Source organism: Engystomops pustulosus, chromosome 8 (genome assembly GCF_040894005.1).
Source record: "Engystomops pustulosus chromosome 8, aEngPut4.maternal, whole genome shotgun sequence".
NCBI classification, from domain to species: Eukaryota; Metazoa; Chordata; class Amphibia; order Anura; family Leptodactylidae; genus Engystomops; species Engystomops pustulosus.
In genome coordinates, this window is record NC_092418.1 from 14,614,901 (window position 1) to 14,682,242 (window position 67,342).

At 46.4% G+C, this 67,342-nt stretch overlaps 2 protein-coding genes across 2 annotated transcripts; one reads left to right on the top strand and one right to left on the bottom strand.

Moving 5' to 3' along the window:
- Positions 1–978: 978 nt before the first annotated feature.
- On the top strand, positions 979–24,375 carry CLCN7 (chloride voltage-gated channel 7). Its single transcript, XM_072119811.1, has 25 exons — positions 979–1,186; positions 8,745–8,816; positions 8,953–9,024; positions 9,240–9,305; positions 9,430–9,562; positions 10,775–10,884; positions 10,958–11,038; positions 11,191–11,253; positions 12,342–12,425; positions 13,365–13,458; positions 13,875–13,939; positions 14,254–14,370; positions 17,219–17,273; positions 17,351–17,411; positions 18,664–18,802; positions 19,032–19,125; positions 19,205–19,377; positions 19,645–19,696; positions 20,272–20,399; positions 20,707–20,792; positions 21,447–21,579; positions 21,683–21,742; positions 22,287–22,463; positions 22,540–22,620; positions 23,099–24,375. The coding sequence occupies exons 1-25, from the start codon at positions 1,088–1,090 to the stop codon at positions 23,183–23,185; spliced, it is 2,382 nt and encodes a 793-aa protein (XP_071975912.1). The 5' UTR covers positions 979–1,087; the 3' UTR covers positions 23,186–24,375.
- Positions 24,376–25,990: 1,615 nt separating this feature from the next.
- Positions 25,991–27,394, bottom strand: PERCC1 (proline and glutamate rich with coiled coil 1). The gene has a single exon (XM_072122554.1). It carries the CDS (start codon positions 27,392–27,394, stop codon positions 26,582–26,584), a length of 813 nt encoding a protein of 270 aa, XP_071978655.1. The 3' UTR covers positions 25,991–26,581.
- Positions 27,395–67,342: the final 39,948 nt, after the last annotated feature.

Consider the following 67,342-nt stretch of genomic DNA (forward strand, 5'->3'; position numbering starts at 1 on the left):
ATAAATAATACCCCCACACCGGGCATAAATAATACTCCCACACCGGGCATAAATAATACTCCCACACCGGGCATAAATAATACCCCCACACCGGGCAAAAATAATACTCCCACACCGGGCATAAATAATACCCCCACACCGGGCATAAATAATACCCCAACACCCAGGAATAAATAATCCCCCCACACCGGGTATAAATAATACTCCCACACCTGGTAAAAATAATACCCCCACACCGGGCATAAATAATACCCCCACACCTGGTAAAAATAATACCCCCACACCGGGCATAAATAATACCACAACACTAAGCATAAATAATACCCCCCACACCAGGCATAAATAATACCCCCACACCAGGCATAAATAATACCCCCACACCGGGCATAAATAATACCACAACACTAAGCATAAATAATACCCCCACACCAGGCATAAATAATACCCCCACACCGGGCATAAATAATACCACAACACTAAGCATAAATAATACCCCCACACCAAATATAAATAATACCCCCACACAGTAATATTGTACTTTAATAATACTAACACATAGTTACTGCGAGGAACTATATACAAATATATATAACACCGGGTCTAGTGAGTCTGTGGGTCGGGGTCACCTCACTTTAGGGGGGGGGGCGGCATTTAATGCTGTAAAAATACAGTCCTGGTATGGAAATGGTAAAAAAAAATCCAGCCCTGAGAGAATAAGGACCAAGCTTCCCTCTGCCACTGGAAAGCCAAGGCCTCTTATAGGTTCTGGACTGTACGGACACCATGTGGCGGTATTATTAGAGCACTATATGGAGCCATTATGTAGTTTTATGGGAACAAAGGCCACAGAAGAGGGGACAGCACCGGCCACGGCTCAGAGGGGACGCAGCCACGTGCCGGCAGGAGGTGATATCCATCTCCTCAGCTGCTCAGTCCTCAGGACTACATTACCCGTCATCCCCCGGGCGCGCAGTCGCGGTATGACCCCGGTGACGCGCCGTAGCCGCTGATCACATGACCGGCTGCTGGCTGGGGGATCGCTCCTTGTCACATGCACAAACACTGAGCGCAGCGGCGGAGTGTGAACATGGCCAATGTGGCCAACAGGGTGTCCTGGTCCGGGCGGGAGCAGCCAGAGGAGGACGGGGAGAACACGCCGCTGCTCAACGGGGACAGCAACCGCAAGGTGAGAACAGGGCTCTACACACGACAGGCAGGCAGGCAGGGGTGTTATCATGGAGTCTGTAGGGTGAGTTTGTGGGTTCTGGGGGTGCACAGCAGGCAGTGGGTGGAGGGGGCTTGTTAAAGGGTCTTGTTGTCCCCCTTTTTGAGTGACAGCGCAGGTGTGTGTGTGAATGGGGGCGTAGTGCCTAAGCTTAAGGGCTGGGGGCTATGGACACTATTTGGGCAGGGTGTGGTTTTGGGGAGCACAATGTACCCCGAGCAAAGGTTTGGGGGCACATTGGGGATGGGTAGGGGGTGGCACGTAGGACAGGGCATGAGGCTTGGTGTGGGGGCACTTGCAGGGCAGGACCTGGGGTCTCTGTATTGCGACTGACAGGGGCGTAGCTCGAGGGGGTGCAGAGGGTGCGTCGAAACTGGGCCCAAGAGGCTTAGGGGCCCATAAGGTGTCACATTAGAAGACTAGTACTATACACCATACATTATATTCGGGGGGCCTGGCACGGACTTAAAGTTACACCACTGGTGACCGATCTATGGAGGAGGGGGGTCCCTGCATTGTGCACATTATATGGGGGGTGTCTGGGGTAGTGTAGTGTTAGGGCAGGGTTGTTTTCCTATTCCTTGCCCTGGAACATCATCCTGTGGTCTGTACACTCGGATTATATTAGTAACTTTAGTTTATGTTGTGGAGTTGCCCTTTAATCCTGGGGGAGGGGGAGCCACTGAGTAGATTACATGATACTTAGAGATGATCCTAATAGAGGAGGGGGAGATGATACCAGAGTCGGTTCTGCAGAGCATTGCGCCTTTAACTTGTTAAGACTCTCCACCTGTGGGCAGGCACTGATCGCACTATAGTGGCCAACGCCAGGCACTGCAGACAGTCTGCTATCACAGGGGGGAGATTCTGATGCCCGGATTTCTAGTTCTTGCTAAACTGGACTTCCCAAAATCCTGGATAGCTAACGTGAAACAACTCCCAGCCCCCCTTCCCTTGTGTCTGCTCCTACCTGCACCCCCTCCCCACCGGGGTGAAGGCTCCTCTCGTTGCTGTTAGTGAGATCCATTGGTTGTGTCCTGGGTCTTCCCAGAATCAGATACACAGAGATGGATAATGTGGATACATTGTTGTTTCGGTTCTCTACAACGTCCCCTCCTTATTATCAGTTATTAATATTTCACAATATTCCAGGAGCTGCTCCACCTCCAGGGGGTGACACAGGGATGTTATATATGTATCCGGGGGTCACTCAAAATGTTTATACCACCAGGCTGCAAGAGCTTATCTGTAGCTATCAGATCCTGATGGGAGTAGTAGTTCTGCTTAGTGGGAGACGGTGTCCTCACAGAGCAGGGGGCGCCATGTGTAGCAAATAGAGAAGTCTCCTCCTGTTACTCCCTGACCCTTGTGCACGTCATGGGGTTTCACAATAGATCCTGGAGGAACTCAAAAGTCCAGAATGAGTTAAAGTCTAAATCAGAGTAGAGGAAGCAGATTTCATATACCACAACTGGGGGAAGGGGTAGTAAATATTGGTAAGTACTGAACTGATTGTGAGTTACATCCTGTATTATACTCCAGAGCTGCACTCACTATTCTGCTGCTGGTGCAGTCACTGTGTACATACATGACATTTCTTATCCTGTACTGATCCTGAGTTATATCCTGTATTATACTCCAGAGCTGCACTCACTATTCTGCTGCTGGTGCAGTCACTGTGTACATACATGACATTACTTATCCTGTACTGATCCTGAGTTACATCCTGTATTATACCCCAGAGCTGCACTCACTATTCTGCTGGTGGTGCAGTCACTGTGTACATACATGACATTACTTATCCTGTACTGATCCTGAGTTACATCCTGTATTATACTCCAGAGCTGCACTCACTATTCTGCTGCTGGTGCAGTCACTGTGTACATACATGACATTACTTATCCTGTACTGATCTTGAGTTACATATTGTATTATACTCCAGAGCTGCACTCACTATTCTGCTGCTGGTGCAGTCACTGTGTACATACATGGCATTACTTATCCTGTACTGATCCTGAGTTACATCCTGTATTATACCCCAGAGCTGCACTCACTATTCTGCTGCTGGTGCAGTCACTGTGTACATACATGACATTACTTATCCTGTACTGATCCTGAGTTACATCCTGTATTATACTCCAGAGCTGCACTCACTATTCTGCTGCTGGTGCAGTCACTGTGTACATACATGACATTACTTATCCTGTACTGATCCTGAGTTACATCCTGTATTATACTCCAGAGCTGCACTCACTATTCTGCTGCTGGTGCAGTCACTGTGTACATACATGACAATACTTATTCTGTACTGATCCTGAGTTACATCCTGTATTATACCCCAGAGCTGCACTCACTATTCTGCTGCTGGTGCAGTCACTGTGTACATACATGACAATACTTATCCTGTACTGATCCTGAGTTACATCCTGTATTATACTCCAGAGCTGCACTCACTATTCTGCTGCTGGTGCAGTCACTGTGTACATACATGACATTACTTATCCTGTACTGATCCTGAGTTACATCCTGTATTATACTCCGGAGCTGCACTCACTATTCTGCTGCTGGTGCAGTCACTGTGTACATACATGACATTACTTATCCTGTACTGATCCTGAGTTACATCCTGTATTATACTCCAGAGCTGCACTCACTATTCTGCTGCTGGTGCAGTCACTGTGTACATACATGACATTACTTATCCTGTACTGCTCCTGAGTTACATCCTGTATTATACTCCAGAGCTGCACTCACTATTCTGCTGCTGGTGCAGTCACTGTGTACATACATGACATTACTTATCCTGTACTGATCCTGAGTTACATCCTGTATTATACCCCAGAGCTGCACTCACTATTCTGCTGCTGGTGCAGTCACTGTGTACATACATGACATTACTTATCCTGTACTGATCCTGAGTTACATCCTGCATTATACTCCAGAGCTGCACTCACTATTCTGCTGCTGGTGCAGTCACTGTGTACATACATGACATTACTTATCCTGTACTGATCCTGAGTTACATCCTGTATTATACCCCAGAGCTGCTCTCACTATTCTGCTGCTGGTGCAGTCACTGTGTACATACATGACATTACTTATCCTGTACTGATCCTGAGTTACATCCTGTATTATACTCCAGAGCTGCACTCACTATTCTGCTGCTGGTGCAGTCACTGTGTACATACATGACATTACTTATCCTGTACTGATTCTGAGTTACATCCTGTATTATACACCAGAGCTGCACTCACTATTCTGCTGCTGGTGCAGTCACTGTGTACATACATGACATTACTTATCCTGTACTGATCCTGAGTTACATCCTTTATTATACTCCAGAGCTGCACTCACTATTACATTAACTCGTAGATTTAGTGAACCCTTGAGAGATGAGGTGAAGCCTCTTGCAAGAGTGTGAAAAACAAACACTGGGGTGTAAGATTTATCACAGGTTATTGGTCGGGGGTCTTGCCCTGGATTATAGGTGAAGCCTTTATGTCTCCAGAGGAGGATGATATATATATTCAGTCTCTGCTGTTATACTTGTGCTGCCCCTTGCTGTGCATGTATTAGGGTCAGTAATATTTGCCAGATGTAATCCTCCATAACAATGGCAGTGTCCTCTGCACACACCCGAAGCTGCAGTGATTGTGTAATCCTGTGTGAAGAGGCCGAAGTTGTGATCAGCGAGGGCAGTGCATCTGAGGAGTCTGCAGCAGCTGTGTGACTACAACTCCCAGCATGTCCAGTACCTTGTATTGAAGTGGCCTGCACTCATGTTGTGTGACTACAACTCCCAGCATGCCCATCTTTGCGTCACCAGTATGTAAGGAGTTAATCGGTGCTCCTCCTGACCCTGCACCCATCTCCTCCGGTCACAGTCATGCTCAGACATTCTGCAGATTCCTGATGAGTGACTTTGGTTTGTGGGGTCACATGCAGTCAGTGGGGGGTTTACATATGTAATGGGGCGTCACCTGGGGTTCCCTCACCCCCATGTATCTCCAGGTTATATGTTGAGTGCAGTCGGGATAAATTCTGTTACTCTCTGTTATCAGCCATTTAGCTTCAGTAGGAGGAGGCTCACACAATGACCGTGCTCTGGAGGTTTCATAGCCATAACCCGAGGAGGAGGCGCTGGTCGCGGTGTATTACACGGCCGCTCACTCTATCAATGGCCGCCTCAGTCTTATCAGGAAATGGGAAACCGCAAGTCCTAATGCAAGACCTCAGCAACTTCATCAATGTGTCGCCTGGTATCTGCAGGAGGAGTCACTAATTACACCCTGATATCTGCTACTGGCAGAGTACTCTACTGCTCCCTGTTATCAGTCAGTATACGATAAGCTGTATTCATCTGATAACAGAGAGTAATAGATTGTATCCCCCCTGTACAGTCTCCTCTCCCCGGGATGTAATGGCTGATAACAGAGAGTAATAGATTGTAACCCCCCCCCCTGTACAGTCTCCTCTCCCCGGGATGTAATGGCTGATAACAGAGAGTAATAGATTGTATCCCCCCCTGTACAGTCTCCTCTCCCCGGGATGTAATGGCTGATAACAGAGAGTAATAGATTGTATCCCCCCTGTACAGTCTCCTCTCCCCGGGGTGTAATGGCTGATAACAGAGAGTAATAGATTGTATCCCCCCCTGTACAGTCTCCTCTCCCCGGGGTGTAATGGCTGATAACAGAGAGTAATAGATTGTATCCCCCCCTGTACAGTCTCCTCTCCCCGGGGTGTAATGGCTGATAACAGAGAGTAATAGATTGTATCCCCCCCTGTACAGTCTCCTCTCCCCGGGATGTAATGGCTGATAACAGAGAGTAATAGATTGTATCCCCCCCTGTACAGTCTCCTCTCCCCGGGATGTAATGGCTGATAACAGAGAGTAATAGATTGTATCCCCCTGTACAGTCTCCTCTCCCCGGGATGTAATGGCTGATAACAGAGAGTAATAGATTGTATCCCCCCTGTACAGTCTCCTCTCCCCGGGATGTAATGGCTGATAACAGAGAGTAATAGATTGTATCCCCCCTGTACAGTCTCCTCTCCCCGGGATGTAATGGCTGATAACAGAGAGTAATAGATTGTATCCCCCCTGTACAGTCTCCTCTCCCCGGGATGTAATGGCTGATAACAGAGAGTAATAGATTGTATCCCCCCTGTACAGTCTCCTCTCCCCGGGATGTAATGGCTGATAACAGAGAGTAATAGATTGTATCCCCCCCCTGTACAGTCTCCTCTCCCCGGGATGTAATGGCTGATAACAGAGAGTAATAGATTGTATCCCCCCTGTACAGTCTCCTCTCCCCGGGGTGTAATGGCTGATAACAGAGAGTAATAGATTGTATCCCCCCTGTACAGTCTCCTCTCCCCGGGGTGTAATGGCTGATAACAGAGAGTAATAGATTGTATGCCCCCTGTACAGTCTCCTCTCCCCGGGGTGTAATGGCTGATAACAGAGAGTAATAGATTGTATCCCCCTGTACAGTCTCCTCTCCCCGGGGTGTAATGGCTGATAACAGAGAGTAATAGATTGTATGCCCCCTGTACAGTCTCCTCTCCCCGGGGTGTAATGGCTGATAACAGAGAGTAATAGATTGTATCCCCCCTGTACAGTCTCCTCTCCCCGGGATGTAATGGCTGATAACAGAGAGTAATAGATTGTATCCCCCTGTACAGTCTCCTCTCCCCGGGGTGTAATGGCTGATAACAGAGAGTAATAGATTGTATCCCCCCCTGTACAGTCTCCTCTCCCCGGGATGTAATGGCTGATAACAGAGAGTAATAGATTGTATCCCCCCCCCTGTACAGTCTCCTCTCCCCGGGGTGTAATGGCTGATAACAGAGAGTAATAGATTGTATCCCCCTGTACAGTCTCCTCTCCCCGGGGTGTAATGGCTGATAACATAGAGTAATAGATTGTATCCCCCCTGTACAGTCTCCTCTCTCCGGGATGTAATGGCTGATAACAGAGAGTAATAGATTGTATCCCCCCCTGTACAGTCTCCTCTCCCCGGGATGTAATGGCTGATAACAGAGAGTAATAGATTGTATCCCCCCTGTACAGTCTCCTCTCTCCGGGATGTAATGGCTGATAACAGAGAGTAATAGATTGTATCCCCCCCTGTACAGTCTCCTCTCCCCGGGATGTAATGGCTGATAACAGAGAGTAATAGATTGTATCCCCCCTGTACAGTCTCCTCTCCCCGGGGTGTAATGGCTGATAACATAGAGTAATAGATTGTATCCCCCCTGTACAGTCTCCTCTCTCCGGGATGTAATGGCTGATAACAGAGAGTAATAGATTGTATCCCCCCCTGTACAGTCTCCTCTCCCCGGGATGTAATGGCTGATAACAGAGAGTAATAGATTGTATCCCCCCTGTACAGTCTCCTCTCTCTGGGATGTAATGGCTGATAACAGAGAGTAATAGATTGTATCCCCCCCTGTACAGTCTCCTCTCCCCGGGATGTAATGGCTGATAACAGAGAGTAATAGATTGTATCCCCCCTGTACAGTCTCCTCTCCCCGGGATGTAATGGCTGATAACAGAGAGTAATAGATTGTATCCCCCCTGTACAGTCTCCTCTCCCCGGGATGTAATGGCTGATACCAGAGAGTAATAGATTGTATCCCGCCTTGTACAGTCTCCTCTCCCCGGGATGTAATGGCTGATAACAGAGAGTAATAGATTGTATCCCCCCTGTACAGTCTCCTCTCCCCGGGATGTAATGGCTGATAACAGAGAGTAATAGATTGTATCCCCCCCCTGTACAGTCTCCTCTCCCCGGGATGTAATGGCTGATAACAGAGAGTAATAGATTGTATCCCCCTGTACAGTCTCCTCTCCCCGGGATGTAATGGCTGATAACAGAGAGTAATAGATTGTATCCCCCCTGTACAGTCTCCTCTCCCCGGGGTGTAATGGCTGATAACAGAGAGCAGTAGATGTATGTGTGAGCAGTGAGTGGTGGCACTTGTGACATGTTTGTGGTGTACACAGTGATGTATATACACGGCCTGGGGCAGTCCCTCCTTCCCTCCCTCCTTGCGCTGGGCCTGTATAATAACCTGCCGTGCGGGGAGGGGGGGGGGGGGCTGGATAGTGGCACCCCCCCCCCCCCCCCCCCCCCCCCCCCCGGTGGATAAGTGTGGTAATTGTACAGTAACCTTCCACTTCCTGTTCCTGCTTCCTCTTTCTGATACAATGTTGCGAGGTGAGATAAGAAATGTATCGGCACCTGGTCCTGGCTGTCAATTCTTAAAGGGGAATTCTAATTATCCGTGTGGGATGGGACTCAATGGCAATAAGCCCCTCCCATCAATACAAAGGGGTGGGGCTAAGAGATTAGTATGCTCCTCCCACCAACACAAAGGGTTAGATCTGGGAGATTAATAGGCCCCTCCCATAATTTAAAGGTGAACTCCATTTCTATTGTTTCTATGGAGCACTGGCAGTGGGGTGATGGTGATGCCGCCTCCTTCTTACTAATTTTGTTTTCTCTTGTAGTTTTCCAGTTCCATCCTCTTCCGCATCGGGCAGCTGAGTACGGTGGACCTCGGCGATGACGAGCGGGAGCTGGTAAGGGGTTAATTCATGTTATAAGACGCCTTCTACTCCACTCACATCCAAAGCTGCGTTCAGGGGTGTCCCGGGGTGACCCGGCGCTCTCTACTGTGGGGTGACTCCCCGTCCTCTGATTTTATATATTTTGCAGGAAACGGATCTGTCGGCGTCGATCGTCAAAGAAATCCCGCACAACGAGAACCTCCTGTCGCTGAAATATGAGGTGATGCTACTAGGGGACCCGAATGTTTAGAGCTGAAGTGTCGTCACAGTGTGTCAGCAGGTTATGGACATGACTACATGCTGAGCTGCAGTTTCAGTGCAGTGTGTCAGTAGGTTACGGTCGTGATGGCATTCTGAAGTGTCGTCAGATCAATGTAACTAGAATGTTCTCAGCTGCAGTGTCGTCTCAATGTGTCGCTCCGCTTATTGTTGCAGAGCCTGGACTATGATAACAGCGAGAACCAGCTGTTCATGGAGGAGGAGCGGAGGATCAACCATGCGGTCAGTATAACCCCCAGCATCCGCCTCTGTGTGATGTATATGTTGTATTGTAGTGCCAGGCTGATACCTGCGGACACTAGCGGCTGCTGCTCCTCACACTCCGTTTTTGTCGTGTCTCCGCCAGGCGTTCCGGACCGTGGAGGTCACGCGCTGGGTCATCTGCGGGATGATCGGGATCCTCACCGGCCTCATCGCCTGCTTCATCGACATCATGGTGGACCAGCTGGCGGGGGTGAAGTACCAGGTCATAAAGAGCAGTATCCTCTGGGTGACCCCCGAGTGGGCGTGGCCTCTACTAATGACAGGGAGGGGGACAAAACAAATAAATTCTAAATTGGTTTCGTTACCTGTAGCAATTCACCATCATCATATGACCATAGCAGTACAGAGGATTTCAGGAGTAAGTGTATGGTAAGTGTACATGTTCTCTCCTGAAATAACCTATGCTGCGGCCATAAAAATCCTCTGTGCTGCTGTGGTAAGTACACGTTCTCCCCTGAAATCCTCTGTGCTGCTGTGGTAAGTACACGTTCTCCCCTGAAATCCTCTGTGCTGCTGTGGGAAACCCTAATTATCCCCTGAAATCCTCTGTGCTGCTGTGGTAAGTACACGTTCTCCCCTGAAATCCTCTGTGCTGCTGTGGGAAACCCTAATTATCCCCTGAAATCCTCTGTGCTGCTGTGGGAAACCCTTATTCTCCCCTGAAATCCTCTGTGCTGCTGTGGTAATCACATGTTCTCACCTGAAATCCTCTGTGCTGCTGTGGTAAGTGCACGTTCTCACCTGAAATCCTCTGTGCTGCTGTGGTAAGTACACGTTCTCCCCTGAAATCCTCTGTGCTGCTGTGGTAAGTGCACGTTCTCCCCTGAAATCCTCTGTGCTGCTGTGGTAAGTGCACGTTCTCCCCTGAAATCCTCTGTGCTGCTGTGGTAAGTGCACGTTCTCCCCTGAAATCCTCTGTGCTGCTGTGATTAGTGCACGTTCTCCCCTGAAATCCTCTGTGCTGCTGTGATTAGTACACGTTCTCCCCTGAAATCCTCTGTGCTGCTGTGGTAAGTACACGTTCTCCCTGAAATCCTCTGTGCTGCTGTGGTAAGTGCACGTTCTCCCCTGAAATCCTCTGTGCTGCTGTGGTAAGTGCACGTTCTCCCCTGAAATCCTCTGTGCTGCTGTGGTAAGTGCACGTTCTCCCCTGAAATCCTCTGTGCTGCTGTGGTAAGTGCACGTTCTCCCCTGAAATCCTCTGTGCTGCTGTGGTAAGTGCACGTTCTCCCCTGAAATCCTCTGTGCTGCTGTGATTAGTACACGTTCTCCCCTGAAATCCTCTGTGCTGCTGTGGTAAGTGCACGTTCTCACCTGAAATCCTCTGTGCTGCTGTGGTAAGTACACGTTCTCCCCTGAAATCCTCTGTGCTGCTGTGGTTGCTCCGTTGGGGCTGGAGTTTGTTTCCTTACATGTTTCCACGTCAGACATTGACAAGTTCACGGAGAAGGGCGGCCTGTCTTTCTCGCTGCTGCTGTGGGCGACGCTGAACGCGGCGATAGTGATGTTCGGTTCCCTGATCGTCGCCTTCATAGAGGTAAGTGATCGCAGTGCACGGCGTCGCAGGAGGAGTCAGTAACTTACCGCGTGTCCTGGGTTCTTCCTTACAGCCCGTAGCGGCCGGCAGCGGGATCCCACAGATCAAGTGTTTCCTCAATGGAGTGAAGATTCCCCATGTGGTGAGACTCAAGGTGAGTGATGACTCTGCTCACATCCAGAGCTGCATCCAGAAGTCTTTAAGGTTCTATAACCTCACTCCTGAGGCAGCGGTGCATGGAATTCTATGCAGCTTTGGTTGTGATTGGAGTATTTATAGGAAGTTGTATTTTGTTTTTGTGTGCAGACGCTGCTGGTGAAGGTGTGCGGAGTCATCCTGTCTGTGGTCGGAGGCCTCGCCGTGGGGAAGGTAGGTGGCTGTGGAGGCTCTGGGATGGGCTCGATGTGGGGAAGGTAGGTGGCTGTGGAGGCTCTGGGATGGGCTCGATGTGGGGAAGGTAGGTGGCTGTGGAGGCTCTGGGTTGGGCTCGTTGTGGGGAAGGTAGGTAGCTGTGGAGGCTGGGGTGGGCTCGTTGTGGGGAAGGTAGGTGGCTGTGGAGGCTCTGGGGGGCTTGCTGTGGGGAAGGTAGGTGGCTGTGGAGGCTCTGGTGGGCTCGCTGTGGGGAAGGTAGGTGGCTGTGGAGGCTCTGGGATGGGCTCGCTGTGGGGAAGGTAGGTGGCTGTGGAGCCTCTGGGATGGGCTCGCTGTGAGGAAGGTAGGTGGCTGTGGAGGCTCTGGTGGGCTCGCTGTGGGGAAGGTAGGTGGCTGTGGAGCCTCTGGGATGGGCTCGCTGTGAGGAAGGTAGGTGGCTGTGGAGACTCTGGTGGGCTCGCTGTGGGGAAGGTAGGTGGCTGTGGAGGCTCTGGTGGGCTCGCTGTGGGGAAGGTAGGTGGCTGTGGAGGCTCTGGTGGGCTCGCTGTTGGGAAGGTAGGTGGCTGTGGAGGCTCTGGGATGGGCTCGCTGTGGGGAAGGTAGGGGGCTGTGGAGGCTCTGCGATGGGATTGATGGGAGGGAAGGTAGGTGGCTGTGGAGGTTCTGGTGGGCTCGCTGTGGGGAAGGTAGGTGGCTGTGGAGGCTCTGGTGGGCTCGCTGTGGGGAAGGTAGGTGGCTGTGGAGACTCTGGTGGGCTCGCTGTGGGGAAGGTAGGTGGCTGTGGAGGCTCTGGTGGGCTCGCTGTGGGGAAGGTAGGTGGCTGTGGAGGCTCTGGGATGGGCTCGCTGTGGGGAAGGTAGGTGGCTGTGGAGGCTCTGGGATGGGATTGATGGGAGGGAAGGTAGGTGGCTGTGGAGGTTCTGGTGGGCTCGCTGTGGGGAAGGTAGGTGGCTGTGGAGGCTCTGGTGGGCTCGCTGTGGGGAAGGTAGGTGGCTGTGGAGGCTCTGGGATAGGCTTGCTATGAGGAAGGTAAGTGGCTCGGGGCTCGCTGTAGGTACCTGCTCACCCCCAGTGTTTCCTTGCAGGAAGGACCTATGATTCACTCGGGGGCTGTGGTGGCCGCCGGCATCTCGCAGGGGAGGTCCACCTCTCTGAAGAAGGACTTCAAGGTGAGTGATGGGGGGGGGGGGGGTGGCTCTGTGGAGGTGAGTGATGAGATGGGAAAGCGGGGGGGGGGGGCTCTGTGGGGAGGTGAGTGATGAGATGGGAAAGCGGGGGGGGGGGGGCTCTGTGGGGAGGTGAGTGATGAGATGGGAAAGCGGGGGGGTGGGGGGCTCTGTGGGGAGGTGAGTGATGAGATGGGAAAGCGGGGGGGTGGGGGGCTCTGTGGGGAGGTGAGTATCTGTACTGCACTCTCTCATTCCGGCTTGTTTGCTCACATGATCTCTTGTTTATTCTCGCACTCTCTCTGTTCCCTCTCCTTAAAGAGACCCCGTCACTAGATTCTACCCCTTTATACTCCCGGCCCCTCTGTTACAGGATGTTATGTCCTTTCTAGAATTTCCTCGTTTTTTATGTGCAAACTTGATCATAAGAAATCTCCAAAGTCACGTGACAATGAGCAGAGAAGAGTCATGTTTGCCTGAGATGAGTCAAGTTCAAAGGCAGCAGGGGGAATCTCTTCAAAACCCCCTATCTTCAGTTCTGTAGCACCTGCTGTGGTGTCATATTAAAGAGAAGACTCTCATCTTTTAGGTTACATGAGGCTTGTGGTTCTGCGATCTACAGAACCGGAGGTACAGGCAGCTAAAGATGAAGTTGGGAATGTGAGCTGCAGATCCCGATCCAGTTCCCTCCTATTGCTTTAACTGTTTGTTTCTCTGGTTTTGTAGATCACAGAACAATAATCCTGGTGTGGATTGAAAGATGAGATTCTTATCTTTAATATTACAGCAGCAGAATGTTTCTAGGTGCTACAGAACTGAAGATGTGGATCTCTGAAATGACTCGGAAGAAAACCTCAAATTTTCATTTTCTATAACAGAGACCCTGAGCCCCGGAGCTTCCCCTTTAAGGCGTCTTTTACCCGTTTTCTTTCCCCTCTGCAGATCTTTGAATACTTCCGCAGGGACACGGAGAAGAGAGACTTTGTGTCAGCCGGAGCCGCAGCCGGAGTCTCCGCAGCCTTCGGAGCCCCAGTCGGTACGACCCCTTTATCTAGAGTTCTCATCATGATGGGGGCACTGCAGACAGGGCAGATCTAGTAACCACCTCTAGGGGGCGCCTCTATGTTAAGTGGCCCATGTGCATGCTGGGAGTTGTAGTTCACACTCCTGCAGACCACTGATCTGCAAGTGCAGATTTATAACTGTGGGTAACTTTGCCCATGTGGTGCTTTTGCTCATTACTGTAGTCACACTCAAATCTGCACTTGCAGCATTGTTTGTGATGAAGTTTAACTCGTGCGCTACATCTCCCACAATGCACTGCAGCAGAGCGTATACTAGACTGAATTTATACCATCGGCTCGCAGACGGTGAATGTAAATTTCTGGGTGGTGGGTTTGGTCGGATTGTGGATGCAGCTCTGGATGTGAGTGGAGTCTTGTCTGCCCGCAGGTGGGGTGCTTTTCAGCTTGGAAGAAGGAGCGTCTTTCTGGAACCAGCTGCTGACATGGAGGATAGTGAGTATGAGAAGACCCCGAGCCCCCCATCACTTGGGGATACTACAACTCCCAGCATGCTCCATTCAATTGTGCAGCTGGGAGTTGTAGTTCAACATCAAATCAAGAGCTTGAGGTTAAATGGGAGGTCATATAAGATCAGAAAACCTAGCGCCCCCCCTTGTGTGTTCAGTGTAAGTGCAGCTCTGGTTGTGTGTGTGGAGTACTATGGATACAGCAGGGGGCAGTCACCTCTGGGTTCTCCAGTGCCCCGTGTAGCAGAGCCGAGTATGTCATGTATGTCCGCTGACTGATCTGTGGCTTCTCTCCCCCAGTTCTTCGCCTCCATGATCTCCACCTTCACCCTGAACTTCGTGCTGAGCTTTTACAACCACAAGCCGGGCGACCTCTCCAACCCCGGCCTCATCAACTTCGGGAGGTTTGACACGGATGTGAGTCTCCGTCCTGTCTGTGTCCATGTTGTGATTCCCCACTGCTCCTCGGCGCCCCCTACTGACTAGGGCACTTCCTAACATGAGTGTTTCCCAGAAGAAATTGGTTCTGGAATGTAATATTTGTGTAATTCCTCTGTTATTCCTCCTGGAACTTTGACAAGTGGGCGTTACCATTGAGGGAGGGATGTCCCTACACACTGCCATTGTCCAATCAAGGCCAACTGTGTCTTAGTGACACCCTATTGACGCCCATTTGTCATATGTTCTCCAAGGAATAAAATGGAAAACCAGAAGTTGTCCGGAATTGTCTTTTGGTGGGATATACGGAAATTTACAAAAATTCCGGGACATCTGGACGTGCTTCCTCTTTCCAATATGTGGTGATTTTTCCTCTGAGGTTACACGCGGCTTCCTGGAATTTATTGTTCTCTATGGCAGAAATGACTTCTGTGCCATGATACATAGTAACAAACCCTCAGCTGTACGAGCAGAACCACCAGCAAGTTTTTCCAATCTCCCATCTTATCTTCAGAATCTTTAAGGCTGGAGCAGACATGAGATCCACAGACATAACCAGAGGAGACAAACATCTGATTGTTCCTTCTAATAACAAGGCGGCAATTATCCGCTGCATGTGACAGGATGGTGTGTGTATAACCGGGACCCCCGCCGCCCCCCACAATACACCCACTCATTATATATAGCTACATAGAGCCGAGGATGTCACAAGGGAATCTCATGCTCTAATGAGAGCGAAACTCACCCCCAGGCAGTCCACATATCTATAATACATGTACAGGAATGTAACTTCTATAATACTGCCCCCTATGTACAAGAATATAACTACTATAATACTGCCCCCTATCTACAAGAATATAACTGCTATAATACTGACCCCTATGTACAAGAATATAACTACTATAATACTGCCCCCTATGTACAGGAATATAACTACTATAATACTGCCCCCTATGTACAGGAATATAACTACTATAATACTGCCCCCTATGTACAAGAATATAACTACTATAATACTGCCCCTATGTACAGGAATATAACTACTATAATACTGCCAACTATGTACAGGAATATAACTACTATAATACTGCCTCCTATGTACAAGAATATAACTACTATAATACTGCCCCCTATGTACAGGAATATAACTACTATAATACTGGCCCCTATGTACAAGAATATAACTACTATAATACTGCCCCCTATGTACAGGAATATAACTACTATAATACTGCCCCTATGTACAGGAATATAACTACTATAATACTGCCCCTATGTACAGGAATATAACTACTATAATACTGCCCCTATGTACAGGAATATAACTACTATAATACTGCCTCCTATGTACAAGAATATAACTACTATAATACTGCCCCCTATCTACAAGAATATAACTACTATAATACTGCCCCCTATGTACAAGCATATAACTACTATAATACTGCCCCCTATGTACAAGAATATAACTACTATAATACTGCCCCCTATGTACAAGAATATAACTACTATAATACTGCCCCCTATGTACAAGAATATAACTACTATAATACTGCCCCCTATGTACAGGAATATAACTACTATAATACTGCCCCCTATGTACAAGAATATAACTACTATAATACTGCCCCCTATGTACAGGAATATAACTACTATAATACTGCCCCCTATGTACAGGAATATAACTACTATAATACTGCCCCCTATGTACAAGAATATAACTACTATAATACTGCCCCCTATGTACAAGAATATAACTACTATAATACTGCCCCCTATGTACAAGAATATAACTACTATAATACTGCTCCCTATGTACAAGAATATAACTACTATAATACTGCCCCTTATGTACAAGAATATAACTACTATAATACTGCCCCCTATGTACAGGAATATAACTACTATCATACTGCCCCCTATGTACAAGAATATAACTACTATAATACTGCCCCCTATGTACAAGAATATAACTACTATAATACTGCCCCCTATGTACAAGAATATAACTACTATAATACTGCTCCCTATGTACAAGAATATAACTACTATAATACTGCCCCTTATGTACAAGAATATAACTACTATAATACTGCCCCCTATGTACAGGAATATAACTACTATCATACTGCCCCCTATGTACAAGAATATAACTACTATCATACTGCCCCCTATGTACAGGAATATAACTACTATCATACTGCCCCCTATGTACAGGAATATAACTACTATAATACTGCCCCCTATGTACAGGAATATAACTACTATAATACTGCCCCCTATGTACAGGAATATAACTACTATAATACTGCCCCCTATGTACAAGAATATAACTACTATAATACTGCCCCCTATGTACAGGAATATAACTACTATAATACTGCCCCCTATGTACAGGAATATAACTACTATAATACTGCCTCCTATGTACAAGAATATAACTACTATAATACTGCTCCCTCAGTACAAGAATATAACTACTATAATACTGCCCCCTATGTACAAGAATATAACTACTATAATACTGCCCCCTATGTACAAGAATATAACTACTATAATACTCCCCCTATGTACAGGAATAGAACTACTATAATACTGCACCCTATGTACAGGAATATAACTACTATAATACTGCCCCTATGTACAAGAATATAACTACTATAATACTGCCCCCTATGTACAGGAATATAACTACTATAACACTGCCCCCTATGTACAGGAATATAACTACTATAATACTGCCCCTTATGTACAGGAATATAACTACTATAATACTGCCCCCTATGTACAGGAATATAACTACTATAATACTTTGGTTATTTTGCAGGAGAACAGTTACAAGTATTTTGAGCTTCCTATCTTTATTGGTATGGGAGCAGTAGGTGAGTATTATGTGGTAGGTGGCGCTTGTATTTATAGTGATATAACACTGTGTGACTTGCTGTTCTCTGTCTGGCAGGGGGGATGCTGGGGGCGCTGTTTAATGCCCTGAATAACTGGCTGACCATGTTCCGGATCAGGTAAGTGACTTCTCCCCTGGTGCTCGTTAGGTCCCATGTGCTGCAGCTTTCTTTGGTGATCTGTAGAGTTGCTCATCCTGCGCCTGCTGTTTCATGTGCAGAATAGTCTCTTATTAGTGATCTTCCAGTCCTGCTGTCTGCATAGTTTTGCTGTGTCGTTACAGTGTGTCAGCTCCTGCTTTATCCATTATACAGCAGGAATCTGTCTGGACGGGAGGGGTCGGTGATATTCGATCTTTCTCTTCCTTCCTATTGAGTTTAAGATTTGGCAAATTTTAGAAAATTGTAGGAAGTTTATTTTCCCATTAATGAAGGATTTGTATTCTGGTAGCGGTGGTCCGGAGGCGGTGGCGGGGGTCCTGTGACAGACAGACTGCGGGGGAGGGGGGCGCCAGCTAATGGCTTCTCCAGTGATTGCAAATTCAGATGTACAAACCAAATAAATAGCACCTCCCCACCCCTCCCCCCCAGCACCTTACACAGTGGTTAACCCTGCGTGTGCTGCTGCATCCCAATAAGCGAAGTAGTGGTCGGGTGAGCTGTGTATAGATTGTCCTCCCAACATTGGCTGCACAGAGCACAGCAGTGTGAGGACACGCCCCCCAGTGCAGTTGGAGAAGTTACAATCCTCGAATGTAAGTCCATAGATCACAATCCTGCTGCTACTAATAATATACACAGCAGTATAATTACACAGATCTCCATGTCTGCTACTCGAGTGCACTGGGGGTGTGTCCTCACACTGCTGTGCTCTTTGTTCTGTGCACTGAGCTGCTTCATTCCTTTTTCCTGATTGACCTATATAGTATTTCCGATGGAGACTGCCACAGATATTCCTAGTAGAGATAAGAGGCTGTGAAAAGTGAATTATGCACAGAGCTCAGAGCACAGCAGTGTGAGGACACGACCCCAGTGCAGTTGGAGAAGTTACAATCCTGGAATGTGAGTCCATAGATCACAATCCTGCTGCTACTAATAATATACACAACAGTATAATTACACAGATCTCCATGTCTGCTGCTCAAGTGCACTGGGGGTGTGTCCTCACACTGCTGTGCTCTTTGTTTTGTGCACTGAGCTGCTTCACTCCTTTTTCCCGATTGACCTATATAGTGTTTACTATGGAGACTGCCACAGATATTCCCCAGAGGCTGTGAAAAGTGAATAATGCACAGAGCTCAGAGCACAGCAGTGTGAGGACACCTGCTGACAATTACCCCTGTCCTGTGTATGATGTCCAGTCTCTTCTCAGGTATCTGCACCGCCGCGGGCTGCAGGTGATAGAGGCCATGTTGGTTGCCGCGGTTACTGCCACCGTGTCGTTCGTGATGATTTATTGCTCCTCGGACTGTCAGCCGCTGAGGGAGAACTCCGGAGAGTACACCCTGCAGGTAAGTCCTCCTCTCCACCTACAGCTGCCTAGTGCATTCTGCTGGTTTCCTCTGATCCCGTGAGCAGTGCATTGTGGGAAGTCAGGTAATGTTTACATTTAAAATTCAACTGTTGGGTCACATGAGTGACTACACAGCCCAGTGTTGTCTGTTTCCATGGGAAACGGCTGGAATCTTTTCATTGAGCTGGAGAGAAGTGATTGCTGTGAGTTTTCTCTTCTTCCTTCAGCTTTTCTGTGCGGACGGAGAATACAACGCCATGGCGTCAGCGTTCTTTGCTACGCCAGAAAGCAGCGTGCGCAGACTCTTCCATGATCCGGCTGGTGAGTGTCCTGGCTCCGCCCCTTACCTTGTCCTGATTGGCTGCCCGCTTTGTGTAACCCCCCGCTGTTCCCCCCACAGGTTCCTTTAACCCGCAGACCCTGGGCCTCTTCACCCTCCTGTACTTCTTCCTGGCGGTCTGGACCTACGGCCTGACGGTATCCGCGGGGGTCTTCATCCCCTCCCTCCTCCTCGGGGCGGCCTGGGGGCGGCTCTTTGGAATCCTGCTGACCAGCATTTCCAATGACTCCATTGTAAGTTCCTGTCTATCTGCTCCTTGGAAAGCTGGGTTGCTGCATTGTGTAGAGGGATGGGACTCTGCTTTGCCTGACTCCGCAAGGCAGAATCGTCATCCCAGCGCAAGGAAAAGTTGGGTGGTTACTAGACCTGTGTGATAGATGTGTGTCTGCTGGTCACCCAGCTTTCCCGGGGACAGATATCGCATAATACTGTTATATATTAGATGTAGCTGAGCTGACTGTGCTGCACTGTTAACCCTTTGTGTCCCCTGTGTTGTGCAGTCATGGGCCGATCCTGGTAAATACGCACTGATGGGGGCAGCGGCACAGCTGGGTGAGTATTTCAGCAGACGCGGGGTTACACTTTTGGAATTTGTTCGTTTTATCGATCCCCCATGTGTCCGCACTGAGTGTTTACACAGATGTGAGGCCTCAGGATCGTAGAGCAGCGCTGCCTTATTCACTGTAGTGTGTGGGACTACAACTCCCAGCATGCACATGGGCTCTCAAAGCCACCACTTGGGCAATTTCTTCTCCATTCACATCCAAAGCTGTGTTTAGATTCCTTTACAAAGGGAGTGGTGCATTGTGGGAGGTCATTCAAAATCCAATAGTTTGATCATGTGACTGGCCGAGGGATTGGCTAAGCTGATGTGTTTTATGGGGGGGGGGGTGGGATGAGGCTTTGGATGTGACTGGAGAAGATTATAAATAGTGTTGCTTCTACTTGTACAGCCGTGGATGCACCACTAGGGGGAGCTCACTGTATGTAGAATTGCTCAGTTCCTGTATATCTGTCTGCAGTGAGCTCCCCCTAGTGGTGGCCGATCACCATGGCCACTCATTTTACCAGGATCTTAATGAAGGGCGGAGTTCACTCCATTGACCCCCTCCCCTTTTTCTTCCCAGGCGGAATAGTCCGGATGACCCTGAGCCTGACGGTCATCATGGTAGAAGCCACAGGGAACGTCACCTACGGCTTCCCCATCATGCTGGTCCTCATCACCGCCAAGATAGTGGGAGACCTGTTTATAGAGGTGGGTGACGCGTTATTGGGGGTCGGGTCTAAGATATTAAAGGACCCCTGAAAATAAATCTGCGGTAATATGTACTGTTGTTTGGCCCTGCAGATTGCACTGGGGGCGTGTCCTCACACTGCTGTGCTCTGTGCTCTCTGCACTGAACCACAGCCTCTTCCTATTGCTTTGGCTTGTAGCATTTACCCCTTATGTCAGAGCTATGAGCACAGCAGTGTGAGGACCACTCACACTGGAGGTCTCCAGATCTCTGCTTGCTGTCAGTGGGTGCAGGTTATGCTATCGTGACCCCCTTATCTTTTCGCAGGGTCTCTACGATCTTCATATCAAGCTGCAGAGCGTCCCGTTCCTGCACTGGGAGGCCCCGGTGACCTCACACTCCCTCACCGCAAGGTCAGTCACCGTGTAGTACCGTGACCTCTAACCCCGGCAGTGGTCACATGACTCCTCACAGAGTTATAATGGATTCTCTATAGTCGGAATATCCGGGAATCTTACAAAAACTCGTAATACTTGATGATGCGGAGAATGTTCTTGTGTGGGAGACTACAGCTGCGCATGATGGGGGTTGTATTACTCCCCTTAAGGGGATGAGGCTCCGTTCTGGGGGATGTTTCCTATAGGGTTTTGGATTTATTGAGGTTTATGGGGCTGCAGGTGAATGTGACGCGTAGGGGAGCTGCATTCAGGTTGATGATGCCGCAGGGTTAGCAGGGAGGGGTCTTCAATAATCTCTTAAAGTGAAATACCCCTTTAAATTGAAGTTTGGGCTCCTGGCTCTAGGGGGGTGGGGGGCTGCAGTGAGGGTCTAATACTGTGAGGCAGTCACTAGTCATGTGCCCAGAGCTCTGCTGCCATCTAGTGGTGCTTCTCAATCAGTGCAGCCATTAAACGCAATATTAAGTACAGCCACTAGGGAATGACCTGACTTCCCAATGCTGCAGTCAGAGAACGCCCCTTTAAGTGCGCACATATATTTGCATTATTCCGAAATGTTGCCCCATACTAAAAAAGTAGTGAAATCTTCTTCCTCTCCCCTTGCACCAGGGAAGTGATGAGCACGCCGGTCACCTGCCTGCGCCGGAGGGAGAAGGTCGGCCTCATCGTGGACATACTGAGCACAACCACCTCCAACCACAATGGCTTCCCTGTAGTGGAGAATGGCGGGAACACGGGTCAGGTAAGTACCGGGCACCTGATTGTAGGATCAGACTACACACGGCTTGTTTGTAGTCTGTTACCATGGAGACACATTGTATAATTAGTTTTTCTTTTTTTTGCAGCCTCCTCGGTTATGCGGAATGATCCTGAGATCTCAGCTGATTGTGCTCCTCAAGCATAAGGTACAGCACAGAGGAGAGGGGGTACCCCCTGCCCCCATTGTGGGGTGCTATGTATGGGCACATGAGATCAGGGTGAGCTGGTGCCGGAGCTTATCTTAGTTAGTGTTTTAAACCGCGGTATCGCGGTTTAAAACACTTTTTTTAAACTTTATAGCCGGCGCAGGCAGGTACGCGCTCGGCGCTTACCATGCGCACAGCTCTCCTTCACTTCCTATGTAGCCGCGCGCACGGTAAGCGCCGAGCGCGTACCTGCCTGCGCCGGCTATAAAGTTTAAAAAGTGTTTTATACCGCGGTTTAAAACACTAACTAAGATAAGCTCCGGCACCAGCTCACCCTGAGCTGGTGCTCGGTATTGCCATCGGAAACCTGCCACTACAAGTGGTAGGTTTCCTTTAAGGGTTTGGAGACAAGTGATGACATCATCAGTCCTCCATGATGATGTCATGCTATCGCTAGTCTCTGGTTCTCCTGACATCTAGTGGGCACTGGGAGTACTGCAGCAGGTTACCTCGATGGCCGTCATTTTCCTCTTGTGATTCTTAGGTTTTTGTCGAGAGGGAAAATCTGAGTCTCATCCAGCGACGATTGAAGTTGAAGGATTTCCGGGACGCTTATCCTCGCTTCCCCCCCATCCAGTCCATACACGTGTCCCAGGACGAGCGGGAATGTCTGATGGACATGACGGAGTTCATGAACCCCACTCCCTACACTGTACCCCAGGTATCTGCTCCACCCGAGGCGTCTCTGCTGCAGACACCTAGTCCGGGAAATCTTATATGTTCCATGTTATTTACAGGAAGCCTCATTACCGCGGGTGTTCAGGCTCTTCCGAGCGCTCGGCCTCCGGCACCTGGTGGTGGTGGATACTCATAACAGGGTGAGTGTTTCCCAAATGTCCCCCCTTCCTCACTCTGCCCGCTATGGCGCTCACGCGCTCCCCTCTCTCGCTCTGCTGCGGTGCTCTCACTCCCCGCTCCCTCTCGCCCCCTGACCTCTGCCGCGGTCCCCTGACCTCTGCCGCGGTCCCCTGACCTCTGCCGCGGTCCCCTGACCTCTGCCGCGGTCCCCTGACCTCTGCCGCGGTCCCCTGACCTCTGCCGCGGTCCCCTGACCTCTGCCGCGGTCCCCTGACCTCTGCCGCGGTCCCCTGACCTCTGCCGCGGTCCCCTGACCTCTGCCGCGGTCCCCTGACCTCTGCCGCGGTCCCCTGACCTCTGCCGCGGTCCCCTGACCTCTGCCGCGGTCCCCTGACCTCTGCCGCGGTCCCCTGACCTCTGCCGCGGTCCCCTGACCTCTGCCGCGGTCCCCTGACCTCTGCCGCGGTCCCCTGACCTCTGCCCTCTGTTCTCCTGCAGGTTGTGGGTTTGGTGACCAGGAAAGACCTTGCCCGTTACCGTATTGGGAAGAACGGCCTGGAGGAGCTCTGCCTGGCGCAGACGTGATGCCCCCGACCCCCATTTTATATTCTTTCCTTTAAGCGGATATTTATCAGGTGTGAGAACTTTCCGCACTGTCAGCACCTGACACAAGCTCCGGAGCCCGGCCACAAGGTGTACGCAGCACCCGCCCATCCTGGAGGCGGCCACATTGTCCCACTGATCGTGGCCTCTATTTTATAGCAAAAATTATTCTTTTACATATGAGAAATTTAGTATTTTGTTAATTCTTCTCTAGTCACATCCAAAGCTGCATGTGAAATTCCTCTTTCCTGTTATTGCTCAGGCTGCAGGGCTGGGGGTGTGTCCGGCAAGCACTGGACGGAATGGGGGCTGCAGCTTTGGATGTGATTGGAGTACAGCATGATCTACAGGACAGCTTGGTATCCTCCTATATGATAGATGTGATAGAGATTTCCCAGATCTCACAATTATCGGGTGATATCTCTTTAAAAAAATCTATTAAAAAAATAATTGTTTTTATTAGTGATTCTTATGACATGTTTAACAGTAAATGATATTTTGGAGCGGAGCCTCCGGATGGCGCTATTACCCGTTCGGGGCTTTAGGATTTTATATACTGCTGTGTGCATGGGTTCCATATAGGGGGCGCCGCTGCGGCCTGTGATTAGTTACCCTCGAAGGCAAAAAAAGTTCAACTTTCGTTAAATATAATAATATAATTTGCTGTTTTATTTTGTTCTTGAAGGGTTAAATTACGGAGATACATTGTAACACGGATACATTCCGCTGTGGTAGCAGTAGGCGTGTCCATGCTGACCAATCAGATTCTAAGGCTAGAGCTTGGTTGCCGCCCCCTAAGAACAGACAATTTTATGATTTTAGGTTTGTCCCAGATATATATATATTTTTTTCTGTCATTGTTGATGTTTTTTTATTTAATATCCATCGGTTCCCCCTATGACTCCATAGATTGGGTAACCCCCCTAAAACCAGCACCCGGACCCTCCTCCCCCCTGACCCGGCATCAGTCTTCACTAAGTGACCACTTGCTATAGAAGCCAAATACTAAACCTATTCCTGACACAGGGCTGTTTTCTATGTATCGGAGCCCCTCCCCCTCTGGGGTGCTGTGTGAGTGGGTGAGCGCTCGTGTGATGGGTGCGCTGCGCTGGAACATTATAGGTGTTATTTTTTAATGGATTTGCTGCTGTTTAAATAAATTGTTTAGTTTGTCTGCAACAATTCTGTTCTGTAATTCCTTTATTATTGTCCAGCAGGGGGCTGTATGTTATTAGTAGCAGCAGGACTGTGATTTATATTCCAGGATTATACTGGGGGGGTGTCCTCACACTGCTGTGCTCTGTGTCATCTGGGTTGATCTGATGCATAGCCCTTGCTCCACACTGCATAAAGGAGTGATTGAGATCTACAGCTATCTCTCAGAGGGGGTGGGGGGGTCTTGAAAGCAGATCAATGCAGGGTTTTTCAGAGCACAGCAGTGTGAGGACACACCCCCAGTACAATCCAAGAATATAAAAATATATTTCACAGTCCTGCTGCTACTAACAACATACACAAAGGTCTGAATACACATTTCTGCAGGGACAGTACCTCATACGGCCTGCAGTGTGAGGACAGTGCTACAATACTTGAGTATAAATAAAAAATACACTGTCTTGCTGCTACTAAAATACACAAAGGTCTGGTTACACATGTCTGCAGGGACAAAACATAACACTAATTGCAAAGAGCACAGCACACAGGAGTGTGAAGACACAACACCAGTGATAAAATCCCGGAATGCAAATCCATATATCACAGTCCTGCTGCTACTAACATACACAGCGGTCTGATTACACATCTCTCCAGGGACAATACCTAGCACTGGCTGCAGACAGCACAGAGCACAGCAGTGTTAGGACATACAAAGTGATACAATCCTGGAATATAAATCCATATACCACAGCCCTGCTGCTACTACTAATATTCATAATGGTCTAATTACATTACACATCTCTCCAGGGACAATACCTAGCACTGGCTTCAGAGAGCACAGCACTCAGTGATACAATCCCAGAATATAAATCCATATATCACAGTCCTGCTGCTACTAACATACACAGCGGTCTGATTACACATCTCTCCAGGGACAATACCTAGCACTGGCTGCAGACAGCACAGAGCACAGCAGTGTTAGGACATACAAAGTGATACAATCCTGGAATATAAATCCATATACCACAGCCCTGCTGCTACTACTAATATTCATAATGGTCTAATTACATTACACATCTCTCCAGGGACAATACCTAGCACTGGCTTCAGAGAGCACAGCACTCAGTGATACAATCCCAGGATATAAATCCATATATCACAGTCCTGCTGCTACTAACAGACACAGCGGTCTGTTAGTAGCAGCAGGACTGATTACACATCTCTCCAGGGACAATACTGGATGCAGTTTGTGGTAACACCTGCTGACAGGTTCTTTTAAGTTACTTGTAGTACAATTTTCCCTAAGTGAGTAACACCCCCCCCCCCCCTCGCCCCTTCCGTAGATATTGCATGTACCTTCAAAGCACAAGTGAATGACAGACGTGACCAGCGGGTGGCGCCCTGCGCTGTGTTTTGGGAGATCTCTAGGAGCTTCAGGAAATCCATTACTGTAGACAAATCCTCCAAAATATTCTGCTCTCTGTGACACCTAGAAGCCGAGCTGTCAGTCACTACAGCTCCGCCCACTCTGCTCTTCATCCACTTACAGCTCATAGACGTTCAAAAAAAAAAAGACCCCAAAAACAGGAACTTTGTAATCAAAAACTTTATTAAGCAAAATATATTCTGACTATTTATAGAGTGCGGTATGTACAGAGCTCAGTACAGAGGGGGGTAGCGCCCCCTAGTGTCTGTTATATTGTGGGTGGAGATTTAGCTGCTTAGGTTGACTTCTCGGTTGACCTGCACCAAAATTAGACTGCAAAACTGTACACTGGGGGTGCGCCCTTACACTGCTGTGCTCTGTGCCCTGTGTTACATCTCTGCATAGCCTGTTCCCCTGATCTTAATGACCACTGTTGCATTGGGCCATGCACGTGGAGCTACTCGGTGCAGAGAGCTAAGAGCACAGCAGTGTGAGGTGCCCCCCCAGCCCATTGAGATGTTCCCTGAGGGTTCTCTATTGGTGGTGTCAGGGGGGTCCTCTCATTCGGTCGGGGCCACCCCTCTAGTGTAGGGTTGGGTTAGTTGAGGACGTCCCACCCTTTCAGGATACCCTCATAGTATAAATCTAGGGATTTATGGGATAGGGTCTCCACATGCATCCTATAGCTCCACCGTAGAGCTGGTGCCAAGCCCGGATCTACCCAGAGAAGATCTAGACCCCCAGCATTGCCTGATCTAGAACGTCCATGGTTCTCCTAACGTCCCTAGGACATGGTCCTATCTGCTGAATTCGCTCATGAGGTCACGTCCTGCTCCCTGTAACTCGTGGTGAGCGTCTGATGTCCAGTTTTCCAGGAGATCACTGAAGTCCGGGGTGGTCGTGTTGAGGATACACGATGGGATGGGAGATGGCTCCTTCCAGAAGGACAGGGGCAGCGTCCGCCTGTGCATGGGCACAATATGGGCATATTTGCGGTCCAGTCTGTGTAGCCTGGCGTCCTTGCCCATGGCCATCTTCTGCCTGGTATACTTCCGAAGACCAAAGTCGAAGAGTTCAGTGAGGGGGCCGAGCTTCTTGGGGTCTTCCTTGGTGCAAATAGATTTTAGCATCTTCTGGTCAATCTCTACAGGAGGGGTCAAGGGGTGGAAGAGGTCTTCTATATCATGATCTTTGCTTTGGGCCATCTTTACCAGGTCCTGATAATACAACTCCTGCCCTCCGTACATTCGAGGGGTGAAGTAGTCCTCATAGATATTACAGGAGTCTGGGTCTTCTTCTTTGGTCTTCTGGCCAAAATACCGTTGGATGTCGTTGCTTATAAGCTCGGTAAATCTGAGGAGCTGCTCCGTCATCCCCGAGGTGCTGTCTTCTGAGGAGGCCTCCTGTCTGCCCACATCGCTGGTGGACCTGACGTCTAGGTCTTCTCCACAGGACAGGTCTTCTATGTCATCCTCTTCTATGAGTTCATCCTCTTCTTCCGAAGTATCTTGAAAGTCAACATCGTGGGTCAGTCCCGGGAAGAGGAACGGGTGCTGGAACGGGGGAAGGAACTTAAATTCCGAGAGGTTTCTTATCACGCCAGTTGCCATTGTTCTAAAAAGAAAAAGAAACATTTGGTTAAGTGAAGATTCTCTCCTTATTGTTGAGGTTCTGACCCCTTGGCTTCCACTTTTGTTCAGTGGAGACCATGACATCTGCTCTGTAGTGGCTTAGAAACAGAACCAGAACATACGACCAAGTGGCCAGAGATGGTTCCATCATTGGCATTGGCCTCCGTGGAGAACCTTTCATGGTCATCTTGGAAAGACTCCCTAGACATCTAGTTCTCCCAATCTGATCAGTAGGGGTCTGACAACTGGAGCCCAGACTGAGCAGTGGTTCTGGAAGACTCTGACACCAGAACCTTTAAAGAGGATGGAGCCAGAAGCAGGAGCCTGTTCCTTACATTGTGGTCCTGCAGAACTGTAGTTCCTTGATGCTGCTGCATTCAGATCCATCTCCTGTGTAGGTTCTGGTTCTGGATCGGTGCGGAGTCTGTTAATCACCCCCTTCCACCAATTGGGTCTATTGTGAAGAGAAAGTGATCCCTTTAAATATTTTAACAATCATCTAATACAGTTCAGGGGAAACCGTGGAAGGAAACCTCTTAAAGGGGAGGATTTTCTTTATAAAAACAAAAAATACTGATGATTATTTCGGAATCATCCATAACAGCGGATAGAAACCCGACGCCAGCAGACGGCCGCGCCATTCTCCTGTATTATAATGTAAAAAATTGTTCTAGTAATGTTGGAACAAAAATATTCATTTTTTTAGGGAGCTTCTGAAGACTCATAAGGAAAACAGTTAAAAAAAAAACATTTTACTGTCATATGTGTATTTTAATTTTTTTCATTGGGAAAAAACTTGTAGCGTTTTTGTGAAAAAATAAAACTAAGAGAAAAACAAAATATATTATAAGTATAAGTTACTGTATTTTTTTTTTTCCTCCTCCCTTCCCTTCCTTGGTTGAACTTGATGGACTTGTGTCTTTTTGCAACCACATAAACTATGAAACTTTTGATACATTTTGAAACCACTTCCGGCTTTGGGTCAAAAACTGCATGAGAAAAAAACACAACAAAAAACTGCAGTTTATTTTTTCCCCTCTGGGGGAGTTCCCTAAATCTGGTATCCAGAAATTCTTGTTCCCTACCAATTGTCTTAGATGACAGAACTGCAAGATAATATATGGATTGTTCCAAGATCAGAAGACGGAGATAAGAACCTGATAAACTCTAGTTAGAATTTTTGACATATGAATGTGATCTGATTTCTGCTTTTCACTTTAAATGAATGGAAAGACATTACAGGCAGTCCCCGGGTTACGTACAAGATAGGGTGCGGAGGTTTGTTCTTAAGTTGAATTTGTATGTAAGTCGAAACTGTATATTTTATCATTGTAGATCCAGACAAAAATATTTTTTGCCCCACTGACAATTGGAGTTTAATTGCTGAAATTGGACCCAAGGATTATCAATAAAGCTCCATTACAGTGGGCAGAGGGGTCCGTCTTTAACTAGGGGTCCTATGTAAGTCGGGTGTCCTTAAGTAGGGGACCGCCTGTAATTTGTAACATGAAAATAAGAGTTCTGTGTAACATGTCACCTGTCATCATAATAGTTTTTTTATTTTTAGGGAAAAACATATATAAAATGGAAGAATTTTTTATTTATTTATTTTTTTTTAAATCTGTATAGAAAATTCCCGGTGCTCTTTTTTTTTTTTTTTTTTTTTTTTGAAATTATCTTCCAATTCTTCCTATTTTATCCATATTTTATATTGATGATGATGAGCCTCATTATTACAATAAGACGCTGCATAGAAATTATACTAAATATTACACATTTCCAGACGAAATGTATTCTATATTTATATAATATATATACAGGCGGTCCCCTACTTAAGAAAACCTGACTTACAGACAACCCCTAGTTACAAACGGCCCTCTGGATATTAGTAATTTATTGTACTTTAGTCCGAGGCTACGATGATCAGCTGTAACAGTTATCACAGGCGTCTGTAATGAGGCTTTATTATTAATCCTGGACAATCCAAAAGTTTTAAAATCCAATTGTTTTAAAATTTTGTCTGGGGTTAAAATGATAAAATATTCAGTTCCGACTTACATACAAATTAAACTTAAGAACAAACCTACAGAACCTATCCTGCACGTAACCCGGGGACTGCCTGTATATATATATATAATATGTGTGTGTTAAAAATTCTAAGACCATCCCCCCTAACAATTTGCTTTATGTCATTATATTTTTTAAAATCGTAAGATTAATTTCTTAAATGATTTATTAATTTCTAAATTTTAAATATAATATAACAAAAATGTTCGTCCTAACAAAAAAAAAAAAAAAAAAATTTAAATTAAATTTTGTTTCTATTTTTCTATGTGCAAGAATCTCCTTGATATAGATTGATATAAAAGTGGGAGAGTGACCAATGGCTTAAAAAAAGAAAAAAAAAAAAAAAAGATAATTTCAAAATTATTTTTATGATGTTTTTAGATGTAAAATTAAAAATTTTCATTTAAAAAAAAAAAAATTTTGGGTAAAAGTTTTCGTAGTGATGCTGTGAGGACTCACCTTGCAGTTTGCTGGGCTCCCTGCTCTCTCGCACCTGAGGCTTTAGATAAAGTATTTATAGGGGCGGCCGGGGGCTGACAGGTTGACAAATATTTGATAGGACTATTGTAATCGTAGACTCGGCAAACACAGCAGGGATTTGTTTTAGCGCCCGGCAACCGGGGAGCAAGGGGAAGGGAGCAAATTAGAGCGGATTGCGAGCTGCGGCTTAATGGTCACTTTGCCAGGGGATTCTCAAGTGCTGTCCCTGCGCGTTCAGCTATTATCCTCTGACCACAGCTGCTGCCGCGCCCGCGACACTTGTCCCCCGCGCCCTTATCACCCGCCCCGCGCTGACAGATTGCTGGAAAATTACATTTCATGCTATTTTGACTTCTGGAGTAGGATCTTTTAAAGGACACGATGCTCGACAAACAGTTAATATTTATATAGACGCCTGGAACCGCCGAGATTACGTAAAAACGATACAAAGTAACGGAAAAAAGAAAACCGTTGGGTCTGGGGAACGTTTGAAACATTTTAGGCAACAAAGTTATTATAAAGATACGAAGATTCCGAAACATTTTAGCACATTCATTATCAATTTTCAAAAATTAAAAAAAATGGGTTTTTCCATTGGGTCAAAGGAAATTTATCCGATAACGACAGAATGTGACCCGTGACCTGTGACCCCTGGTACCTGCAGGAAGCGGGAGGTGTGTCCAGCGGATGGTGATACAATATTATATTGACTCTTCTGACTTGTTCTCATGATAAATCACTTGGGTTGAGGCGATCATTGGGTTGGGTCAGGGGTACAGAACCGTTCTTCTTAATACCAACCCACTGGGTCTTGGGTCCAGGACCCAAAACAGGTCAATGTCTGGACCACCTGGAGCAGAGAAGAGACAGAGGAGAGAGGGGAGTTCATATTTTTAATCTGGTCATGATCAGCCCTCGTCAGGCCCGGGGGTCTGTATTATCATCCAATGTCTGGTCTGGGGTCAGTATTATCAGCCAATGTCTGGTCCGGGGTCAGTATTATCAGCCAATGTCTGGTCCGGGGTCTGTATTATCATCCAATGTCTGGTCCGGGGTCTGTATTATCATCCAATGTCTGGTCCGGGGTCAGTATTATCAGCCAATGTCTGGTCCGGGGTCTGTATTATCATCCAATGTCTGGTCCGGGGTCTGTATTATCAGCCAATGTCTGGCCCGGGGGTCTGTATTATCAGCCAATGTCTGGTCGGGGGTCTGTATTATCAGCCAATGTCTGGTCCGGGGTCTGTATTATCAGCCAATGTCTGGTCCGGGGTCTGTATTATCATCCAATGTCTGGTCCGGGGTCTGTATTATCAGCCAATGTCTGGCCCGGGGGTCTGTATTATCAGCCAATGTCTGGTCTGGGGTCTGTATTATCATCCAATGTCTGGCCCGGGGGTCAGTATTATCATCCAATGTCTGGTCGGGGGTCTGTATTATCAGCCAATGTCTGGTCCGGGGTCTGTATTATCAGCCAATGTCTGGTCCGGGGTCTGTATTATCATCCAATGTCTGGTCCGGGGTCTGTATTATCAGCCAATGTCTGGCCCGGGGGTCTGTATTATCAGCCAATGTCTGGTCTGGGGTCTGTATTATCATCCAATGTCTGGCCCGGGGGTCAGTATTATCATCCAATGTCTGGTCCGGGGTCAGTATTATCAGCCAATGTCTGGTCCGGGGTCAGTATTATCAGCCAATGTCTGGTCCGGGGTCTGTATTATCATCCAATGTCTGGTCCGGGGTCAGTATTATCAGCCAATGTCTGGTCCGGGGTCAGTATTATCAGCCAATGACTGGTCCGGGGACTGTATTATCAGCCAATGTCTGGTCCAGGGTCTGTATTATCATCTAATGTCTGGTCCGGGGTCTGTATTATCTGCCAATGTCTGGTCTGGGGTCTGTATTATCATCCAATGTCTGGTCCGGGGTCAGTATTATCAGCCAATGTCTGGTCCGGGGTCTGTATTATCAGCCAATGTCTGGTCCGGGGTCTGTATTATCAGCCAATGTCTGGTCCGGGGTCTGTATTATCAGCCAATGTCTGGTCCGGGGTCTGTATTATCAGCCAATGTCTGGTCCGGGGTCTGTATTATCAGCCAATGTCTGGTCCAAGGTCTGTATTATCATCCAATGTCTGGTCCGGGGTCTGTATTATCAGCCAATGTCTGGTCCGGGGTCTGTATTATCATCCAATGTCTGGTCTGGGGTCTGTATTATCATCCAATGTCTGGTCCGGGGTCAGTATTATCAGCCAATGTCTGGTCCGGGGTCAGTATTATCAGCCAATGACTGGTCCGGGGTCAGTATTATCAGCCAATGTCTGGTCCGGGGTCTGTATTATCATCCAATGTCTGGTCCGGGGTCAGTATTATCAGCCAATGTCTGGTCCGGGGTCAGTATTATCAGCCAATGACTGGTCCGGGGACTGTATTATCAGCCAATGTCTGGTCCAGGGTCTGTATTATCATCTAATGTCTGGTCCGGGGTCTGTATTATCTGCCAATGTCTGGTCTGGGGTCTGTATTATCATCCAATGTCTGGTCCGGGGTCAGTATTATCAGCCAATGTCTGGTCCGGGGTCTGTATTATCAGCCAATGTCTGGTCCGGGGTCTGTATTATCAGCCAATGTCTGGTCCGGGGTCTGTATTATCAGCCAATGTCTGGTCCGGGGTCTGTATTATCAGCCAATGTCTGGTCCGGGGTCTGTATTATCAGCCAATGTCTGGTCCAAGGTCTGTATTATCATCCAATGTCTGGTCCGGGGTCTGTATTATCAGCCAATGTCTGGTCCGGGGTCTGTATTATCATCCAATGTCTGGTCTGGGGTCTGTATTATCATCCAATGTCTGGTCCGGGGTCAGTATTATCAGCCAATGTCTGGTCCGGGGTCAGTATTATCAGCCAATGTCTGGTCCGGGGTCTGTATTATCATCCAATGTCTGGTCCGGGGTCAGTATTATCAGCCAATGTCTGGTCCGGGGTCAGTATTATCAGCCAATGACTGGTCCGGGGACTGTATTATCAGCCAATGTCTGGTCCAGGGTCAGTATTATCATCTAATGTCTGGTCCGGGGTCTGTATTATCAGCCAATGTCTGGTCCAGGGGTCTGTATTATCATCCAATGTCTGGTCCAGGGTCTGTATTATCAGCCAATGTCTGGTCAGGGGTCTGTATTATTAGCCAATGTCTGGTCCGGGGTCTGTATTATCAGCCAATGTCTAGTCGGGGGTCTGTATTATCAGCCAATTTCTCATTTTTGGTCATTGTTTGGTTTGGGTTCTGCATTATCAGCCATTGTCTGTTCTGGGGTTTGCAATGCTGGCAGTTGTCTGGTCTAGGGTCTGCCTTACTGACTGTGGTCTGGTCTGGGGTCTGCATCACAGGGCTGTAGAGTTGGGAAGCCAAACTTCTGACTCCATCTCCAACACCTCAATTTCTCTAACTCCACAAAATTGATCACCGACTCCACAGTCCTGTTTTCCTGGTCCCTCTAGCAGTGCTGAGGTACATAAAGTGCAGCCACATTCATCTAAATTAAAAGCCTAGAAGAGGATGCACAACACCGGTTCTAGGTCCTCTCCTGCCGCTGCTCTCTGTGTCCTGACATTATATATGCACCAGCATCCGGACCCAGAACAGAGCTGTCCAGGAAAACTAGAAGACCCCGGAGTACTGGTCAGCTGTACTGTACTGCTCCCGGGTCCTCTGCTGCTACTAGAACAACTCTGCTCCAGGTCCTGATGTCGACCCATACAACCAGTATGGGACGCAGAGCAGAACAAGGAGAAGAGAAGGTGCAGGGAGCAGAAGAGGAGACAGAAATTGAGAGGATATATTTATTTATTTTTTGGTCTACTATGGGGGTCTCCAGTTTTAGTAGTTGTCAGTCTTGGATTATTTTTATCCACCCCCGAGGGGGGGGGGTGTCTCTCCATTGTTATTATTGTATATTCTGTGGTCTCCAGTACTATAATAATATACTCTGGGGTCTCCAGTACTATAATAATATGCTCTGTGGTCTCCAGTACTATAATAATATGCTCTGTGGTCTCCAGTACTATAATAATATGCTCTGGGGTCTCCAGTACTATAATAATATGCTCCGGGGTCTCCAGTGCTATAATAATATGCTCTGTGGTCTCCAGTACTATAATAATATGCTCTGTGGTCTCCAGTACTATAAAAATATGCTCTGGGGTCTCCAGTACTATAATAATATGCTCTGTGGTCTCCAGTACTATAATAATATGCTCTGGGGTCTCCAGTACTATAATAACATGCTCTGGGGTCTCCAGTACTATAATAATATACTCTAAGGTCTCCAGTACTATAATAATATGCTCTGGGGTCTCCAGTACTATAATAATATGCTCTGTGGTCTCCAGTACTATAATAATATGCTCTGGGGTCTCCAGTACTGTAATAATATGCTCTGGGGTCTCCAGTACTATAATAATATACTCTGTGGTCTCCAGTACTGTAATAATATGCTCTGGGGTCTCCAGTACTATAATAATATGCTCTGTGGTCTCCAGTACTATAATAATATGCTCTGTGGTCTCCAGTGCTATAATAATATACTCTGGGGTCAACAGTACTATAATAATATGCTCTGTGGTCTCCAGTACTATAATAATATGCTCTGTGGTCTCCAGTGCTATAATAATAATATACTCTGGGGTCAACAGTACTATAATAATATGCTCTGGGGTCTCCAGTACTATAATAATATGCTCTGTGGTCTCCAGTACTATAATAATATGCTCTGGGGTCTCCAGTACTGTAATAATATGCTCTGTGGTCTCCAGTACTATAATAATATGCTCTGTGGTCTCCAGTACTATAATAATATGCTCCGTGGTCTCCAGTACTATAATAATATGCTCTGTGGTCTCCAGTACTATAATAATATACTCTGTGGTCTCCAGTGCTATAATAATATGCTCTGTGGTCTCCAGTACTATAATAACATGTTCTGTGGTCTCCAGTGCTATAATAACATGCTCTGGGGTCTCCAGTACTATAATAATATGCTCTGGGGTCTCCAGTACTATAATAATATGCTCTGGGGTCTCCAGTACTATAATACTATGCTCTGGGGTCTCCAGTACTATAATAATATGCTCTGGGGTCTCCAGTACTATAATAATATGCTCTGGGGTCTCCAGTACTATAATAATATGCTCTGGGGTCTCCAGTACTATAATAATATGCTCTGTGGTCTCCAGTACTATAATAATATGCTTCGTGGTCTCCAGTACTATAATAATATGCTCCGTGGTCTCCAGTACTATAATAATATGCTCTGTGGTCTCCAGTACTATAATAATATGCTCTGTGGTCTCCAGTACTATAATAATATGCTCTGTGGTCTCCAGTACTATAATAATATGCTCTGGGGTCTCCAGTAATATAATAATATGCTCTGGGGTCTCCAGTACTATAATAATATACTCTGTGGTCTCCAGTACTATAATAATATGCTCTGGGGTCTCCAGTAATATAATAATATGCTCTGTGGTCTCCAGTACTATAATTATATGCTCTGGGGTCTCCAGTACTATAATAATATGCTCTGTGGTCTCCAGTACTATAATAATATGCTCTGTGGTCTCCAGTACTATAATTATATGCTCTGGGGTCTCCAGTACTATAATAATATGCTCTGTGGTCTCCAGTACTATAATAATATACTCTGTGGTCTCCAGTACTATAATAATATGCTCTGTGGTCTCCAGTACTATAATAATATGCTCTGTGGTCTCCAGTACTATAATAATATGCTCTGTGGTCTCCAGTACTATAATAATATGCTCTGTGGTCTCCAGTACTATAATAATATGCTCTGGGGTCTCCAGTAATATAATAATATGCTCTGTGGTCTCCAGTACTATAATAATATGCTATGGGGTCTCCAGTACTATAATAATATGCTCTGTGGTCTCCAGTACTATAATAATATGCTCTGGGGTCTCCAGTACTATAATAATATGCTCTGTGGTCTCCAGTACTATAATAATATGCTCTGGGGTCTCCAGTACTATAATAATATACTCTGTGGTCTCCAGTACTATAATAATATACTCTGTGGTCTCCAGTACTATAATAATATACTCTGTGGTCTCCAGTACTATAATAATATGCTCTGGGGTCTCCAGTACTATAATAATATGCTCTGTGGTCTCCAGTACTATAATAATATGCTCTGTGGTCTCCAGTACTATAATAATATGCTATGGGGTCTCCAGTACTATAATAATATGCTCTGGGGTCTCCAGTACTATAATAATATGCTCTGTGGTCTCCAGTACTATAATAATATGCTCTGTGGTCTCCAGTACTATAATAATATGCTCTGTGGTCTCCAGTACTATAATAATATGCTCTGGGGTCTCCAGTAATATAATAATATGCTCTGTGGTCTCCAGCACTATAATAATATGCTCCGGGGTCTCCAGTACTATAATAATATGCTCTGTGGTCTCCAGTACTATAATAATATGCTCTGAGGTCTCCAGTAATATAATAATATGCTCTGTGGTCTCCAGTACTATAATAATATGCTCTGTGGTCTCCAGTACTATAATAATATGCTCTGTGGTCTCCAGTACTATAATAATATGCTCTGGGGTCTCCAGTACTATAATAATATGCTCTGTGGTCTCCAGTACTATAATAATATGCTCTGTGGTCTCCAGTACTATAATAATATGCTCTGTGGTCTCCAGTACTATAATAATATGCTCTGGGGTCTCCAGTACTATAATAATATGCTCTGGGGTCTCCAGTACTATAATAATATGCTCTGGGGTCTCCAGTACTATAATAATATGCTCCGGGGTCTCCAGTACTATAATAATATGCTCTGTGGTCTCCAGTACTATAATAATATGCTCTGGGGTCTCCAGTACTATAATAATATGCTCCGGGGTCTCCAGTACTATAATAATATGCTCCGGGGTCTCCAGTACTATAATAATATACTCTGTGGTCTCCAGTACTATAATAATATGCTCTGGGGTCTCCAGTACTATAATAATATACTCTGTGGTCTCCAGTACTATAATAATATGCTCTGTGGTCTCCAGTACTATAATAATATGCTCTGGGGTCTCCAGTACTATAATAATATGCTCTGTGGTCTCCAGTACTATAATAATATGCTCTGTGGTCTCCAGTACTATAATAATATGCTATGGGGTCTCCAGTACTATAATAATATGCTCTGTGGTCTCCAGTACTATAATAATATGCTCTGTGGTCTCCAGTACTATAATAATATGCTATGGGGTCTCCAGTACTATAATAATATGCTCTGTGGTCTCCAGTACTATAATAATATACTCTGGGGTCTCCAGTACTATAATAATATGCTCTGTGGTCTCCAGTACTATAATAATATGCTCTGGGGTCTCCAGTACTATAATAATATGCTCTGTGGTCTCCAGTACTATAATAATATGCTCTGTGGTCTCCAGTACTATAATAATATGCTCTGGGGTCTCCAGTACTATAATAATATGCTCTGGGGTCTCCAGTAATATAATAATATGCTCCGGGGTCTCCAGTACTATAATAATATGCTCCGGGGTCTCCAGTACTATAATAATATGCTCCGGGGTCTCCAGTACTATAATAATATACTCTGTGGTCTCCAGTACTATAATAATATACTCTGTGGTCTCCAGTACTATAATAATATGCTCTGGGGTCTCCAGTACTATAATAATATGCTCTGTGGTCTCCAGTACTATAATAATATGCTCTGTGGTCTCCAGTACTATAATAATATGCTATGGGGTCTCCAGTACTATAATAATATGCTCTGTGGTCTCCAGTACTATAATAATATGCTCTGTGGTCTCCAGTACTATAATAATATGCTCTGTGGTCTCCAGTACTATAATAATATGCTCTGGGGTCTCCAGTAATATAATAATATGCTCTGTGGTCTCCAGTACTATAATAATATGCTCCGGGGTCTCCAGTACTATAATAATATGCTCTGTGGTCTCCAGTACTATAATAATATGCTCTGTGGTCTCCAGTACTATAATAATATGCTCTGGGGTCTCCAGTAATATAATAATATGCTCTGTGGTCTCCAGTACTATAATAATATGCTCCGGGGTCTCCAGTACTATAATAATATGCTCTGTGGTCTCCAGTACTATAATAATATGCTCTGTGGTCTCCAGTACTATAATAATATGCTCTGTGGTCTCCAGTACTATAATAATATGCTCTGGGGTCTCCAGTACTATAATAATATGCTCTGGGGTCTCCAGTAATATAATAATATGCTCTGGGGTCTCCAGTACTATAATAATATGCTCCGGGGTCTCCAGTACTATAATAATATGCTCTGGGGTCTCCAGTACTATAATAATATGCTCTGTGGTCTCCAGTACTATAATAATATGCTCTGTGGTCTCCAGTACTATAATAATATGCTCTGGGGTCTCCAGTACTATAATAATATGCTCTGGGGTCTCCAGTACTATAATAATATGCTCTGGGGTCTCCAGTACTATAATAATATGCTCCGGGGTCTCCAGTACTATAATAATATGCTCTGTGGTCTCCAGTACTATAATAATATGCTCTGGGGTCTCCAGTACTATAATAATATGCTCCGGGGTCTCCAGTACTATAATAATATGCTCCGGGGTCTCCAGTACTATAATAATATACTCTGTGGTCTCCAGTACTATAATAATATGCTCTGGGGTCTCCAGTACTATAATAATATACTCTGTGGTCTCCAGTACTATAATAATATGCTATGTGGTCTCCAGTACTATAATAATATGCTCTGGGGTCTCCAGTACTATAATAATATGCTCTGTGGTCTCCAGTACTATAATAATATGCTCTGTGGTCTCCAGTACTATAATAATATGCTCTGTGGTCTCCAGTACTATAATAATATGCTCTGTGGTCTCCAGTACTATAATAATATGCTCTGGGGTCTCCAGTAATATAATAATATGCTCTGTGGTCTCCAGTACTATAATAATATGCTCCGGGGTCTCCAGTACTATAATAATATGCTCTGTGGTCTCCAGTACTATAATAATATGCTCTGTGGTCTCCAGTACTATAATAATATGCTCTGGGGTCTCCAGTACTATAATAATATGCTCTGGGGTCTCCAGTAATATAATAATATGCTCTGGGGTCTCCAGTACTATAATAATATGCTCCGGGGTCTCCAGTACTATAATAATATGCTCTGGGGTCTCCAGTACTATAATAATATGCTCTGTGGTCTCCAGTACTATAATAATATGCTCTGTGGTCTCCAGTACTATAATAATATGCTCTGGGGTCTCCAGTACTATAATAATATGCTCTGGGGTCTCCAGTACTATAATAATATGCTCTGGGGTCTCCAGTACTATAATAATATGCTCCGGGGTCTCCAGTACTATAATAATATGCTCTGTGGTCTCCAGTACTATAATAATATGCTCTGGGGTCTCCAGTACTATAATAATATGCTCCGGGGTCTCCAGTACTATAATAATATGCTCCGGGGTCTCCAGTACTATAATAATATACTCTGTGGTCTCCAGTACTATAATAATATGCTCTGGGGTCTCCAGTACTATAATAATATACTCTGTGGTCTCCAGTACTATAATAATATGCTATGTGGTCTCCAGTACTATAATAATATGCTCTGGGGTCTCCAGTACTATAATAATATGCTCTGTGGTCTCCAGTACTATAATAATATGCTCTGGGGTCTCCAGTACTATAATAATATGCTCTGTATTATAAGCCATTGTGTGGTCTGGGGGTCTGTATTATTAGCCATTGTCTGGTCTGGGGGTCTGTATTATTAGCCATTGTCTGGTCTGGGGGTCTGTATTATTAGCCATTGTGTGGTCTGGGGGTCTGTATTATTAGCCATTGTGTGGTCTGGGGGTCTGTATTATAAGCCAATGTGTGGTCTGGGGGTCTGTATTATTAGCCATTGTGTGGTCTGGGGGTCTGTATTATAAGCCAATGTGTGGTCTGGGGGTCTGTATTATTAGCCATTGTGTGGTCTGGGGGTCTGTATTATAAGCCATTGTGTGGTCTGGGGGTCTGTATTATTAGCCATTGTGTGGTATGGGGGTCTGTATTATGATCCATTGTGTGGTCTGGGGGTCTGTATTATTAGCCATTGTGTGGTCTGGGGGGTCTGTATTATTAGCCATTGTGTGGTCTGGGGGGTCTGTATTATTAGCCATTGTGTGGTATGGGGGTCTGTATTATTAGCCATTGTGTGGTCTGGGGGGTCTGTATTATTAGCCATTGTGTGGTCTGGGGGGTCTGTATTATCAGCCATTGTCTGGTCTGGGGGTCTGTATTATAAGCCATTATCTAGGCAGGAGCCTGTATTCCTATTTATTGCCTGGTCTGGGGGTCTGTATAAATTGGTATAAGGGATTCTGGGTATCTGGTTCCTACAGGGTGATGGTTACAGTGTAAATGTATGACAATGCAATCCGCAGGCAAAATAAGTTTGTGCCCCCCAGGTCTAGGAGATGATATTTCCTGGACTGAGCGCTGCAGTCACTGGAGTATGGGGGGGGGGTTATTTCCATTAAGTGATTAGACGTCTTAAAAATTGACTCCATCCGACTGCGTTATCTCCACCTGAATGAATATTAAATATTGACACTGAGGACACGTGGCCGCGTTCACACTGCGCTACCAGCCCCAGCCTGTTACTCCTGCCAGAGGCTCCTCTCATCTGCCTGGCCGCGGGACCATATATACAGGAACCTATAGGGTAGTATATATACCCATATATGTATCCTCCACATGTATACAGGAGTATATATATATATACCCATATATGTACCCTCCACATGTATACAGGAGTATATATATACCCATATATGTGCCCTCAACATGTATACAGGAGTATATACACTCACCGGCCACTTTATTAGGTACACCTGTCCAACTGCTCGTTAACACTTAATTTCTAATCAGCCAATCACATGGCGGCAGTGCATTTAGGCATGTAGACATGGTCAAGACAATCTCCTGCAGTTCTCCCGAGCATCAGTATGGGGAAGAAAGGTGATTTGAGTGCCTTTGAACGTGGCATGGTTGTTGGTGCCAGAAGGGCTGGTCTGAGTATTTCAGAAACTGCTGATCTACTGGGATTTTCACGCACAACCATCTCTAGGGTTTACAGAGAATGGTCCGAAAAAGAAAAAACATCCAGTGAGCGGAAGTTCTGTGGGCGGAAATGCCTTGTTGATGCCAGAGGTCAGAGGAGAATGGGCAGACTGGTTCCAGCTGATAGAAAGGCAACAGTGACTCAAATCGCCACCCGTTACAACCAAGGTAGGCAGAAGAGCATCTCTGAACGCACAGTACGTCAAACTTTGAGGCAGATGGGCTACAGCAGCAGAAGACCACACCGGGTGCCACTCCTTTCAGCTAAGAACAGGAAACTGAGGCTACAATTTGCACAAGCTCATCGAAATTGGACAGTAGAAGATTGGAAAAACGTTGCCTGGTCTGATGAGTCTCGATTTCTGCTGCGACATTCGGATGGTAGGGTCATAATTTGGCATCAACAACATGAAAGCATGGATCCATCCTGCCTTGTATCAGCGGGTCAGGCTGGTGGTGGTGGTGTCATGGATCCATCCTGCCTTGTATCAGCGGCTCAGGCTGGTGGTGGTGGTGTCATGGATCCATCCTGGCTTGTATCAGCGGTTCAGGCTGATGGTGCTGGTGGTGTCATGGATCCATCCTGCCTTGTATCAGCGGGTCAGGCTGGTGGTGGTGGTGTCATGGATCCATCCTGCCTTGTATCAGCGGCTCAGGCTGGTGGTGGTGGTGTCATGGATCCATCCTGCCTTGTATCAGCGGCTCAGGCTGGTGGTGGTGGTGTCATGGATCCATCCTGCCTTGTATCAGCGGGTCAGGCTGGTGGTGGTGGTGTCATGGATCCATCCTGCCTTGTATCAGCGGGTCAGGCTGGTGGTGCTGGTGTCATGGATCCATCCTGCCTTGTATCAGCGGGTCAGGCTGGTGGTGGTGGTGTCATGGATCCATCCTGCCTTGTATCAGCGGGTCAGGCTGGTGGTGGTGGTGTCATGGATCCATCCTGCCTTGTATCAGCGGGTCAGGCTGGTGGTGGTGGTGTCATGGATCCATCCTGCCTTGTATCAGCGGGTCAGGCTGGTGGTGGTGGTGTCATGGATCCATCCTGCCTTGTATCAGCGGTCAGGCTGGTGGTGGTGGGGTCATGGATCCATCCTGCCTTGTATCAGCGGGTCAGGCTGGTGGTGGTGGTGTCATGGATCCATCCTGCCTTGTATCAGCGGGTCAGGCTGGTGGTGGTGGTGTCATGGATCCATCCTGCCTTGTATCAGCGGGTCAGGCTGGTGGTGCTGGTGTCATGGATCCATCCTGCCTTGTATCAGCGGCTCAGGCTGGTGGTGCTGGTGTCATGGATCCATCCTGCCTTGTATCAGCGGGTCAGGCTGGTGGTGGTGGTGTCATGGATCCATCCTGCCTTGTATCAGCGGGTCAGGCTGGTGGTGGTGGTGTCATGGATCCATCCTGCCTTGTATCAGCGGGTCAGGCTGGTGGTGGTGGTGTCATGGATCCATCCTGCCTTGTATCAGCGGCTCAGGCTGGTGGTGGTGGTGGTGTCATGGATCCATCCTGCCTTGTATCAGCGGGTCAGGCTGGTGGTGGTGGTGTCATGGATCCATCCTGCCTTGTATCAGCGGGTCACGCTGGTGGTGGTGGTGTCATGGATCCATCCTGCCTTGTATCAGCGGGTCAGGCTGGTGGTGCTGGTGTCATGGATCCATCCTGCCTTGTATCAGCGGCTCAGGCTGGTGGTGCTGGTGTCATGGATCCATCCTGCCTTGTATCAGCGGGTCAGGCTGGTGGTGGTGGTGTCATGGATCCATCCTGCCTTGTATCAGCGGGTCAGGCTGGTGGTGGTGGTGTCATGGATCCATCCTGCCTTGTATCAGCGGCTCAGGCTGGTGGTGGTGGTGTCATGGATCCATCCTGCCTTGTATCAGCGGCTCAGGCTGGTGGTGGTGGTGGTGTCATGGATCCATCCTGCCTTGTATCAGCGGGTCAGGCTGGTGGTGGTGGTGTCATGGATCCATCCTGCCTTGTATCAGCGGGTCACGCTGGTGGTGGTGGTGTCATGGATCCATCCTGCCTTGTATCAGCGGGTCAGGCTGGTGCTGGTGGTGTCATGGATCCATCCTGCCTTGTATCAGCGGGTCAGGCTGGTGGTGGTGGTGTCATGGATCCATCCTGCCTTGTATCAGCGGCTCAGGCTGGTGGTGGTGGTGTCATGGATCCATCCTGCCTTGTATCAGCGGCTCAGGCTGGTGGTGGTGGTGGTGTCATGGATCCATCCTGCCTTGTATCAGCGGGTCAGGCTGGTGGTGGTGGTGTCATGGATCCATCCTGCCTTGTATCAGCGGGTCACGCTGGTGGTGGTGGTGTCATGGATCCATCCTGCCTTGTATCAGCGGGTCAGGCTGGTGGTGGTGGTGTCATGGATCCATCCTGCCTTGTATCAGCGGGTCAGGCTGGTGGTGGTGGTGTCATGGATCCATCCTGCCTTGTATCGGCGGCTCAGGCTGGTGGTGGTGGGGTCATGGATCCATCCTGCCTTGTATCAGCGGCTCAGGCTGGTGGTGGTGGTGTCATGGATCCATCCTGCCTTGTATCAGCGGTTCAGGCTGGTGGTGGTGGTGTCATGGATCCATCCTGCCTTGTATCAGCGGCTCAGGCTGGTGGTGCTGGTGTCATGGATCCATCCTGCCTTGTATCAGCGGGTCAGGCTGGTGGTGCTGGTGTCATGGATCCATCCTGCCTTGTATCGGCGGCTCAGGCTGGTGGTGGTGGGGTCATGGATCCATCCTGCCTTGTATCAGCGGGTCAGGCTGGTGGTGGTGGTGTCATGGATCCATCCTGCCTTGTATCAGCGGGTCAGGCTGGTGGTGGTGGTGTCATGGATCCATCCTGCCTTGTATCAGCGGGTCAGGCTGGTGGTGGTGGTGTCATGGATCCATCCTGCCTTGTATCAGCGGGTCAGGCTGGTGGTGGTGGTGTCATGGATCCATCCTGCCTTGTATCAGCGGGTCAGGCTGGTGGTGGTGGTGTCATGGATCCATCCTGCCTTGTATCAGCGGTTCAGGCTGGTGGTGGTGGTGTCATGGATCCATCCTGCCTTGTATCAGCGGCTCAGGCTGGTGCTGGTGGTGTCATGGATCCATCCTGCCTTGTATCAGCGGCTCAGGCTGGTGGTGGTGGTGTCATGGATCCATCCTGCCTTGTATCAGCGGCTCAGGCTGGTGGTGGTGGTGTCATGGATCCATCCTGCCTTGTATCAGCGGGTCAGGCTGGTGGTGGTGGTGTCATGGATCCATCCTGCCTTGTATCAGCGGGTCAGGCTGGTGGTGGTGGTGTCATGGATCCATCCTGCCTTGTATCAGCGGCTCAGGCTGGTGGTGCTGGTGTCATGGATCCATCCTGCCTTGTATCAGCGGGTCAGGCTGGTGGTGCTGGTGTCATGGATCCATCCTGCCTTGTATCGGCGGCTCAGGCTGGTGGTGGTGGGGTCATGGATCCATCCTGCCTTGTATCAGCGGGTCAGGCTGGTGGTGGTGGTGTCATGGTGTGGGGAATATTTTCTTGGCACTCTTTGGGCCCCTTGGTACAACGCCACAGCCTACCTGAGTATTGTTGCTGACCATGTCCATCCCTTTATGAGCACAATGTACCCTGTAACATCTGATGGCTACTTTCAGCAGGATAATGCGCCATGTCATAAAGCTGGAAGCATCTCAGACTGGTTTCTTGAACATGACAATGAGGTCACTGGACACAAATGGCCTCCACAGTCACCAGATCTCAATCCAATAGAGCATCTTTGGGATGTGGTGGAACGGGAGATTCGCATCATGGATGTGCAGCCGACAAATCTGCGGCAACTGTGTGATGCCATCATGTCAATATGGACCAAAATCTCTGAGGAGCTTCCAGCACCTTGTTGTATCTATGCCACGAAGAATTGAGGCAGTTCTGAAGGCAAAAGGGGGTCCAACCCGTTACTAGCATGGTGTACCTAATAAAGTGGCCGGAGAGTGTATATACCCATATATGTACCCTCCACATGTATACAGGAGTATATATATATATATATATATACCCATATATTTACCCTCCACATGTATACAGGAGTATATATATATACCCATATATGTACCCTCCACATGTATACAGGAGTATATATATATATACCCATATATGTACCCTCCACATGTATACAGGAGTATATATATATATATATACCCATATATGTACCCTTCACATGTATACAGGAGTATATATATACCCATATATGTGCCCTCCACATGTATACAGGAGTATATATATATACCCATATATGTACCCTTCACATGTATACAGGAGTATATATATATACCCATATATGTACCCTCCATATGTATACAGGAGTATATATATACCCTCCATATGTATACAGGAGTATATATATATACCCATATATGAGGTGACTTCTTGTAGCCACTCCTCTTGTGGCTTGGACCCTCTAGTAGATAAATGGGAAGGGGTGTTGCCCAAGCCCCTTCATTCTGTAGCTTCACAGGCTGTTACACTGTTTCCTCTCTGCTCCTTCAGCCTTACCCCTTCCCTCTGCCTGATGTAATCTCACAAAGTGGGTGGGGGGTGGCGTGCTCCTGCACAGTGTAACAGCCTGTGAAGCTACAGCATCGAGCCTAGAGTCCTTGAGGCTCATTAGAAGTTGATTTTAGAAGGAAGGAGGCCATGGATAACAAATATAAGAAAATACCACAGTCCCGGGGCCTGGATCTATGAGTAATGTCACTGGATTTTCAGGATGGATTTTGATGGTTAATTTCCTTTAAATATCCCGGAATGTCAGGGACCCCCATGTAAATGTGGATACTCCGGTCTGGTCTGGTAATGGTGGTGGTTATGGGACCACTGCTGAGATCACTGATTGGCCACATTGGTCCCAGGAACCCAACACTAATAGTCCAATAGGGAGTGATGGGGAAAAGTTGGGTGTTTTTCCAAAATTTTCTGATATCCCTTTTTGCTGTGTGTTACACAATTGGGAGTAATTGTAGTGCCGGACCCAATGGACCCTGAGAACCTCATCCTTAGATTGTACAGCTGGGGGGGAGGGGGTGGGGGGTATTTATCACATATTAAAATTTTTATGAATTTTTTTTGTACGTATTCTATTATTTTTGCCCCCCCCCATGATGAGACGCAGTCACACAAAGCAGCATATGTCCAAGCATCTGTCCCCGGAGCCATGGCCGCCCTCCTCTCTTATCAGCCCATCGTCCTGGACCAGCCCCCCCCCCCCCCCTCGTACTGTCATGGTTGCCCAGAAACTTAAAAAAAAAAATAAATTTGTGCACCTTAGTTAATAATACACCCCTCCCCTCCCCCGCCGCTCCTCGTGTCTTTCCAGCCTCTGATTTTACAAGACAAAAATCAATATGTACAATATGTTTGCACTTAAGGAGGGCTCCAATGAATTACACGCTCCATTAGGCGCAGGAGGGCCGAGGCGGACTGCGCCATTACATGAACATTAACCAAACTTTAATACAGTTTGTTTTCAGATAACAGATAAACTATCACCTCTTCTTCCCCCCCCCCCCCACGGGAGAAAAACGGAGGGATCACCCGCAGGACACAACCGCAAAATTGTTATTACGTATCAACAATACGGAATTAAAGAGGAAATCCCCCCCCCCCCCGTAATCTGTATCAGAGGGGAGAAGAGGTTCCTCCCAATCCGCAACATTGTATCAGATTGCAATCGCTGATGATGTTCAGGCATGATTCATCTATTTGATCTATTATTTCAGCCTGAATCTATCGATCCATGATCATGGCAGATATTTACGTCACTTAAATTATTTCCCTAATCACCAGATATGGGGTAACAGGCTACTTAGTGGGGGTCTAATTACAGTACAAGGGGGGGATCTATGCTGCCTAATAGTAAAGGTGAGGTAATGCGCATTGTGTATATGTATAGATACAGGTCATGTCATATAACGTGAGGGTGCACCACCTACCCTGCACCCATGACACAGACAGAGGGGTGCAGGTATCCTCATCACCCGGCACTGACCCCATTCTCCTCCATCACTTACCTTTATCTCGGAATTTGTCTTGTTTGTCTTCCCTCTTGTATCTCATCAATCACTGTCCATCCCACCCCATTGTCTACATCCAGACCTCAGAGGCCGATATCACGGAGGAGAGAGCCATATCTCACCCTGAGCTTCATCCTGGAGATACCGGACCCTTCCCAAACATCAACGTCTTATCCCGGGTCAGAAGATTCTGCAAATATTACACGTTAAAGAAGTGAGGGGGGAAACCATGAAATCATCTCCTTACAATGTAGAGTAAGTATATAGTAGTAGTATAGTATCTTGTACATAGGGGGCAGTATTATAGTAGTTATATTCTTGTACATAGGGGGCAGTATTATAGTAGTTATATTCTTGTACATATGGGGCAGTATTATAGTAGTTATATTCTTGTACATAGGGGGCAGTATTATAGTAGTTATATTCTTGTACATAGGGGGCAGTATTATAGTAGTTATATTCTTGTACATAGGGGGCAGTATTATAGTAGTTATATTCTTGTACATATGGGGCAGTATTATAGTAGTTATATTCTTGTACATAGGGGGCAGTATTATAGCAGTTATATTCTTGTACATAGGGAGCAGTATTATAGTAGTTATATTCTTGTACATAGGGGGCAGTATTATAGTAGTTATATTCCTGTACCTAGGGGGCAGTATTATAGTAGTTATATTCTTGTACATAGGGGGCAGTATTATAGTAGTTATATTCCTGTACCTAGGGGGCAGTATTATAGTAGTTATATTCTTGTACATAGGGGGCAGTATTATAGTAGTTATATTCCTGTACCTAGGGGGCAGTATTATAGTAGTTATATTCTTGTACATAGGGGGCAGTATTATAGTAGTTATATTCCTGTACCTAGGGGGCAGTATTATAGTAGTTATATTCTTGTACATAGGGGGCAGTATTATAGTAGTTATATTCTTGTACATAGGGGGCAGTATTATAGTAGTTATATTCCTGTACCTAGGGGGCAGTATTATAGTCGTTATATTCCTGTACATAGGGGCAGTATTATAGTAGTTATATTCTTGTACATAGGGGGCAGTATTATAGTAGTTATATTCCTGTACATAGGGGGCAGTATTATAGTAGTTATATTCCTGTACATAGGGGGCAGTATTATAGTAGTTATATTCTTGTACATAGGGTGCAGTATTATAGTAGTTATATTCTTGTACATAGGGGGCAGTATTATAGTAGTTATATTCTTGTACATAGGGGGCAGTATTATAGTAGTTATATTCTTGTACATAGGGGGCAGTATTATAGTAGTTATATTCTTGTACATAGGGTGCAGTATTATAGTAGTTATATTCCTGTACATAGGGGGCAGTATTATAGTAGTTATATTCTTGTACATAGGGGACAATATTATAGTAGTTATATTCCTGTACATAGGGGGGAGTATTATAGTAGTTATATTCTTGTACATGGGGGGCAGTATTATAGTAGTTATATTCTTGTACATAGGGGGCAGTATTATAGTAGTTATATTCCTGTACATAGGGGGCAGTATTATAGTAGTTATATTCCTGTACATAGGGGGCAGTATTATAGTAGTGAGATTCCTGTACATAGGAGCAGTATTATAGTAGTTATATTCTTGTACATAGGGGGCAGTATTATAGTAGTTATATTCCTGTACATAGGGGGCAGTATCATAGTAGTTATATTCCTGTACATAGGGGGCAGTATTATAGTAGTTATATTCCTGTACATAGGGGGCAGTATTATAGTAGTTATATTCCTGTACATAGGGGGCAGTATTATAGTAGTTATATTCTTGTACATAGGGTGCAGTATTATAGTAGTTATATTCTTGTACATAGGGAGCAGTATTATAGTAGTTATATTCTTGTACATAGGGGGGAGTATTATAGTAGTTATATTCTTGTACATGGGGGGCAGTATTATAGTAGTTATATTCTTGTACATAGGGAGCAGTATTATAATAGTTATATTCTGGTACATAGGGGGCAGTATTATAGTAGTTATATTCCTGTACATAGGGGGGAGTATTATAGTAGTTATATTCTTGTACATGGGGGGCAGTATTATAGTAGTTATATTCTTGTACATAGGGGGCAGTATTATAGTAGTTATATTCCTGTACATAGGGGGCAGTATTATAGTAGTTATATTCTTGTACATAGGGGGCAGTATTATAGTAGTTAGATTCCTGTACATAGGAGCAGTATTATAGTAGTTATATTCTTGTACATAGGGGGCAGTATTATAGTAGTTATATTCCTGTACATAGGGGGCAGTATTATAGTAGTTATATTCTTGTACATAGGGTGCAGTATTATAGTAGTTATATTATTGTACATAGGGGGCAGTATTATAGTAGTTATATTCTTGTACATAGGGGGCAGTATTATAGTAGTTATATTCTTGTACATAGGGGGCAGTATTATAGTAGTTATATTCTTGTACATAGGGTGCAGTATTATAGTAGTTATATTCCTGTACATAGGGGGCAGTATCATAGTAGTTATATTCCTGTACATAGGGGGCAGTATTATAGTAGTTATATTCCTGTACATAGGGGGCAGTATTATAGTAGTTATATTCCTGTACATAGGGGGCAGTATTATAGTAGTTATATTCTTGTACATAGGGTGCAGTATTATAGTAGTTATATTCTTGTACATAGGGAGCAGTATTATAGTAGTTATATTCTTGTACATAGGGGGGAGTATTATAGTAGTTATATTCTTGTACATGGGGGGCAGTATTATAGTAGTTATATTCTTGTACATAGGGAGCAGTATTATAATAGTTATATTCTGGTACATAGGGGGCAGTATTATAGTAGTTATATTCCTGTACATAGGGGGCAGTATTATAGTAGTTATATTCATGTACATAGGGGGCAGTATTATAGTAGTTATATTCCTGTACATAGGGGGCAGTATTATAGTAGTTATATTCCTGTACATAGGGAGCACTATTATAGTAGTTATATTCTTGTACATAGGGGCAGTATTATAGTAGTTATATTCTTGTACATAGGGGACAGTATTATAGTAGTTATATTCTTGTACATAGGGGGCAGTATTATAGTAGTTATATTCCTGTACATAGGGGGCAATTTTTATTAGTAAAAACAGACAAAAAAAAAAAATATATAACAATACATTCTCATCAGAATGACCAAACAATTATTTAACAGAAATCATACATATCAGAATATAATAAATTGATAATAATATTAACTTAAACAAAGTCCATCACTGGTAAGAAGGGAAATTAGGAAATAACATGACATGATCAATTACCCCAGATATATGTTCCTCCATAACTCAACATAATTACCCTTTTTGCTAACCTCTATGGATCGTATCCACCTCAGCTCAGATAGTATTTGGGTTACAGCGGTCATAGGCTGGAAGGACTCGCTGTGCGCAGACACTCTGGTCCTGGTGTGCCAGTGGTAATATTTGAGAACGGTGATGATCAGGTACATGGTCCCCCTGTCTATGCCGGTTACTTGTGGAGTCATACCATAGATGATATCTGGGTATTTGAGAGACTGTAGACGTGGTATATTCAGCCTGCGGGACACTTCCTGCCATATCCGCCTCCCTCCCGGGCACTCGTTAGTAAAGTGCTCCATAGTCTCCTCCAGCTGACATCCTAAGGGGCACATACGGTCAGAGACACTCAGAAACTTTAAATTTCCCCTGACAAAGAGCCTCCCATGTAAGGACAACCAGGCGATATCAAAGAGCTTTGCAGGAAGCCTCGGACTATTGAGGAGATTCAGACTCTCCTGCAGGGTGGCCGTTGTGCAGTCCCTCAGAGCTGGCTGTACTGTATAGAAGGTCCTACAGATATTGGTATAAAGCTCCTTCCTGGTCCTACTCTCCAAAAATGTTTTGTCTAGCCTCCACTTTTTCAAACACCTGAGACCATACTCCAGATACTGGGGGAGGAAGCCAGGAGTCCATCGGCCCCTCTTGAGACTTCCGCCTCGCACCCAAGACTCTGCAAAAGGCAATATCCAGTCCCTGACACTACTTACCCACAGGAGATCATTGTTTGAGTCCAGGCAACCAAAATTGACTTTCAGAAACATGGAGTCAAAGAAAACCCTTGGATTTAACATATCCAGTCCACCCTCTCTCCTCTGCAGGTAGGTGATCCCTCTTTTTACTGGGTTCAACCTGTTCCCCCATAAAAGCTGGAAGAACAGGCTAAAGAGCCTAGCGGAGAAAGATTCTGGCAAAGGAAAGACGACAGAGACGTAGAGGAAGACAGGGACCAGGTAAGTCTTCAGTAGAGTAACCCTTTCTCTATAGGTCAGCCTCCAGTTCTTCCATCGCTGAACCTTTGCATTTCCGGTTTCCAACTTCTCTTCCCAATTTAGTTTGGCATTATCTTCCCTCCCAAATTTCACCCCAAGAATCTTAATATGGGTGGAGGCCTTGGCGAACTGTGGCAGATCAAAGCCAGGAGCAGCATCCAATGTCCAGAAAGCCTGACTCTTCTCAAGGTTGACCAGAGAGCCGGAGGCCTCCGAGTAACTTCTGATGGCTGCAGACAACATCTCCACCTCATGAGGCTCAGATATCACCACAGTCACATCATCCGCGTAGGCGACTACCTTCAAAGGCAAGCAGTGGGGGACCGGCACCCCCCGAAAGTCACACCGCTGCAGTGATCGCAGAAACAAGTCTATGGCAAACACATACAGCAGTGGACTCAGGGGGCAGCCCTGTCACACCCCGGCCTCAACTTCAAAAGTGTCCCCCTGCCAACCATTGATCAGAGGAAAGCTCTTCGCCTCTCTATACAAAGTTCTTAGCCAATCTATAAATTGTCCCGGAATACCGTACTTTGACAAAGTGGCCCATAGATAATCGTGGTCAACCCTGTCAAAGGCCTTAGCCTGGTCCAGACCTACAACATATCTCCCACACCTCAGAGCTTTACATCTCTCAAACATCTCTCTAATCAAGATGACTGCTCCAGAGATGTTCCGCCCTCTTACCGTGCCGTACTGAGAGCCTGCCAACAGTGCCGGGGACAAACAGACTAACCTAGAGAAGAGTATTTTTGCCAGAATCTTCCTGTCAACATTCAAGAGGGCGATCGGCCTCCAGTTCTTGATGTCACTAGGCTCCTTACCTTTAGACAGCAGAATAAGGGAGGACACTCTCATGGATGGAGGCATCAGGTGATTTTCTAGACAATTAGTAAACACATCCACAAGGATCGGGGCTAAGAGGTCTCTGAACTTCTTATAGAATTCACATGTTATACCATCTGGTCCTGGTGCCTTCTTCAGATGTAACTTATCAATGGCCTCTTTAACCTCCTCCTCTGTTATTCCTGCTGTCAAAGGAGAAAAGTCCAAATCTTTAGTGTCAGGACCTGGAGTTGCCTCCAAGAATTGAGCCATTTTCTCTTTATCCAAAACCTTCTTCTGAAATAATTCAGCATAGTAGGATCTCACCACCCCCAGGATACCCTCCCGAGATTCCTGTAAAACTCCCTGGGAGTCAGTGAGACCTGTGATCGATTTCTTGGCCACACGTTCCCGGCAATTTTCATAGGGATCGGGAACTCCCAGTTTTCCGTAATCTCTTTCTATTACCAGGGACGTGTAGCGGCTGTACTGATACTGCTTTATCTCAGATTTCAGTCGGTCAATCTTTTGTCTGTCCCCCCCCTCCCGCCGAATACAGTGACTCCAATTCTCTCCGCAGCTTGAGATACTGGCTGTACTTACTCTTACCCTTCTTCACTGACAGTCTCTTTAAGAGGGACCTGATCTCCTCCTTGACGTTCTCCCACCAGTCACATATGTTGCCATAGAAGTCTACTCTCTGGAGCTGGTCCTGAAAAAGGGAGTGGATACAATTCTGGACACAGGCATCATCCAGGATGGTAGAATTGAGCCTCCATAACCCCCGACCAATATCAGAGCGGTTAGTAGCTCCAATGCAAAACAATAAGGCCAGATGATCAGAATATGGGACGACTCTCTCGCTCATCCCACTTACATTCTCTGAGGGACTGACAAACGCCAAATCGATCCTGCTATGTCTGTCAGCACAGGAGTAGGTGTACTTAGGTGTCCTACCACCCAGGGTGAATACATCACACAGATGGGCCTGTGATATGATGCTCTTTAGGACTTTGGAGTCTCTGACCACTGCTCTGCCCGAGGACCTGTCACCTGATGTCATGGTAACATTGAAATCACCCGCCATTACTACAGGGATAGAGGTGAAAAGATATTGCTTCACCTCATTGAACAGCTGGATTCTCTCTGTCACTGTCTGTGGGCCATAGATGTTGATCAGCCGGAGCCGCCTATCATGGATGGTCACCTCTAGCACCAGGCACCTCCCCATAGCGACCTCCGTCAGCCTGTGCACCGTCACGTCTGTGGTGTTAAACAGTATGGCGACCCCGGCGTACGGCTCCACAGCCAGTGACCAGTAAGAAGGACCAGACCGCCACTCACGCTCAGCCTCACGGAGATGCCCTAAGTTGGTCAGACGGGTCTCCTGCAGGAAGATGACATCAGCGTCCAGATATCTCAGGTGGTCATACACAGCGTGTCTAGTCCTTCTTACTTTAATGCTGTTGACGTTGCTAGAAGCAACTTTTAGAGAGAATCCAGCCATTATAACCAGAAAAAGCAGAGCAGTGACCCCCATCATCATGAGTCAGAGTCAAAGTCCTCCTGTCTTCCACCTGTCTCCATGTCCGAATCCTCAGCGGTCTCTACAGGAGGGGGCTTCTTCTTAGTTGGAGGATTCCCTGTGTCCACCTCACACTCACTGTCAATTCTTTCTAGCTCTTTTTCAAAGTCCCCATCTGACTCTGACAGAGCATCAAACCTGTTGGAAAGGACCATGACCCCGGCATCACCGCTGGACTTCCTCCTGGTCTTAGGCTCCGCACTATACTCCTCAGGCTTACGGGACGATTTGTCTTTTTTCTTCCTTTTATTCTTTTTCACCTCCTCATATTCAGTGGGTACTACAGAGGTGGCGGCCTGAGGTTGGTGTTGAGTTACAACCTCCACACTCCCCTGAGCACTGTCTGACTGCTGGGGTTCTGCATCACCTGACCCCTGTACCTCCCGCCTGGTCAGAATTTCCCCCGACACTAAGGCCTCCTCCTCTATGGCGTCTGCCTCCTGCACCATCTCATCATCTGAGAAGTCTCTAGCAATGTTGTGCCAGGCCTCCGGGCAATCCTTGTGCGGGTGCCCAATCTCTCCGCAAAGGTTACACTTGACCGTCTCACAGGTGGCACTGAGATGACCAACCTCCCCACACAGGTTACATTTAACTACCGTACATACTTTGGCCACGTGACCAATCCTACCACATTTAAAGCACTTCCGTGGTTGTCCGGGATAGAAGCAAACGCCCTTTTCTCTACCTATATAGAAGGAGTTGGGGAGGTGCAGAGTAATGTTGTTGTATTGCCTCAGCTTCACCAGCACCTTCCAACCCCCAGTCCAGATACCGTCGGCGTCTCTATTCTTGGTGAGGTCAGACAGCAGATCACAATGGCGCCTGAGCCACACCAGAATATCCTGAGCGGGAACAGACTCGTTCCAGAATATTATATTCAGCGCCACGGTACCTGGCCTGGATATGGGGACAAACATAAACTTACACCAGCCGTCAGTGTCCCTGAACCGGGGGAGTTTATCCCAGAACCTATCCAGACTAGACATGAGCTTAAAGCTGACATCATAGCCCTGTCTGTCTGGAAGGTTGATGACCGCCAGGATATCATCAGGTGTGAACCCCATCTGGCTGCACAGGAGATCCCGCACCACAAACCTCCTGTCTGGGAGATCTTCCTTATCGCCTCTATTCTTAAAGCGCACCACGTTCCTCCTCTTAAATGCCTGCCCCGTGTAGTGTGCGCGGGGGTGAAGGAGGGAGCGCCGCGGCTCCAGGCATTTCTAGGAGGTTCCTGACGGGGCTCACTCTGATTACTGGGTGGAGGATCTGATCTAGAGGGACCTGACTCTACTAGGGGGCTCGATGTTAAAGGGGGGAAGTCACAGGCATCATTCTGCACCACCCCCTGCCCCACATCCACCTCTATGTTATCCTCCGGTGACTGAACATCCCAGATAGACTGAGGGTCCCCTCCATCCCCCGACCCCTCAGGTACAGCAGAATGTCCTACAGTGTTCCCAGTCTCAAGTACGTTAGAGTTCTCCTGGGTCACCGCATCACCAAGACACATAGATGAAAGTTCACCATCAACAGACACTGCTGGGACTTGTGGTACTACAGGTCCATGCACCTGCTCTGGGACCGCTGCGGGGGTCTGTGGCTGATCTTGTGTCTGTCCCTTCTGGAATGAGAAGCTTGCAGGCTTGATAATCTGTGCAACACGTTGGGGGACATCTGGGGGCATGGGTCCTGCCTGTGCTGTAGGGGCCCGGGGCCCAGAGTCACAGCTCTGCCTCTGCTGGGAGAAGCGCTCCTGGTTTCTGTAAGACTCAGCCAGGGGTCCCATCCTCTCCAGGACACAGTCCATATCCCTGACCACCTGTGCCAGCTCTATGCCTAGTCCCTGCAGCTTGGTGTTATACAGGGTGCTGCTTTCAGGGTGCGCAGTTCTAAGAGAGTACATACAGTCTATTTGCATCTGCAGCATTTTCTTATGGTTAGTGAGCTCCCCCATCCTCCTTACCAGAGTCGGTATCTCCTCCGCCATCTGCAGCTCCGGTGCCCGTGCGGTCTGCTTCCCCTGCTGTGCTGGTCGGGGTGCAGCTCCAGATGGTTTGGGTGCACCTGTCTCCTTCCCAGGCTTGTGGCTTGCACTTGCAGGGGCCTGTTCACACTGTGCAGTGCTCATGGTAACAGTCTGCGGCTTTACTGCTGACCTGGTGCGGCCTGTAGCGGCCATGCTGGACACCACATCCCTCTGCTGCAGGTTTTCTTGCAGGGTTTGTCTCTCCAGAGACCTTCTCCTCTGTCTTGGTGCAGGAGTGGGGGGCTGTACACCTGCTGCTGGTCTCTCACTCTGCTGCATCACCTGTGCTCCTCCACGCTGGCTGGTCATAGAACTTGCTGCTTTCACTGCAGTATTCATGTTCAACTCTTTCTCTTTGTTCACAACAACAACATCATGTCCGCAATCTTCATTACATGTTACTTTGGGATTTGAATCCCTTGTAGAAAGTTTGTGGGAGTTCACTCCCGATGTAGGCCTGGAAGCCTGGGCCTTGCCTGGGGAATCTCCCCACCCAGGGTGGCCCCGCCCTGGGCTAGCTCCAGACATGCAGAGACTCAGGAGCTCAGCTCATACACGTCCTCACAGCAAGGGGGCAGGATTATAGTAGTTATACTCGTGTACATAGGGGGCAGTATTATAGTAGTTATTTTCTTGTACATAGGAGGCAGTATTATAGTAGTTATATTCCTGTACATAGGGGCAGTATTATAGTAGTTATATTCTTGTACATAGGGGGCAGTATTATAGTAGTTATCTTCCTGTACATAGGGGGCAGTATTATAGGAGTTATATTCCTGTACATAGGGGGCAGTATTATAGTAGTTATATTCTTGTACATAGGGGGCAGTATTATAGTAGTTATATTCCTGTACATAGGGGGCAGTATTATAGTAGTTATATTCCTGTACATAGGGGGCAGTATTATAGTAGTTATATTCTTGTACATAGGGGGCAGTATTATAGTAGTTATATTCCTGTACATAGGGGCAGTATTATAGTAGTTTATTCTTGTACATAGGTGGCAGTATTATAGTAGTTATATTCTTGTACATAGGGGGCAGTATTATAGTAGATATATTCTTGTACATAAGGGGCAGTATTATAGTAGTTATATTCTTGTACATAGGGGCAGTATTATAGTAGTTATACTCGTGTACATAGGGGGCAGTATTATAGTAGTTATTTTCTTGTACATAGGGGGCAGTATTATAGTAGTTATATTCTTGTACATAGGGGGCAGTATTATAGTAGTTATATTCTTGTACATAGGGGCAGTTTTATCGTAGTTATAATCGTGTACATATGGGGCAGTATTATAGTAGTTATATTCCTGTACATAGGGGGCAGTATTATAGTAGTTATATTCCTGTACATAGGGGGCAGTATTATAGTTTTTATATTCTTGTACATAGGGAACAGTATTATACTAGTTATGTTCCTGTACAAAGGGGGCAGTATTATAGTAGTTATATTCCTGTACATAGGGGGCAGTATTATAGTAGTTATATTCCTGTACATAGGGGGCAGCATTATAGTAGTTATATTCTTGTACATAGGAGGCAGTATTATAGTAGTTATATTCTTGTACATAGGAGGCAGTATTATAGCAGTTATATTCCTGTACATAGGGGGCAGTATTATAGTAGTTATATTCTTGTACATAGGGGGCAGTATTATAGTAGTTATATTCTTGTACATAGGGGGCAGTATTATAGTAGTTATATTCCTGTACATAGGGTGCAGTATTATAGTAGTTATATTCTTGTACATAGGGGGCAGTATTATAGTAGTTATATTCTTGTACATAGGGGGCAGTATTATAGTAGTTATATTCTTGTACATAGGGAACAGTATTATAGTAGTTATGTTCCTGTACAAAGGGGGCAGTATTATAGTAGTTATATTCCTGTACATAGGGGGCAGTATTATAATAGTTATATTCCTGTACATAGGGGGCAGTATTATAGTAGTTATATTCTTGTACATAGGAGGCAGTATTATAGTAGTTATATTCTTGTACATAGGAGGCAGTATTATAGTAGTTATATTCCTGTACATAGGGGGCAGTATTATAGTAGTTATATTCTTGTACATAGGAGGCAGTATTATAGTAGTTATATTCCTGTACATAGGGGGCAGTATTATAGCAGTTATATTCCTGTACATAGGGGGCAGTATTATAGTAGTTATATTCTTGTACATAGGGGGCAGTATTATAGTAGTTATATTCCTGTACATAGGGGGCAGTATTAGAGTAGTTATATTCTTGTACATAGGGGGCAGTATTATAGTAGTTATATTCTTGTACATAGGGGGCAGTATTATAGTAGTTATATACTTGTACATAGGGGGCAGTATTATAGTAGTTATATTCTTGTACACAGGGGGCAGTATTATAGTAGTTATAATCTTGTACATAGGGGGCAGTATTATAGTAGTTATATTCCTGTACATAGGGGGCAGTATTATAGTAGTTATATTCTTGTACATAGTGGGCAGTATTATAGTAGTTACATTCTTGTACATAGGGAGCAGTATTATAGTAGTTATATTCTTGTACATAGGGGGCAGTATTATAGTAGTTATATTCTTGTACATAGGGGGCAGTATTATAGTAGTTATATTCTTGTACATAGGGGGCAGTATTATAGTAGTTCTATTCCTGTACATAGGGGGCAGTATTATAGTAGTTATATTCTTGTACATAGGGGCAGTATTATAGTAGTTCTATTCTTGTACATAGGAGGCAGTATTATAGTAGTTATATTCCTGTACATAGGGGGCAGTATTATAGTAGTTGTATTCTTGTACATAGTGGGCAGTATTAAAGTAGTTACATTCTTGTACATAGGGAGCAGTATTATAGTAGTTATATTCCTGTACATAGGGGGCAGTATTATAGTAGTTGTATTCTTGTACATAGGGGGCAGTATTATAGTAGTTATATTCCTGTACATAGGGGGCAGTATTATAGTAGTTGTATTCCTGTACATAGGGGGCAGTATTATAGTAGTTGTATTCTTGTACATAGGGGGCAGTATTATAGTAGTTATATTCCTGTACCTAGGGGGCAGTATTATAGTAGTTGTATTCTTGTACATACTGGGCAGTATTATAGTAGTTATATTCCTGTACCTAGGGGGCAGTATTATAGTAGTTGTATTCTTGTACATAGTGGGCAGTATTATAGTAGTTATATTCTTGTACATAGGGGGGAGTATTATAGTAGTTATATTCTTGTACATAGGGGGCAGTATTATAGTAGTTATATTCCTGTACATAGGGGGCAGTATTATAGTAGTTATATTCCTGTACATAGGGGGCAGTATTATAGTAGTTATATTCTTGTACATAGGGGGCAGTATTATAGTAGTTATATTCTTGTACATAGGGGGCAGTATTATAGTAGTTATAGTCTTGTACATAGGGGGCAGTATTATAGTAGTTATATTCTTGTACATAGGGGGCAGTATTATAGTAGTTATAGTCTTGTACATAGGGGGCAGTATTATAGTAGTTATATTCCTGTACATAGGGGGCAGTATTATAGTAGTTATAGTCTTGTACATAGGGGGCAGTATTATAGTAGTTATATTCTTGTACATAGGGGGCAGTATTATAGTAGTTATATTCTTGTACATAGGGGGCAGTATTATAGTAGTTATATTCTTGTACATAGGGGGCAGTATTATAGTAGTTATATTCCTGTACATAGGGGGCAGTATTATAGTAGTTATATTCTTGTACATAGGGGAAGTATTATAGTAGTTATATTCCTGTACATAGGGGGCAGTATTATAGTAGTTATACTCCTATACATAGGGGGCAGTATTATAATAGTTATATTCTTGTACATAGGGGGCAGTATTATAGTAGTTATATTCCTGTACATAGGGGGCAGTATTATAGTAGTTATATTCTTGTACATAGGGGGCAGTATTATAGTAGTTATAATCTTGTACATAGGGGGCAGTATTATAGTAGTTATATTCCTGTACATAGGGGCAGTATTATAGTAGTTATATTCTTGTACATAGGGGGCAGTATTATAGTAGTTATAATCTTGTACATAGGGGGCAGTATTATAGTAGTTATATTCCTGTACATAGGGGCAGTATTATAGTAGTTATACTCCTATACATAGGGGGCAGTATTATAATAGTTATATTCTTGTACATAGGAGGCAGTATTATAGTAGTTATATTCCTGTACATAGGGGGCAGTATTATAGTAGTTATATTCTTGTACATAGGGGGCAGTATTATAGTAGTTATAATCTTGTACATAGGGGGCAGTATTATAGTAGTTATATTCCTGTACATAGGGGCAGTATTATAGTAGTTATATTCCTGTACATAGGGGGCAGTATTATAGTAGTTATATTCCTGTACATAGGGGGCAGTATTATAGTAGTTATATTCTTGTACATAGGGGCAGTATTATAGTAGCTATATTCCTGTACATAGGGGGCAGTATTATAGTAGCTATATTCTTGTACATAGGGGGCAGTATTATAGTAGTTATATTCCTGTACATAGGGGGCAGTATTATAGTAGTTATATTCTTGTACATAGGGGGCAGTATTATAGTAGTTATATTCCTGTACATAGGGGGCAGTATTATAGTAGTTATATTCTTGTACATAGGGGGCAGTATTATAGTAGTTATATTCCTGTACATAGGGGGCAGTATTATAGTAGTTATATTCTTGTACATAGGGGGCAGTATTATAGTAGTTATATTCTTGCACATTGGGGAAATGACATTACTGAAAACATTATTTTGTTGCTGTACTGCTGCCGGCTGTCCACATGAGGGCGCTAGATGCAGGGGTGCTGGTCATACTGCAGAGCATTGCTCTCTTTTGCTTGGCTCTTCTCCATGGTGCTGAGCTAGACTGTATAACACACTGAGCGGGTCAGAGTCATGTGCTGTCTGTGTTATTTCTTTAAAAATGTGTTCGGAGATATCACAGATCAGCTGCTGCTTCTATGGTCTCCAGGCTGGAGAATACACACAATCTGTACTGATACATTGTAACGGACGATCAGGTCAGGAGAGATTGATGTGTAATGTCACAGAGGATTGTGCAGCTTTGGGACAGATACCTGTATTTCCTAGTCACCGACAGCAAGCAGAAATTTTGGGAATTAGTAAAACCTAAAACAACCTGTAATAGGGGCAGGAGTTGGGGTGGGGGGTGTCTGGATCTCTAAGGACAAAGACTGTGTATGGGGGGGCTACTTATGTGTTGGGGGCTCTGAGGGTTTGTGTATTGTTGGTCTTCATGTGTTTAGTGGTCTGTAGGTGTTTAGTGGTCTTGCTTGGGGTTAGGTAGGTGTTTAGGGATCTGATGGGGGTCAGTATGTATTGAGGTGCTCGGGTTTTGGGTCTGTGTTTGTTTAGCGTCTGATTTGGGGTTGTTTTTTTTTGTAGTGTCTGCTCTGAGGTCTGTTTGTATTTAGGGGTCTGTTTTTTCTAGTCTAGTGTGGGACCTGAGTGAAGTTGGCCCCCCCACCTTGTTCAAATCAAACAAAATTGGTGTCAAACGTTTGTGCTACGTTTGTGCTGGTTTGTGCAGCAGAAATTTTCGTTTGTGCCGCCATCGTTATCGAGATTTTAATGAAAGTTTCCAGAGGTCATCAGAGGTCAACCAGCCCCCCCACATTGCCCAAATCAAACAAAACTGGTGCCGAACAATTCTGCTACGTTTGTGCTGGTTTGTGCTGCGCAAATTTTTGTTTGTGCTGCTTTTGTTTTGAATATATGAACAAAAAATTAAAGTTCAAAAGTTCAAGCAGCCCTCCCACATTAACCGAATCAAACAAAACTGGTGTCAAACGTTAGTGCTACGTTTGTGCTGGTTTGTGCAGCAAAAATTTTTGATTGTGCCGCTATAATTTTTAAGGTATGTTCAGGTGTTTGAGGTGTTTAGGATGAACTGGTAAAAAACAAACCTAGTGACACTTCCCTGGTTTGATCACCAGGGGGAGCTAGCAAACACATTGTACTTTGGAAGAAATGAACTCTGATGACCTCTGCAAAAAAGTATGAATATATTAAAAATGATAGCAGCACAAACGAAAATTTTTGCTGCACAAACCAGCACTAACGTTTGACACCAGTTTTGTTTGATTCGGTTAATGTGGGGGGGCTGCTTGAACTTTTGAACTTTAATTTTTTGTTCATATATTCAAAACAAAAGCAGCACAAACAAAAATTTGCGCAGCACAAACCAGCACAAACGTAGCAGAATTGTTCGGCACCAGTTTTGTTTGATTTGGGCAATGTGGGGGGGGGGCTGGTTGACCTTTGATGACCTCTGGAAACTTTCATTAAAATCTTAAAAACGATAGCGGCACAAACAAAAATTTCTGCTGCACAAACCAGCACAAACATAGCACAAACGTTTGACACCAATTTTGTTTGATTTGAACAATGTGGAGGGGCCAACTTCACTCAGGTGTCTAGTGTGGGGTCTGTATGGTTTGGGGCTTGTGGGCACTGAAGTGGTTAATGTTAGTGGGAATTAGGTGAAAAGTGGAGATCACAAGCAGCTCAGGGCTTGGGGTTACATGTGTGACCATTAAAGTTAATAAGAGGGGGTTGAGGGGCTACGTGTAGTCCCTCGCTGGCTACAAGTGCAGAGACGTCTGGTCACATCCCTCTTACATGCACGTCACCCCCTCCCGGCTGGTTGTGGTTACAGCCAGGGCCGGCAGTAGGGGGCAGCAAACTGGGCATTTGCCCAGGGCCCCATGTCCTAAAGGGCTCCCTGCATTTGGAATTTTGTGGGCAGAGGATGTATCTATCCAGTTTTTTGTTTATCTATTTATCTCTATATCTCCTATCTATTATCTATCCATCTATCCATCTTCTACTGTATCTATCTATATATAATCTACTTTATCATCATCCATCTCCCTATCATCTCCTATAAGTTTCTCCTACGGCCCCATATTACACATACTTACCTACTACTGTGAGTAACTACAAAGTGTTCATGAAATAATGTGATATTGGGGCCCCACTTTGTCTATAACCGGCCCTGGTTACAGCAGATTGGGGGGGGGGGGTAGTGTATTTTCTATTCCTTGACCATTTTTATTGTGTTTTCCGCTTCACATGTGGCAGCGCGGCTCAAGGTTGATGTAAGTCCCTCTGTCAGGAACCAGGAGTAGTGGACCCATTGGACCACCACGGATGATGACAGAAGCCGACACCTGGGACTGGACTGGTAGCCGATTTTCTCCAGAGCACAACGGGTTGGACTTGCTGCGGCATGGTACCACCAGGTTGCTCCACAGGTGCGACTTTGTCCGCGGTGGGAGCCAAGGCGCAGTACAGAATCGTGAGGCAGAGACGGAGTCAGGGACAGGCAGGAGGTCAGGACACAGGATCAACGTCAGGAGATCAGGGCAGGCGGAACAGGATCAGAGTCAAATGCAGAACCGGGTTCACAACTGGAAATCCTAACACTATCCGTCAGGGCGTGCAGGGAGCGGCAGCGTTAAATAGGATTCTGGGTAAAGCCAGCGCCAGTTAACGATGGTAACAGCGTGCGCCGTAGGGGACGCGCACACACGCATGGCCGAGGACCCGGAAGCAGGAGCGAGAAGTGGTGCGTAATTGTGCCGTAGAGCGGAGAGGTGCACGGGTGAGCCCGCGATCCGAGACATGGGTTCCAGGACCCCCCGTGACACCCTCTGTGCCTCTTAGTTACCAATTAGGACTGATATTTTTTATATGTTAATATAATTGTGGCCACTACAATTGGCTTTTCTTTCTTTTGGGGATTTGTGGGTTCAGGTGTTCCCTACAGTCTGTAAGTGTTTAGGTGTCTGGAGTTTGTAATATAAGTGTTTAGGGGTATATAGGGGTTTGGGTCTGGATGTCTTTGTGGCACCTGAGTTTGTACCCTGATACATCTGCAACATCTCCCACTGGGGCCTAGCCTTTTCTTGGGGCCTGGAGGCAGCCGGGGCCCAGAATACCGGAGTGGCTGGTGGTTGTGGCCTAGGCACGCTAGTGTCACGGTGCTAGGTATGGGTACCGGAGGGCTGTCCTACAGCCTGGCAGCTCTCCAGCAGGCGGTGTTGGCAAGAAATGAAGTAGAGGGAGAGGCTGTGGTGCTGGTTCTCCCTGGGGCAGCCCTTAGTGTCTGTAAGATGAGCCCAGGAGGATAGATGGGGTGCCCTTGATGGTGATACAGCCGTAGCAGGGACCAAACGGAGGCAATGTTGTGCAAAAATAACTTGCAGTTCTTTATTCGAACCAACAGCAGCAACAGGCCAAACGATTCTGTACAAAGGCAGATTACTGGAGTGGTCTTGGAGAGGGAACCTCAGGAGTTTGGTCACCAGCCTGGATGCAGGGGCAGGCTGGGATGTAGCTGTGTCCAATGCTGGAAGCTGCAGCTTTGTCCTGGTTGTTCTGTGTGAGCTCACTAGAGGTGTGAGGCACACGCTGTCTCTGGTCACTCAGTGTGGAGTTGATCTGCTCCTCTGTCAGGAGCTGGGTTCCAATAGCTTGTGGTCTAAGAAGTTTCTGGAACTCAAGACCTCTCTGGTAAGAGGTGGCTGGAAGGAGATGCTCCTCAGTCAGGAGCTGGGCCTAAAGAAAATTTGTCACTTCCTGTCCAGGGGTTTTGTAATCCTCTGGTCAGGTGATCTCCCTCTCCAATCACGCTCCAGTTACAAAGATGGAACATTATTGGATGATAAACATTAAACAGTCTTAACCCTTGCCTGTCTAGGCAGTATCTACCGCTGCACAATTACCTCTATATGTACTGAATGGTACAAGGGGCTTATTCGCAACTACTCCTCTGCTTTGCGCATTGGCAGGGTGTTGCATACCCACAGGGCAATTGAAAGAGCCGCCCACGGCTCGGCTATGGACCAGATGGGAGTAAGAAGTCCCAATGCTGTCCAGCAGCAGATGGGCTCCAGAGGGTCCATTTGTGTATTACGGCCGGTAGGGGTGTAGATGGAATAGGTTTTGCACTTGCTGTGAAGTGCTGGCTATGTGTGGTGTAGGGGACAAACTGCCCATGGTCCTGGCTATAGGCGCCTTGGTTGGTGTTGGACTAGCTACACAAAATACAGCGAATGTGACAGTTGGTAGCTAACGCCCTTAAACCGACTGTATGTGGGAAAGGTGTGGTGTCATGTCCTGTAATCCACTCCTTGCACCAAGGCCTGACTATTTGTTCGAAAACTCTTCTTCCTTGGCGACAAATAGTAATACATTTAAGTACATGCTATACATACAGTACATTTTACCTGCCGTCTGACAGTCTTACCCTGTGTGTATGACATCTAGGTGCTTCTAGGTTGAACACCTCCGGTTCCCTAAAGACCCGTGGTTTACAGAATACCATAACGTACAAAGCTTCGGTTTGAAGCGGAAGCCTGCGGTCAGGATTTACATATAAAGACGGTCCAACACAGTCATAGTACCACCTGCAAAGCCTATGAAAGGGGTAAACTTCCTGGCAATAAAAGACAGTTGTGCAAACATTATACAACACACACTGGCTTTAGCAGCCCAATGGGTAATTTGCTTGAACGTTCCAAGCGTTACATAAACGTTACTGGTATCACAGTAGAAATAGCAAGGATGTCCATTTTCCTGTGGAAAACAAAGTCACCTGAAGACATCTGGTGGTAGAAACTGGAACTGCTGACATAGGGCACCCAGGAGCTGGAGCTGGAACAGCATGGAGGTCATCTGTGGCAACAGGCATCTCAGCAAAGAAAGGAGGCAGGCGCTTCTCTGACCGGCCTTCAGTAGCTGGGGGGGGGGGGGGGGGGAGTGTAGAGCGCATGATGATGACCGCAGTACCTGCAACTTCTCCATTGCTGACAGCTGAAGGATTGTTGTTCCTTGACTGACCTGTAGCTGTTGGGGCACTCCTGCGCTGGCGGTGGCAACCTCTGTAGCTAGATGGGCTTTCTCACAAGACAAAATTGGCCTCTTGGCAGGTGGTCCTGGATACTCAGCAGGCTGGTCAGCATCGTCACATAAGGGGTCAGGCCCCTTTAATAGAGTCCCTTTTGTAGCCGGGCCTCCTCTGGGGAGATGTTGGTCCTCTGCAGGGAGGCCGGACTGTACCCCAGCCGGGGCTAAGGGAGATATAGTGACAGTCACTGTGATATGGGCCCTGGGGGCCTCTCCTGATGTTACCACCACCCCTCTCCTGATGTTACCACCACCCCTCTCCTGATGTTACCACCGCCCTTCTCCTGATGTTACCACTACCCCTCTCCTGATGTTACCGCTACCCCTCTCCTGATGTTACCGCTACCCCTCTCCTGATGTTACCGCTACCCCTCTCCTGATGTTACCACCACCCCTCTCCTGATGTCACCACCACCCCTCTCCTGATGTTACCACCACCCCTCTCCGGATGTTACCACTACCCCTCTTCTGATGTTACCACCGCCCCTCTCCGGATGTTACCACTACCCCTCTCCTGATGTTACCACCACCCCTCTCCGGATGTTACCACCACCCCTCTCCTGATGTTACCTCTACTCCTCTCCTGATGTTACCACCACCCCTCTCCTGATGTTACCACCACCCCTCTCCTGATGTCACCACCACCCCTCTCCTGATGTTACCGCCACCCCTCTCCGGATGTTACCACTACCCCTCTTCTGATGTTACCACCGCCCCTCTCCGGATGTTACCACTACCCCTCTCCTGATGTTACCACCACCCCTCTCCGGATGTTACCACCACCCCTCTCCTGATGTTACCTCTACTCCTCTCCTGATGTTACCACCACCCCTCTCCTGATGTTACCACCACCCCTCTCCTGATGTTACCACCACCCCTCTCCTGATGTTACCACCACCCCTCTCCGGATGTTACCACCACCCCTCTCCGGATGTTACCACTACCCCTCTCCGGATGTTACCACCACCCCTCTCCGGATGTTACCACCACCCCTCTCCTGATGTTACCACTACCCCTCTCCGGATGTTACCACTACCCCTCTCCGGATGTTACCACTACCCCTCTCCTGATGTTACCTCTACTCCTCTCCTGATGTTACCACTACCCCTCTCCGGATGTTACCACTACCCCTCTCCGGATGTTACCACTACCCCTCTCCTGATGTCATCACTAGCCCTCTCCGGATGTTACCACTACCCCTCTCCTGATGTTACCACTACCCCTCTCCGGATGTTACCACTACCCCTCTCCTGATGTTACCACTACCCCTCTCCGGATGTTACCACTACCCCTCTCCTGATGTCACCACTACCCCTCTCCTGATGTTACCACTAGCCCTCTCCGGATGTTACCACTAGCCCTCTCCGGATGTTACCACTACCCCTCTCCTGATGTTACCACTACCCCTCTCCGGATGTTACCAATTGTCTCTGAGTGGAAATTTACAGAGAACG

What these genes read in the sequence shown, in the direction of transcription:
- CLCN7 (XM_072119811.1), top strand. Translation starts at nt 1,088, where the DNA reads ATGGCCAATGTGGCCAACAGGGTGTCCTGGTCCGGGCGGGAGCAGCCA. An exon ending in CTGACCATGTTCCGGATCAG is followed by an intron (nt 17,412 to 18,663) that starts GTAAGTGACTTC and finishes GTCTCTTCTCAG; the next exon opens with GTATCTGCACCGCCGCGGGC. An exon ending in GCATTTCCAATGACTCCATT is followed by an intron (nt 19,378 to 19,644) that starts GTAAGTTCCTGT and finishes TGTGTTGTGCAG; the next exon opens with TCATGGGCCGATCCTGGTAA.
- PERCC1 (XM_072122554.1), bottom strand. Translation starts at nt 27,394, where the DNA reads ATGGCAACTGGCGTGATAAGAAACCTCTCGGAATTTAAGTTCCTTCCC.